The sequence below is a fragment of the Papaver somniferum genome, chromosome 6, assembly GCF_003573695.1.
Source record: "Papaver somniferum cultivar HN1 chromosome 6, ASM357369v1, whole genome shotgun sequence".
NCBI classification, from domain to species: domain Eukaryota; kingdom Viridiplantae; phylum Streptophyta; class Magnoliopsida; order Ranunculales; family Papaveraceae; genus Papaver; species Papaver somniferum.
The window spans coordinates 111,942,234-112,014,322 of record NC_039363.1 but is presented as its reverse complement, the minus strand read 5'-3'; the positions used below and the strand labels follow the sequence as shown (position 1 = coordinate 112,014,322).

The 72,089-nt window shown below is 39.0% G+C and overlaps 2 protein-coding genes and 1 pseudogene across 2 annotated transcripts in view; 1 reads left to right on the top strand and 2 right to left on the bottom strand.

The window, feature by feature from the left end:
• LOC113286053 (probable magnesium transporter NIPA6) overlaps positions 1–553 on the bottom strand; it is a 4,044-nt gene extending 3,491 nt beyond the window's left edge. The window contains exon 1 of the mRNA XM_026534772.1: positions 273–553. Coding sequence (XP_026390557.1) covers positions 273–396 — 124 coding nt within the window. The 5' untranslated portion in view covers positions 397–553. The remainder of the gene's footprint in view (positions 1–272) is intronic.
• Positions 554–36,686: 36,133 nt separating this feature from the next.
• Positions 36,687–46,755, top strand: LOC113288877 (annotated as a pseudogene).
• On the bottom strand, positions 46,616–62,027 carry LOC113288876. Its single transcript, XM_026538012.1, has 32 exons — positions 61,750–62,027; positions 61,484–61,657; positions 61,290–61,385; positions 60,606–60,675; positions 59,805–59,941; positions 59,546–59,686; positions 59,308–59,465; positions 59,055–59,223; positions 58,865–58,963; positions 58,674–58,751; positions 58,531–58,590; positions 58,248–58,405; positions 57,502–57,703; positions 56,609–56,728; positions 56,306–56,391; positions 56,091–56,201; positions 55,396–55,494; positions 55,154–55,242; positions 54,691–54,839; positions 54,361–54,504; positions 54,168–54,275; positions 53,726–53,836; positions 52,897–53,004; positions 52,676–52,786; positions 52,146–52,300; positions 51,576–52,011; positions 51,008–51,115; positions 50,814–50,872; positions 49,464–49,848; positions 47,586–49,154; positions 47,024–47,234; positions 46,616–46,933 (listed from the first exon to the last, which is right to left on the bottom strand). Exons 1-32 carry the CDS (start codon positions 61,885–61,887, stop codon positions 46,833–46,835), a joined length of 5,940 nt encoding a protein of 1,979 aa, XP_026393797.1. The 5' UTR covers positions 61,888–62,027; the 3' UTR covers positions 46,616–46,832.
• Positions 62,028–72,089: the final 10,062 nt, after the last annotated feature.

Sequence of the window (72,089 nt, the reverse complement as noted above, 5' to 3'; positions counted from 1 at the left end):
GTCGCTACATTTGTACGAGTAATTTGAACTCCGTCTGAAATCAACCATCTACCGATTAAGCCTAAATGTTTTAACACCGAATTAAGATATAGTTCTATTTCTATCTAAGCCACTAGTCACTCAAATATCAAAATAAAAAATCTTCTAAAATTATCAAATATTAGGGTTTAAAATGAAGAATCAAGAAACTATATAAATTTGCTTAAAACCCCAGATTTTTAAGATTTCCACAGTAAAATGAAAAAGAAAAAAGAGGATTTGGGATTGTATACCTGCTCGTGTACCAGCAGCAGCAGCTCTTTTAAGACCTAATTTCTTCAAAATGAAACTAGCTCCTACAAAAACACTTGAAATTACTGCTAGAATTAATCCTCTTGAATTATCAGAGTAAGACATCTCCTCCCTCTTCCCTAATTCAAATTCCACTTCCAATCCTAAGAATGAACTTCGAATTCCCTCCAAATTCCACCACCAGTCTAGATCCAGCACGAATCTTCTTCCGCTACGTGACAAATTTGAGTTCTAGATAGAGAGAGAGAAAGTGAGAGGTCTAAAAATCCCTCCCGCCGTCTCGCTGGTCTCTACTTGTCAGTTTTCTGTTTCCCACCAAGGCAGCAGTTTTGCTATCATGTGTTTCATGGACTACCGAGACGAAAATGATTTGATAATCATGGCCGTGGAAATATCCACAGTTTTCTCAAACTGCACCCCGTTCTCCTCTAATTTTGTCACGTGAAATCTAGTGGGTCCCACGTTTGAAAAGTGGGTTTTCTGCCTTCTGCGTGAACTTTCGTTAATAAAGAAAAAATGGACACTTACATTTACATGATGATAAACTGTTTGTCGTTTGACAGTCTAGAGATATTAAGAGCAGAAAGTTACCGGTGATGTAGATCTACGTTAAGGTTTGTATTCCTAGTTTCTATAGTTTTCGATAAAACTAGGGGTGTGTAACGGACGGACGGTTGCGGATTAGAGGTCACCCGTAACCGAACCGTCAAAGTTGCGGATTTGCAAAATTGAACCGTGACCGGCCCAATCACCCGCGGATTTAACCTTTGCGGATCCGCGGATTGTACGGGCCGGTTGCGGATTAACCGCGGATTTGACCTAGTTTTGATTGTACTTGTTGGGCCTAAATTCAGTTAGTGTCTTAACTTAGTTTCGATTGTATTCAGTTAGTTAACTTAGTTTTGATTCTATTTGTTGGGCCTAAATTCAGTTAGTGTTTTAAGGACTTTACTTCTTTCTCTTTGGGCCTAATTTCATTTAGTTAACTAAGTGATCAAAGAACTTCACTTCTTTCTTTTTGGGCCTAGGTTCATACTCAGATAAGAAAACTTTGCTTTTTTCTACGGTTGCGGTAATCCGCGGTTTTCAAATGACAACCGCAACCGCATCCGCACCGCATGCGGATTTGAGAATCCCACCCGTATCCGGCCCATACGTCTTGCGGTTTGGGTGAAATCCGCAATTTTGCGGACGGATACGGGTTAAATCCGCGGTTCCGGTTTTTATGCTCACCCCTAAATAAAACAAATTGTTATTCCAATAATTTTTAGGGTTTTTTTTATATTTTGATCAATCATATGATTTATGTATGTCATCTTGATTTCTTATTTTATGTTGCTATAACAATTTCATATAACCTTCAAGGCGGTTCTATCGATTATTGCACTCGTTTCAAAGACATCTTCGAAGACGAATTACATTGGCTTGACGTAGATCTACATACTGTGAAGATCCTTGGCTTTTGAATGTGATCGTGTTTTGGATAAACAACGCATATTACTCCTATGTTATGGGAGCATCAAATCTTAAAGAAGAAGATAAACTTGTTCACAATGAAGAACAACAATTCAAATGGTGGAATCAGAAACTTCACACCCTCCCTCAAATAGCATCGATTTCCTCAATGAACTACATGAATTTAGTAATTTTGTTGTATTCTAGGATACATATATGTTGTATTTGTTCATGTATTTCAATTAAGATGTGTTTGTTTCTTGTGAGAAATTTTATCAATATATGAAATTGGGAGCATCCGCTTCTGTTCCTTCAGAAGAAGAAAAAAATAAGAGTTTTAAAGCATCGTTGAAGTTGAAAGGTACATTCTGTAACCACCTTACAATTACCATCGTGAGTTTTCTTAATCGGGTCAGTTTTTATACCATCGTGAGTTTTCTTAAGGGAAAAAAGAGATCAGAAAAGTGAAAAAATACCGACTCCTGCAACAAGTGTCGATTATATTCAAAATTGTGTCGCAGAGTTAGCTTCGCCGAGTATAATCTCTGCTTCATAATTAGGTACTAGTCATGTGTCGAGACATCAAGAGCAGTCCACATATTATAAAAGGAGAGGTGGATACAAAAATTTAAATGTTGTTTATCGAGGTTTCAGAGAGAGTGTATAACTATCCTAGCGTCAGTTCAATTGTGTAAGTCACAGAAAATACAATTGCACGCTTACGAGAATAATTGTAGAAATATGGTGTGCTACGACGCACACGTACCATTTCATGGACTTCGAAATTGGTAAGTTTGTTTAACTAAAGTTAATATTTATTTTTAAACAATTATTTATTAATGCAAAACAAATAAATTAGATGGTATCATTCTTGTCATAGGAATTACCCCACTTGATTTGTATTTTATTTGTGGAATTTCAAGTGGTGTGGGAGCCTCTGTACCATTCAACCAAAACGAATGGATGTCAAATGGTTAACGAAAGTCGTTTTTTCCCTTGTTTCCAGAATCACTTGTACGAGAAGATCATAAAGGGTTGAAAGGAGATGGAATACATGTATCAGCGTTGAAGCGTTTCTTAGTGCTCAAGGCTCAAAAAAAATGTAGATGAATATCCTGAAATCGAAAGAATGTTTATCTTATGGTTATTAGGTCAGACATTCTTTCCTAAATCAACCACTGTTGCTCACGTTGGTTGGCTTGAAGTGTTACAAGATCTTGACAGCACCAAATTATGATTGGGGGTCTATAATTTTAGCACAATTTGTTAGAGCATTGCTCGGTCGAACTCACAAGTGTTTCAAGCTTATTGTCAAATTTAGTTGTCAAAAGTATATCTTGATTTCTAGTTTACAATTAGTTAAGCCTCCGATAAGGATAAAAGTGTAGTTGAGAAACGGACATCACGGCAGTCATCATTGTGTTCTACCGTTTGAAGGCGAGGATCAACCGAAGCTTTTAGTGAACTTCTTCAACAAAAGGTAAGTGAAGACTGAACCGCTTATTTCTCGAGTTACATTCATCTTTCTATCCATGAGACGATGTCGCATAACAACTTAAACTATCATGCATATACAAAAACTTTGAGTCAAGTTTATCTTGGTAATTAGTTCTTGAAATATAATGACTAAGCTTAATGAACATACTTGATGAATTTAGGTCAAGGACAATTTATTGTTCGCAATCAAAATCATGATTCCAGTTCTATCATTTTTAAGCAACTGTTAAGTAATGCAAAACAATCAATTAGATGGTATCATTTTTTCCATAGAAATTAACCCCCTTGATTTGTATTTCATTTGTGGAATTCCAAGTGGTGTGGGAGCCCCTGTACCATTCAACCAAAACAAATGGATATCAAATGATAAATAGAAGACGCTTCTTACCTTGTGCTTGTACGAGAACATCATAAAGGGTTGTAATGAGATGGAATACATGTATCAGCGTTGAAGTGTTCCCTAGTGCTCAAGGCAAAAAAAAACGTAGATGAATATCCTAAAATCGAAACAATGTTCCTAACTCAACCAATGTTGCTCACGTTGGTTGGCTTGAACTGTTAGAAGATCTTGATAGTGCACCAAATTATGATTGGGGGTCTACAATTTTAGCAGAAATACAACGCCCTCGATGCAGCATCCGTAGGAGTTCAGAACTTCACTGACTTATAGGTATCATAGAGGTACATATCTAAATTATGATGTTTAAATTAAGTTTTTTTATGGTCAATATACTTATAGCTTAATTTACAATATTGATGGTATACCTACCAACGTGTTGGTAAGCCGATTCTTAGAGACATTACCCGTAGAGTTCCAATAATTGACATATACCACATGAATAACTGGGAAATGAGACACCTGTAGCGAAAGGGTTTTCCAGTTTTCTTAATAGGTATCAACAAATGACGGAGACACGAAAATGTCGTTGTTCATCCTTACAACAATTTTCATGAGTTCGCGGGTACAAATTATTCTTGATTAATAAGATATGGTTTTTGAAACAACCTTTTTCTTCCTTTCTATATTGATTCCTTAACACTCCTTAACTTTTTGAGCTTCCTCTTTATTATTCTTTATAGTACTGCGAGTTATTGGAGGTATGCTCCAAGATTTTAAATAAGGATTTATCAGGGTTTCTCTCAATACATATAAGAGGGAATTTCCTTCAATTAATAAAAAACATTTTTCAGACCAGAAATATCAAAGAGATTTTCATAAATCAAAATATACAAGTATATTTTATTTACATAAGACACTGTCTGAAATTCTCAAGTTGGAAAGAGAATATTTTTCATAGGGTAATCAGTAAGAACCGAATTTTAACAAAACCCTAACTACCGAAAATCTGTGCTGTCATGAACTTTTAGACAACATGGATTTGCAGTTACCCATTTTAGTCATGATTTTTTCTGATATTTACAAATACAATACATGTTCTCTCGTTTCATGTACTTCCTCATACTGCATCTTATGAGCACAAATTTGGATGAGGGTGCATAAACTCCATACAACTAAGTTGTATTGGAGTAAGCCTTGTCATGCTTACAACGAGTATAAGAACCATTACTCATGTTTTTTTTGGAGATTTCGGCCCAAAATATTTTCTCCCAAGATTTTGATCTTTTCTTGTGATGGTGCAAGAAAGATGGAGAAAGGGAACTGGCGTGAGAATTTTCAGAGATAGATAAATCTATCTTAATTCTGTTAATGAGATTTTCGTATGATCTTCTCATTATAAGATTTATTTATTATATACATCAGTTTGACCATTATAAGAAATTACAAGATTCTTCAGAACCCATTTCTAATTATTTTTCTTACCAAGGATTGCATGTTTTCCTTTTTTCTGGAGATTTTCCATAGGTAGAATACCTTCATGTGAACCAAGGCTGCTTCGATGAGTGAGGTGGAACCTTTTTCCAGAAGTGATCATCAACTCTCTTGTGTAAGCAATTGAGTTGACAATTATCAGTTTGATCCATCATCTGTACTTCTATTGAGGAATGATCTTTGAGTACTTTGAGAGAAGATACTTCTTTTAACACTCTTACAATAGTATTTTGAAGCATCACAAGTTTCTTGTGAAGAGACTGAAAGCTATATTCCTTATGCTCCTTTACAGAATCGGTTCAAAGTTTCCTTTGAATTAGATTTCCTATGATCATCAGTAGCAGTAAAAGAAGGTTTTTCATTCTCTTTTGACTTGATATTTTTAGGAAGATTACCTTCATCATGTTCTGTTTCAGATGTGATCGAACAAGACTTATTATCACAGTCGTTATTTTCATTATAAGAAATTATAACATATTCATTAGTCAGAGTCTTAGATTGAAATCATTGTTCTTGAATGAGAGCTTTATCAAGAAATTTTACTTTGACAAGGAGATCCATATTATCTTTGGTTAAAGTATCAAGTTGTATGTCTTTATCTCTGACTTCTTGTCTTGGAAGATTATATTCTGCCTTTAATCTCAGTATTTCAGAAGACAAACGTTTAATGGGCTTTAGGAGTTTTTATAACTCTTTTTTCAGCATCTCCTTTGACATCAGAGTCAGAAATGATAAATATGTTATTGATCATATTAACTCCGGGATCATGGGTCATAGATGTAGCAACATTTTCAACTCTTGAGTATTTACAATCTTTCAATACGTTAATCGAATCAGCATTGGGTTCAAGTCTTATAGGTTGGATCACACCAAACACTGACTGTTAGATATTTCGTGTTTCCCTACTATGCTAACAGTTGAAATGACGAGGGTATTGTAGATGGTGGATTTTCAACAAGGGTTAAAATCGTAAAACCATAATTGTAATGCTCCTGATCCAGCAATCAGATGAGTATTGAGGCTCATGTCTCTCATCGAAGCATGAAAGTTCGTGCCGCATGAATCTATGACTGAGAATACTATCTCTCAGAGTATGTACAGATATACAGTCTCTCAGCTGAGGCAACGGCGCATCTCATGAATACTGAGCAATTTCAGTAATTATTTCTATATAGAATTGAAATATTAGACGGCTCCTAGACGACTTACCTGCTAGTATAGAGCAATGACGTCTTCAGGATGTAACAATGTTTTTCCTGACTATGTAAAGAAAATATGACGCTTCAACAAGCTCATATCGTTCAATTCTCATATAATTAATACTCCTAGACAGCATGCCTGCTAGTATAGATCCATCAATTAATTACTTATAATCTTTAAATTCATTAGCTGAATATTTAGAAACATTCTATGTTCTTCATAATATTTCATTACTTCAATTCATGGTTTTCCCGGCAGAATTCCATGGGTTCGTAATAAATATTCAACGAACGGGCGTCTGAGCCGCTATCGAGTCATCCCCGACCAAAATGGTGCAAGTGTACTCAGCAATAATGCACAAACGAGCACCCTAATGCACGAAGGAGCATTCCAAAACACGAAGGAACGATGAACCTATGCAAAATAGGAAGAAAAAAAAATTTAGCAAAGGCGCTAGGGGACTGGGCCCACCGGCAGGCCAGTCACACCGTGGCCAGTCCCACGCCCAATTCTATATTTTATTATTTTTCCCTGATCTCATGAAAATCCCTTCATTTGAACAAATCTCCTTCGTCTCAAGGAAACTCCTCAGTTTCATGGTGTTTCCTCGTATCAAAGAAATAATAAAATTAGGAAAGGTGTCGCGGACCGGGCCTATCACCGGTGGGCCAGGCCCTATCCATGTCCGGTCCCACACCTCATGATTCCTTATTATTTTATTATTATTTCCCCTCATCCCATGAAAATTCGCTGATTTCACGATATTTCCCTCAACTAATGAAAATAATATAAAATTAGGGAAAAACTTATGGGACCGGGCTTATTGGACGGCCGCCAATGCCTTAGCCGTGGCCGGTCCCACACGCCCTTGTCTAATTATTTTAATATTATTTGTTTCCCTCATCTCATGAAAACTCCTTCACTTCAAGGAAAATCCTTAGTTTCAACAAACTCCTTGATTTCATGATATTTCCCTAAAGTCATGAAAATAATATAAAATTAGGAAAAGTGCCATGGGACCGTGCTCATTGGACGGCCAGCCACGCATTGGCTATAGCCGGTACCACACTTCATGAATCCCTATTTTATTATTATTATTTCCATAATCTCATGGAAATTCCTTAACCTCATGAAATTCCTCAGTTTTATGGTATTTCGTTCACATCAGGGAAAATACATAAAATTGGGAAAGGTGTTGTGGGACCGAGCTTGCTAGTTGGCCGGCCATGCCCTAGTCGTGTTCGGTCCCACAACTTGCAATCTCCTATTTTATTAATTATTTTCATCATCTCACGAAGAATCCTCAGTTTCAGCAAAACCCTGAATCCATCATATTTTCTCAAAATGTTGCTCAAACGCGCATCAGAAAATATCTAAACTCTCAGGACTGAGAAACAGACATTATGGTGACGCGCGCATGTATCCTTGAATGACCAAGGCCGACCCTAGGGATTGCAAATAGCCGGTCCCACATGTTTTAATAATTTTGACCTAATTTGCTCAATTGCTCATATTGGGTCCAAACTCTTCTCAAACAACTTGGAGTTTGCTCAAACGATCATCAGCTGGTCCCACGACCACCAAGGGACGGTCTCATGCCCTCTTGGTCGGTCCCTCATCTCTTCATAATTAGGTTTCATCACCTAAAGCTGAGGAGCACTATTTTAATAAATGATTAAACCAGCATTTAATCATCCTTTCACCAACTGGTCTTCAAGAGACTTTGGTATTTTGCTCATTTGAGCATTTGGGCGTTACATGGTCGACTCATCATCCCATGTGGCCGGTCTCTCCTTAACTCTGTGTTTGATTTTCAATAAATCATCAATTGATCAAAAATTAGGTTTTCGAATCCAGAGCTCTGCAAAAACATAATTCTGAGCAAATTCAAACGCTAATAATTTAACGTTGATCCCGTGATCAATACTTTTATTATTATGCTCGGCCTAGTTGTCAGTATCTTAAATTAATATTTTATTTGGTCCTGCCACCAACAATTCATCAAATGAGCAACATTTGCTCAGACGAGCAACATTTGTTCATACGAGAAATATTTGCTCAGATTAAGGAATATTGGTTCAACTATCAATATTCAACAATTCAGCAACAGTTTGCTCGTATTAAGTTATCAACATTTATTAGACAATGATACCTTCATTTCAACAGACATGATCAATTCATGAGTCTAGAACATTTTCAAATCATGTTCGAATCAGCAATACAAGGACTCGTCGTCCTATAAAGTCAGCAACTGACTAACTAAATACACGTCTTCCTTACATACTCCACAATCACGAGACATCAATCGTGTCACGTGGAGGGATATTAACTAGGGTTTTGGTATGGCGGTCTACGACACGTGTGTTCATACACATATGAGAATGTGAGCAAGTCGTGCAATCAGCTGAAGGAGTTAGCAAAGTAATGGGTAGAAAATTAACCAAGTCTCCGCACGATGAGCAACTGGTTTTAACACGATTTCCACTTCCCCACTTTTTGACTCCAGCAACTGTCACACTTCATGGGATCAAGGTGTTTACAATTCTGGCAATATAAATAAGTCTCTGAATCATGATTGAAAGAATAAAACAATCTCTCGTCAAGCAGGCAAACAAGAGATTAAGAACTCAGCGTTCAATCAATCGGAACTTATCTTATTTTCTTCACGCGGAATACACAACACACCTACAATCTTTGATCACCATTGATCCTCACACATTTCTCAGTTTCCCTCCTACATATCGACCCATCCTCTCTTGTGACCGAATTGACTCTGGAACGGACATTGTCTTGGTTTAGGCCGGAGTCTTACAGATTGATCTCTCGAACTTAAAGCACTCCCTTCTTGCAGTGCATCTGTGTGAGGTTGAGCATTTGCTCGGTTCAAGGAGTCTCCTCCGCACGGTCATCTCCACAATTCCGTAAAAACCAGTAAATCTTTTTTCCCCATCTACAGATTGGCGACCGCAGTGGGAGATCATTCTCTCGGTTGCAATCTCACATTTTCACAAGATGGCTGGTCTTAGGTCTGGGTTAGTTACGAATGCAAACGACGCTAGCACTAGCAACAATAACAATGATGGTATTCCGAAAACTATTCCTGCTTCCGAAAATGGTGGCGACGTTACTCCTCCTCAACCCAATGCTGGAAATCATGCATCCTCTCTTTGGCTGGCATCCTGAGGAAGTTAAAGAAAATCCACCTACCATAGGCGATCTCATGAAAGTACAAGAAACTCTTGACAAGAATCATACTGATATGGCTGCCACTCGGAAGGAATTATTCAATTATCTCAAGACTCTTACAGACAAGGTGTCAGAGAAAACTCAGGAGAAAGGAAAAGCTAAAGAAACAACTTCGGACGCTGATCCTGAAGTCACTCCGATCCATGAAGTAGATGATGAAGAGGTTCCTAAAGATAAAGTTGCAGAATCGAAGGAACCATCCAGTTTCATCACCCGTGAAGACTTGGAGCGCCTCTTGGAAGATCGTGTAAAGAATAAGGCGTCCTCTTCTGTTCACCGTCACTAACCCTCATACCCCATCGCTACACAAAGATTCCTCTGCCAAAAGGTTATGTTTCTCCAACGTTCAACCTTTATGATGGAACAGGTAATGCTCGAGAACATGTTTCTCGGTTTTTGGAAGCTTTGGGTGAACATGAACATAAACATGTTGTCCGCCTCAAAGAATTTTCAAAATCTTTGAAAAGCAGAGCATGCACCTGGTACAACAACATCGTACCGGGAACTATCAAAAGTTGTGGATAAATGATTAATGATTTCTATAGAAAATATTTCTTCATTTCAAAGCAAATCACTCTCTCTAACCTCGGAAGGATTTTTCAAAGAAGCAACGAACATCCTAATGATTATGTGAAAAGGTTTAGGGTTCAAGCCCTGGACTGTCATGATCCAAATGTCACGGAGCAGCAACTTGTGGACTTGTGCATCAATGGAATGATCCCGGTCTACAGAGCTTTACTGGAAAATATACGCTTCCAGACCTTTTCAGAACTTCATGAAGTGGCTAAGAGATCGCAACTACCGCACACGCTCTACTAGAAAGGCCTGAGTTTACAAAAACTGAAGAACCACGAGAAACTCGAGGTAGCAGACGTTTAATAAACAAGCAGTACAATCTCCAGCCCTCCACAAATATTGTCGCAGAAGGGAGCAAACGGAAAGACGATCCATGCAAGCATACCTCATCTCCTTCAAAAGCACAAAGGAAGGATAAGCAAGATGCACAAGCCCCTGACCAACGCACATGAACTGATCAAGAGGCACCTGACTTCCCCTTTTCCATTGAAGATGTGATCGAACTCCTGGATGCATGGATCCAAGATGGTGCAATCAAGTTGTCATATTTCAAGAAAGAACCAACTGAAGAGGACATGGAAAGTCCTCATTACTGCCGCTTCCATAGATTCGTCAATCATCCCACAAGTGACTGCAGAGTTTTTGCAACGCATATTCAGGGAAAAGGTTGAATCAGGAGAGATGAACTTGGGGACTGAGGGAGTACACAGAGACCCCCTCCCAGTCAGAACTTTCACTCTCTCTGAACCACCTGTCAAGGAAGCAGTTCAATCCTTAATTGAACATGCCTATGAATTGATGTACCTGTCAAAGGCTCAAAGGAAATACATGTTTGCTGCATTAAACCACATCGTGTCAGGAAAACGTTTGGTGATCCAGGATATGCTCCATGAGCCTTCAGTAACGGACAAAGAAATGTATGACTGGGGACTTCTCGTCACAGTTCATCTCAAAGGAAACAAGTTCAAACGAGCGTTGATTGCTGTTCGCACTGCTGTTAATGTTATCCCTCTAAAAACTCTCAGAGATGCGGGTATCACTCGACAAGAAGCTATCCATGTTCAAACCTCAATTATGGATCATGAAGAGACGCCCAGAGACGCCTATGGATATATTACTCTCAAGATGAAGGTAGACTCAACCTGGACAGAGACCAAATTTTATATAATCAGGGAAGATCCAGGATATGATATGATCCTTGGGATTACGTGGATTCATACTGTAAAGGAAACTCCAACACCTTCAATTGCACATTTCTCCGTTGAAGAAAGCTCTGATTCGAAAGAGACAGAGGATGCTCCACCGTTTGAGCATGTCAAAGCTTAAATGGAACTAACACAAAAGCCGGAAGAAAGTGCAAATGCTTTCGTCAAAAGGTCCCGCGCTCAGGCAAGTCTTATTCCTCCTCATGTGTCCATTTTGTAAGTTTTCAACTATACTGCTTGGGTCCAAGGGCTTCGTCCTATCAACAATTTAGCTGTTGCAAAATGCTATGAGTGGATGAACTCACCTCAACAATATTACGCCAAATGGCTGAATACGGAGCTCCTTCAAATTGAACACTCCATCATAAAGTTTATTGCTGAAGACATGGATGAACATGACAAGAAGTATTCTGGATACTTTCCTTTGCGTGAATGTCCATATGTGCCGCAAGACTGGAAGGCCCCACAACCATGGAGCTCCACTGCACGAGGAATTTCTAGTCAACAGAATATATTCAAGGCGCGAACGATCAAGCCTAACAAATTTCATGAAGGAGATTTAGTTCTTAAACCAGCTAAGCGCGTCCTTCATTCCGCAAGGAATTCTAATTGGAAAGGACCTCTTATGGTTTCTAAATCCATAGCTGGAGGATACTACAAGCTAATCAACACGGATGGCAGGACTGTACCAGTGATACATGATAATTTGCTCAAAGCATTTGACGCCTGAGATCATTAGATATTTGAGGTATTAGACGTTTGAACATTCATGACGTCTGGATTTGGAATCTATGGTTTCCTTTTATTGTATTTCAATTCCTCCAAAACGTTTGCAATACTTGCATTCAATATTTGAATTCAGCAATTTATCAAAGTTCAGTTCAGTTTACTTAAAGAAAATCTCTATCAAATCCAAAGAAAATCCTCAATCATCTACTTATCCAAAACCAAGAAATAAAATCTCACATCTCTCAGAAGTTCAAGAGATTACGAAAAATAAATCAAAGAAAATCAGCAAAGAAAGATTTTCGCTCCTCTGCATCCTTCAAGGCTTGCAAAGACGCCTTCTCCGTGTTCAGCTTTTCAATCAGCCTAACAATCTTATCTTCCTTCTCCTTCGTAGTATCATCGGGAAAGGGTATTGTAAAGACCCTCAAGCTCGTCAACGCTATTAGACTAGTCAAGTGACGAATTAGCCGATAATTACTCGATTACTGTAACTCGAGCGTTAACTATTAGAAACTAATCTAACAACGATCTAGATACGAGACCGGTACCATTAGATAGAACTCGAGAAGTTATGCGAAATGGACTACTTGAACGTGTCGTTCGAACACTGGACGAAGAAGATATCACCGAATGATTATGAAGGGTAAAAAAGTCTTTTTGCCAATTAACCGAACTGACTTCCCCTTAACGTTTGAGTGGGTTCCTTTATCAACGGACGTTGGCCTTATCACCAAGACCGGATCGAGTAGATAACTCGTAAGTTCTCTTCTTCTTTATTAATTCTCTTTCTTCTTCTCTCTCCTTCTTCTTCTTCTTCTTCTTCTTCTTCTTCTCTTCCCCTTTTTCTGTTTCCGTTCGATTGAATGATACGATTGAGAGTTTGTTTTGAGAGAATCATTTGATGTTGATGAGTAGATGATGAAGGGGATGATGTAGATGTGAATCTTGAGAAAAAACGATGGATTGAAGAGAATTTAGAGTTAGGGTTTCGGGATTTGAATCTGAGATAAATCCGGTGATGATGGTTGAACCTATGGGCTGAGGGAGATGGTTTAATCAAAGACTCAAAGATGTACTTCGATGTTGAGGCTAATCAAGTTTGGAAAGAAACGGATTTGAGAAATCAGTGAGCTAGGGTTTTCATAAGAAGTTTGAGGAAGAATTAGAAGATGAAGTTTATGGTTAGGGGATTCATTTAAAGGTGGGTTTGTTCGTAATTGAAGTTTAATCAGATGTATTGGGTTTAATTACAGTTTTGATGGAACAGAGACTTAGGGTTAGGGAGTTTGAATATTCGATGAAGGAGATGAAATTGATGGCGAGAAGATTAGTAGAGGAAGATTTCTGAATCGATTCAAAGTACAAGAGAACCTGATTCAATTGCCTGTGTGAGACTGTTATGAGGTAATTGTCTTCTTCTGTAAAGTTAGTGAAGTTGTATTCTTTTTATTGAGATTCAAGATTAATTGTTGTGGATGTGTGAATATGGAGATTAGATGTATGTTTAGGAAATTACAGGTGTTGGTGTTGTCTATGAGATGATGAAGTTGGCAGGGTTGTACAGTAGGTGCTTTTGTAAGAAGTAAGATGGAATTCTAGTGTGTAGAACTAGAGTTGTTGAATGGAATGTTGCTTAAAATTGGTTATGCTGAGATTGAGATTACAGGTTGTGATGGTGGTGTTGAATTGAGTTTAAGGCAGTGGTATGAGATGCAATTGGATTATTGCTCAGCTGATAGTGGTGTTAAACCTTAAGTGTTGTTGTTAGAGGGATTAAACTGAGATTATAATGTGCATAATGATTGTGTTAAGTCCGGTCTGGAAGTATTGTTGAAGTTTAAATGATTGAGTTGGGATAATGGTGCTGGTGGTGTTGAATGTGAGGTTTGTGTTTGGTATTTGATTGCATGACCTGGATGTGGTGGTACTGTACTGAGTTGCATCTGAAGTAATTGTTTAATAAGGATTCAATTTGATTGCATCGAACTTTTGGAGTTGAAATGCTAGATGAATGTTAGGGGTCACTGCAATGGTTTCTGAAGTTGATGTGGATGGTAGATTTATGATACAACTGTTGGTGGTATGGGTTTGGAAGAGATAGACACTGGGCTAGTATTGCAGGTGGAATGGGAAAAAATAAGTTGAGGTGGTGTAATGGAAGTATTGAAGTATAGTGATAGATGTTTTGAATCTGGTTGTGCTACTTAGATTACAGGGAGGTTTAGGAAACAGAATGGTTGAGTGGAATGGGTTATGATGATGATGAAGAGGAAATGAGTATTACACTGTTAGTGGTTAGGGAGTGGAGTTTGAAGTTAGACTGTGGAGTTCAGTTTACTGATGATGTTATTTCAGTTGAATTTGGATGTTACCTAAAGCTGCAGTTGCAGGTAGACTCAATTTAGTGTTGTAATTGAATTATAAGATTTTGTTAGAATTTAAGTAAGAATGAAGAAGTTGTTTTGAGTTTAGGTTTTGGTACCTTGTCTTGTGATGCACCAAAAATGGTGCATTAGTGTTCTGGAATCTGGGCTGAGCAGAGGCTCAAGCCTTGTGTTGTTCTATCAGTTAGATATCTGAATGATTCAGTGTATCTGACTCAGTGTATGACTGAGTCGAGTTAACCCTGTAACCTGAGTTGAATCGGGTTGACTCAATGACCTTGACCGAGTTAACCCCTTGACAGTGGACTGGACTATGACATTGACTTATGTTGACTATTAGGTGACCCTGTTGACCGTTAATGATTGCTAGTTGACCAGATTGACCAGGCCTTAGATTAGTGGGCCGGATTAGTGGACTTGGGATTAAAACCATTTTCTTAATTAGACATTTTGGACCTCTTGTGGTCCAAATTAGCCTTTGGCTTATTCTACAAAGTTGTAGATATTCATAAGACTTAATTATGGACTATAGAATCAATCTAATTGGATTAATTAAACCTTTAGATATGCAAGAGATGGATAATAAAGAAGTGTAGAACCATAAATGGGCTTAGAGCAATTAGATAGACTTGTATGATTCTTGTATGAGCCATTTTGGCTAGCTTCTTAGACTTCTTATGTGATTAACAGTTAGTCTGTATTAACAGCGATCGATTGAAAGGACGAACCAGTGGATCGTGGATCTCGAGGTAGGCGTGGCTTGTCATCAAAATAGGTGGGAATACATTTGACTCTTTTGTGACCATTGTTGTTTCTTTTACAAAAGTTTATGCTTAACAAACTCATGCATTGTTTAGTGTGCATTCCATGTTTTGTTTAAATTGCATTATTATACTCCTGTTGATTTTGTTAATCTTTTCATGGTTTGGAAATGACTTGTAATGTTTGTTGTCATATGAATTGTTATGGGAAGTACGAATTTCCACGTCTGGTATATAGGATACGCTCCTTCACATTTATACCTAGAGCTTTTATGATATATTGGTCGACAGTTTGCGAGTTCGGAATTGTCGACATCCATATTTATGATTAGGTGTGGATTTGCGAGTTCGAAATTGCACAACCATAGTATACATTGTTTGAAGAAGGAGTTTGTCCATATACATGTTTGTTTACTTCTGTGAGGATATGCTCTTTCGCATTTATATCTACATGAATTCAGCTTTTATGCTTATATCGGTCGACAGTTTGCAAGTTCGGAATTGTCGACATCCACATTTACGATTAGGTGTGGATTTGCGAGTTCGGAATTGCACAACCATAGTATACATTGTTTGAAGAAAGAGCCTGTCCATATTCGTGTTTGTGTATCTCAGTGACTTGGTCACTATTTAATGTCTGGGAAAACATTATTGTTTTTCTTAATCTTTTTATGATTACTTATAAGCTAAATGTTAATTATTCACACTTTCAGTTTTCAGAGACAGATCAGAGTTGCGCAGCGAAAGCCACAAGTGTTGACTTCGTAATTAGTTAACTTATGCTATGTTTATTATGTTGTTTATTGTATCTGTAAACCAAATGAGTATTGTATATGTATCATTTGAGAGAAGTCATGTATATATATTCTGAACGGGGTTAGTTTTGGGATAAGTTTTGTAGCAGATTTCTTAATTGAATGTTTAAGTATTTGAATTAGATTCGTACTGCCTCTTTATTTAGTTAATATCTTGGATTAGTCAGCGGCTAGCTTAGGGGGAGCTACAGGTATGTTGTTCTCGCATGAGTCCTTGATAACATTTATCTTCTTACGAAGCCATTTCACGTTGAAGCCAAGTATTTCAGAGTTGTCCAAGTTGAACTCCCAATCAAAGAGTACATCTGGAGTAACAGTATTTTTGGCCCTGGTGCATATATCATTTACAACATGCAAGATAATACTTACTTACATGGTTAAAGAATAAGCACGCTTAGGGTCTCTGGTAACGATGATGTGTCCAAACTTCTTCCATATCTTGTCATACAAACCGGCATATCCAATAGGAACACTGAATCCACCAACTAGTTGGTGATACGGGAGTGATGCGTCAAATGGAGGATCAAAAGTAATTCCTGCACTTGAGTATTCATGCACCACAATACGATTATCAATTACTGGCTCAGCTTCTTCAGTCACTGAAGCAACAACAATCGAAATCTCGGTCTCCTTAACGGCTTCGATAAAGACCCTCTCATGGCCTTTAAGTGGAGAGATGGTTGTCCCTTCATCAATAACTTCTGGTCTGCTCGAGTTATCATTGTTGGTTTCAGTATTCCCATCTTCAGTATTTGGCACCTAATACGAAGATTACATAAGATTAGAGTAATCTAAACGAGGAAACCAAATTGAATCATAAACTACAGCATGTAAGAGGTCTCACATTATCAAAGTTCACCATTATACATTCAAGGCATGAACAAATAGCTTGGAAGTCATAAAACACATTTTGGCAACAAAATCGTCTGAAAAGATTCACACTGTCCTGCATAAGATGACGAACAGGGAGCAATTGGTGTAGAATTTAAAGTTGAGTTATATACTGTTCTCTTCTGATGGATGTTCTCTACAACATATCAAAATTTCATAGCTATTGGAGGAGCGAGTGAAAAGATGTGGCCAAAACATCGAACTACACGCCAGCTGAGAAATTTCTGAAAGTCTCCTGGAATTTTATTGTTTCGCTAATTTCGACCCCTAAATGTGCTCAAAACCTCAAAAGCTTCTTTGCTAAGATGGGAAATTTTCTGGGCATGAAGATACATGGGTATATCGCGAAAATCTGACATCGGACGAAGATTTTATGGCTTTTTTCTAAAAGACTGAGTTCTGAATTTTCTGGTGACGTATTTCGGCAAAGTTCTTCGTGTATTCACATGGATTCTCATTCATTCAGTCATAAATCAACAATTTTATGCTTTTATAGATAAAATTCAAGGGAAATACTTACTTGGGTGGTCTATGAAACGTTTAAAGAATCAGAATTTCCCGTGTCAACATCAAGAGTATCATTACTTCTATTTGGTTTTGAACCCCGGGAGTTTTCTTTATCTCCATCCTCCGAAGATGAACGAGCATCAGTACTCTCCACTTCCATGGCGACATCCTCCTGGATATATTCTCAAACAATTAGCACTTTATCTACGAAGCATCATATTTGATTATATGAAGAGGTACTCACGTCATTGTCTTCTTCAGCACTCAAGTCAGGAACCATTTGCCCAGCAGAAGAAAATTGAAGGTCGTCAATGCTTGATGGAGAAAAAATCTGTAACCAAATAACGAATATTGGTTTTATGATCCTAATACCACGGATAGGAAAGGGTCACGGCGGAAAAGGTATTGACGACTCACCAAAGAAACAACTGGGGACTTTATGGTGTTAGGCAACAACTTGCAATTCTTTTTCCTTCCCTCTCCACCGTGAATAACTGATTTTGCTTCTGAAAATTTTACTTCAATTCGAGGTCTCACAGTACGACCGTCCTGCAAAAAGAAATTGATGCGATAATCAAAAAGCAATTATTTTAATTTTACGAAGATTACGCAAAAGATACATACTGGTGAACATCCTAGAGATGCCTTTCGCTTATCGCTGCCAGAGATATGTTTCAATCTTGGTCGAGAAGCAATCATCTCGGCAGAAGGAGGCTCTTTCACTAAAGGTTGGCGGGTCGAATTTTAGATAGTGGTAAATAAGGTTGTCGTTCACTCGGACTTGTTGAAATTTATTTTAGGATTTAATAAAGAAAAATACTAAAGATAAGAGAATATATACAAAATATGTCATGGGATGAAGAATTCACTGGGACTCGGGATTTCACTGTTTTTCATATTCAAGTGGTTCAGAAATTAATCTTAGGCAATTATAGCTCAAAACAAAAGAAATATTGACTATATTCTTTGCCAAAATAGATTTCGTAAAACATCAATTGTAAATTACAAGCATAGTGTATCAAAAGCACCTAAGACTAAGCATACGCTATCAAACAAGATAACAATTGATTAATAGAAATCATAAATCATTTAAAATCGGAGTAAAAAGTAAATAAAGAATTAAATAAATTACCACAAGGGTGAAATCCAGCTTCCTCCATTGTCCCAGAGTTGGGGTTTATCTCCTCATATTGTAGACACTCTCAAAAGAATTTTTTATTGCTCAAAAAGTGCTTACAATGGTGAAAATGGAGAAAATAATAAAAGCAACGAATTTGCAATGATGCTTAAGCGTTACAAACTCGTTGTTAAAAAAGAAGGTGTTGCGATGAAGATATGCGTCACTAATGGACTGTTACAGAACTTGAAATATACCACACTAGACAGCGATTGTTCTTGGCAGCATATTGTTCTTCATGTTCATCTTTTCTGCAGCAGCAGAAACTTCTCCCTGCAACTCGTGATTACTCACTTTGTTGCTCTCTCTTCTAAACCCTATCTCTCCATCATCTTCTCTGACTCCCCAACAACGTTTATATACTCTACGGCTCATCATATCTCGAATTTAATTTTCATATCTTCCCACATTAACTCGACAATATATTTTTGTTATCTCCCTTGTCTGCAGCTTTCAATTATTCTATTTTTATCTTCTCATGATGTTTTCTTACATCTTTCATACTCCAGCACGCTGAATATATGCATATGATGTCGTCAAACTCCCTGCAGCTACATAGAAAACTTCCAAAGTAAAACAAAAGAATACCGAGAATACTTCAACCTCTGTTTTATCGAGTTATGTCAAATCTTCCTTTTTTCTTCTATGTGCTGTTTTCTTTCTCTAACACGCTCCAACCCGTTCCTTCCTCTTCTCAGCTACGTAAAAATTTCCCAATCTATCAAAGACCATATCCGAGAATAACCGTAATTTCTGTTTCGAGAGAAGAATATGTACCTTTCCTTTTTTCTCGAGTTTAAACACGTTAGCATCCGTGGTTTGTCAAAACAGGATGATATATATCTAAGTCCAACAGAAAATCACGAGAAAATCTCCTACAAATTCTTCTAGAAGTCTCGTTTTTCAAACCAATTATTCCCGCCATTTTCTGTTAAAAACGTGAAGAAGGGACAACCCTGTTTTTTTTTTCCACACGATTTTCGAGCAAAATCCAGCTGATTTTGAAGATCATACCACTCCTGTTAGTCTGATACAAGTCATCCCTAGCGGTTTCAGCCATTGAATCTCCTTGAAACACACCCGTATCACAAACCCTAATGATGTTCTTCCACTACTAGAAATTCCTGCCAAAACTGAGAATTCAAACGAAGAAGAAGGTCAGCCCTTATCCAATAGCTGGGGGTGCGAATATCAGGTGGGTGCCCCTTTGTAATGGGGTGCCCCTTATCCGCACTAGGGGTCTGTTTAGTAACTTTTCTCCAGGGCGCAAAAGACCACTTTTCGAGCAACTTTTTTCACATGAATTTATTTCCCAAAAATACCTACAAAGACATAAAATAGCATAATTAATATATAACCGAGCACTAAAAATACATAACATTGAGAAAAAAATAGACACATAAATGCGTCTCCAGTAGGCCGTAGAGTGGTAGTGGTGGTTGCTGGTTGAGATGCAGAATGTTGGCATCGGCCTGGAATGCTGGCATCGGCTTGGAATGGCTGTGCTCCATCCGGGTTAGATTTAAAAATGCAAGACGAAGCCGTCGGTATAGACTCGGCGCTAAGTGGAGCCTCTAGCATTAGATTTGCTTGGAATGAGCAGTTAGCATTGGATCGGCTTGGATTTGGAGTGGCGCGGACTATTGGCTTGGCACAGCGCCGGCTTAGCGTGGATGCTATCTTGGACTTGGCGTGGTGCGGACAGTTGGCTTAGAACGGCGTGGTGCGAACTGTTGGCACCGTGCAGCCTGCTATTGCGAGCCTGGTTGCCTCTTTCCAGGCGTGGCTTCAAATAGGAAATACCTTCCTTATTTAAATTCCAAAAGCGTTGTAGCTACAAAAGAGGACGTGATTCTTCCTCCTCATTTCATATCGCTGGTTTTGCTTCCGAGTCTCGGTGCTGGCGGTGGAGTGGTAGCAATAACGCTGGCAAGCGTGTTCCCAGTACGTATCTACATTTTTCTTTACTCTTGATTAGTGTTTTGACGGGAGATTTCACTAAGGCTGAGTTTTTGGTTGTTATGTAGGCCCATCTTGTCTGCTCGGCATCCGTTTCTCTTTCTCTTTAGGGTTTCCGCAGTATATATGCCTATGAAATTATATCATCTCCCTCTTTTCAGTGCAAAGGTTTCTTCTTACCGAGTCCATCTTTATTATGTCAATCAGAAGTGGACCACCCTTGAGCCATCCAGATTCTTCAGTCAAGCGCGTGGGGTATGACTCTCGTAACAATTCTCCTACCCGGTTCGTCTGATTCAAGAAGATTATACCGGTATGCTTTCATTGACCAATAGATGTTTCATTGTTTGCTGACGAGTGATAAAAGATTTTCTTCTGTGAAGAGATACCTTGTTGAAGCATGCGTGACTATCGTTGATGAGGATGACTTGGTTTCCCCTCTCCCTTCGAGTCTGATCCTGCCAACCGTTGTAGATCTGGAAAACGCCGATTTAGGCATTTCTTTTCATGAGTATCCCAATGCAGGTTTTTCGTTCGAGATCCGCATGAAGTGTTTATCTTCTAACTACCAGAACGTTGGTGGGTTTCTGATGCGGAAGGAATTCGCGACTCTTTACACGAAGATATGGAAAAGATACGGCCACATCGCTACCAGGAGTATGGTGCAACAATGCTCGTCTGCTTTGGTTTCCACAGTGAATTGTCTCTTGCCTATGGTCACTGAAATGGAAAGTATATCCATCCGTGTCGTCGTGGAACCAACTATTCAAAAGTGGGAGAACATGGTGTCTACCTGTGAATCCCTCAAGTTCCACGTGAGTTGGTTGCGGCATCGTCTTGACATCGTGAAGGTCGACAGAGCCGCTATTCTCGCTGATGTCGTACCTGCTGCAAAGGCTATTTTGGAATAGGAGAAGGCTCTGTCCATGGAGTCACATATGGTGGAAGAGTCAATCCAGAATTGAAGAGCAGGATGAAGGTATCAAAACCGGTTGAAGATTATGCTTTCGAGGAACTACAATCTGTTGGATGGGCTTTTCTGAGTTATGTAGTTGCGAGGTGTTTAGTTTCTTTCTGGGTCTCGAGCGCGTATTTTTCTCTTTTTTTTTTTGAAGAAATAAAAGAATTTTATTGATTTGCTTCAATTAACAAAAGAAAAGAAACTTGATAACTGATATGTGAAAGGAAGCGGAAAGATGCCTGGCTAGACGTGCTACGATATGGCGACGGTCAAGCTTAGTATGCCTTGATCCATTTTCCGTTGATGACCGCTTCCAGTTTTCCTCCATCTTATTTAATAACCTTGTAGTACCCACTGTTGTACGCTTTCGTGACTATATACGACCCTTCCCATTTTTGGGAGAATTTTGGTGCGGACGCGTCTTGCTGGATGTGTTTGGCAGTCTTCAGTACCAAATCTCCCACTTGAAAAACCCGAGGCTTCACGGCTTTGTTATATGCTCTGGAAACCCTACTTTTGTATGCTTGCGCGTGTTCTTCCGCTCTAGATCTTCTAGAATCCACAGTGTCCAACTCTGCTACCCTGGCGCTCAATGCCCCAGCTTCATTCCATCGAACTCCGCTTGCTTCGGCAATCCTAGATGATGGGATTTTAACTTCTGATGGGAGGATGGAGTCTGCGTCATAGACGAGGGAGTCGGGAGAGGCGCCAGTGGAACTTCTTGGTGATGTCCGATACACCCAAAGTGCCATTAGAAATCGTTCGTGCCATGTCCGAGGATTATCGTGTATTGTCCGACTGAGGATTCAGATCAAAGTTTTGTTAGTGCTTTCAGCCTGTCCGTTTCCTTAGGGATAGTACACGGTGGAGGAAACTTGCTTAATTCCATATTCCTCAAGTAGTTCCCGCACTTGCTTGTTGGCGAAAGAAGTGCCGTTGTTGGTGATGATATGTTTAGGCACGCCAAATTGGAAAATGATGTACTCCTTAATGAATGCCTCGATTGTGGCTCCAGTAGTTCCTCGTAAAGGTATAGCTTCGACCCATTTGGTGAAACACTCGGTTGCCGTTATTTTGTACTCGTGTTGTTTTGAAGACGGCGGGTTGATCTTTCCAATAATGTCGAGTCCCCATCTATAAAAGGGACACGGACTGCTTATTGAGTGCAGAGGAGTCGACGGTACATGGATAAGGTTTCCGTGGATTTGACATTTTTGGCATCTCTGAACAAAAACAGCTGCATCATCCTCCATGGTTGGCCAGTAGTATTTCTCGTGTATCTGAAGAAATAACTTTCGTTTTCCTTGGTGTTCGCCTTCGTGCATTTCTTTCAGCATGATCGAGATTTCTGCCTCGTTCAAACACCGTAGCAAACTTCCTCCAAAGCTTTTACGATATAAGATTCCTTCATGGAATATGAATCTCTTGGACATTTGTTTTATCTTGGCTGTGTCCTTCTTGTTGGTGGGGAGTACGCCGTTGCGAAGGTAACTGATGTACGACTCCTTCCAGTCCCCGGCGTGGCCAATATTGAAGACTTCCAATTGATGCGGCGGCGCTTGAAAATTGGAACAGGTTCTTTGAAGCAGCCGAGATTGAGCCTCAATTTCTGGCCAGTAGTAGCCAAGGCGTTGCAAACGGTGATAGAGAGTTACCACTAGTGTTAGCCCGCAAACTTCACTATGGACGCGGTTGAGTTTTTGTTGCGCCTCTTCCTCTCCGAGGCATCTTGACAAGGAACCGTCTGGGTTCCGATGGTACAGCACTCCTCGGAGCATGAAGAAATTTTGTAAAGTTTTGAGACTGACCTTTCCCTGTGAAAGCGAGCTGTTAAGCTCTTGGAAAATCGGTGTTCTCCAGTCGCCGGCTTCAGCCTCCTCGGGTTGCAAAATCCATGTTGAAGCCACGATTCGTCTCTTCACTGCCAGGGTTTCCTCAGAACCTTCGAATTGCAGTTTTGATATTAGTGTGTCTAGACAATCAACATGTTTGTTGCCGCTGCGGCCAACATGCGTTATGGTCGCGTCGGCGAAGTAATTTAGTAGCTTTTGTGCCTCGTCTCTATACGGGTCCGATGTTACTTCCTTCAGTGCATATACTCCATTTACCTGGTTGACGAGTAATTTGAATCCCCTCTTATTTCCAGGCGCGTGGCTCCAGCTTGTTTAGCCAATGACAGTCCGATGAGAAAGGCTTCATATTCTGCTGAATTGTTGGTGCAAGGGAAGTCTAGCTTGAAGGAGTGCGAGGAGACTTCACCGGTCGGGGATACTAGAACCACACATGCTCCTCCGGTACCGTTGTTAGGGGTGGCGGAGCCGTCGAAAAATAGTAGCCACGTTTCTTTCTTGATGAAAGAGATTTCCGGAAAATCTCTAGGGAGGTCCTCGTGTAGTTTTGTGGTATTCTCTCCCGGGAACGCTGCTAGCAAATCCGCAACTGCTTGCCCTTTGATAGCTTTCGGGGAAGCGCATGTTATGTCAAATTCTGACATTTGGAGGAGTCATTTGGCTGGTGTTGATGGTGGATTTTAGTTCAGGCCTAAAATTATAAAACCAATCTTTAATGTATTGACATCCTGCAAAGGGTAAAGCCGTTTGATGAGTGATGAATACTTGTTCGCTTTATTTATTCGAAGAAATTCAATAAATACACAAAATTCACCCAGAATGGTGCATGTAGCAATAATCCCAAATATTCTGTGGATTTTAGCATTATTAATTAATGCACGACTAGCCTAGTGTTTCTTGTGTTGTTCCTAGCCGAGCTCTCATTATTAGCATGACATGACGACTGAGTGTTCACTCTCAGCATAGTAACATGAATCCCCAAGTGGAAATTTTGAAACATGCACAAAATACTCTTACAAGCTGCATCATTCTCTGACAAAGAAAATTTCGAATCGATACGCTTTAAGCTCGATCGAACGCATTTAATTTCCTTAAGGAAAATCTGGACTATCCAAATCAGTCTCAGAAACGATCATGGCCACACAAGTTGTCCACATGATTTAACCAGCCTAATCGAACCCTAGCAGGAGTAGGCGATCATTGTGATGACCACCTGAGGGCCCGCTTATGCCCTAGCCGGTCGAACATCACACGAACTCCACCCAACACGTCAAACGCCAGCCCAAAAATAGGGTGTTTGCACTGCTTTGGAGAAATCTCGACGAGCTTAGACTGTTCAAGGAAGTCTTAAAATCATCACGGCCGTCCAACTTCACCAGCCTAGTTGGAAGGATTAGATCATCCAGCGAATGATCAGTGAGGCGCTAATCCACACATTGACGGGCACACTCCTCACCTACCCGATCGAATCTCTCACGGCCTAGTCATAGAGCAGAAAACGCTTGCTCGAAGTGAGGCTGGCGTGATGCTTAAAGACTCGTGGAAATTCCTCTAGCGTCTTAAATCGATCACAACCAACTTCGTCGGCATGTTTGGATGGCTTAGATCGCGCCTAAGACCATCGGACAGGTACACATATGTTCACCGTCGGCCCAACGTGGGCCCCACATGGTCAGTCTCCTCAAAGGAGGAGCATATCCTGCCAAACCGCTTAGCTAAAGTCACGCACACGTGACCGGCCCAAAACCCTAATTAGGGTTTGCGGCATGGCATATGTGTCGCAGTTTGATCACGACCACCCATCTTTGCCATCTTGGATGGAGGGTTTAGATATAGACTTGAGAGGTACCAAGAGTATCAGCGTGATCACCGTGGGCCCACCTATGCGTGTGACCGAACGGCCCAGGCTAACCATGGCCGAGCGCCTCGAAATGCACGCCCAAAGGTGGCATGTTACGCGGCTTCCAAATCCTTTGCGCAATGGATTTCTATCGCAAATCGATCACGGCCACTCATCTTTGCCAGTCAACTTGAGTGTCCTAGATCAAGCCTTCATGAGACAAAGCGATATGGACATTACACCGGCAGGCCGTCTACACGCATGTCCGGTCGGTCCCACCAAAAACATTGTCCATGCTTGATTTCGGTCAAGCTAAAGAGGGATGTTTGCACACCTCTTTAAAACCCTAAAAATCCATCAACTGTTGCAAATGTGTGTCGTAGATCATCTTGTGAGTCCAACTTTGCCAGCTTGGTCAGACAACCTAAGTTATGATTTAAACAACCAATGAAGAATCTTGGTGATCACCATCCGTCACTCTACCTCAGGGAGTGATCGGCCAAGGGATGGCCCGCCCATGCGGCCTTCAAACGATCCCTTGAAGATGTTTGAACATGCTGCTATTTTAAGACGCTTAATCCGTGACTTACTCCATTAAGCTTTAAAACAGCGATGCTTCATACATATTGATTATATTCGATGCATTACATGCATAGAATATACAAGATATTTTATGAATATCGATTTCTTAAATAACTTAGTTATTTAACCTAATAACATCACGTGCTATTTCCTGCGGGTCCCATGACTCGACCCACTCACTCGAGACATCAAACATGTTACAAACTGGGGGGTACTTACAGGGGTATTGGTCCGTCAGTTTACAGCGTGCGGCGTGCAACGCGCCCCATATATAAGAACGTGTCAGGAGGCATGGACGGTTAAGATGATGAGGGATGTGGGCTAAGACGTGATCGTGCAATCACCTACACGACCCCACTACTCCATCACTCAACTCCATCCACTTCCTACGAGATGAGGGTTTGCGCTCAATGACTTTTATAAATAGGTCCTTCGCCTATTCACGAAAAAAGACAGAAAAACCAAGTGTTGTCATCCGTATCCAGAAAACATCCAGAGATGATTGCTTACACTATTGCAATCCAGTTCATCATTCTGATACAAGTCATAAACATCCAACACCTTCACAATCTCAACACCTTCTTCGCTTCCCTCCCTAAGACCAACCCCATCTCCTTCACTTTGTGACCGAAGCAAGTCTGGAACGACCATTTCTTGGTTTAGGCCAGAATTGTATAGATTGATCTCTCGAATTAGAAAGCACTCCCGTGCAGTGCATTGTTTAGGTTTTAGATTCATTTCTCACAAAACCAGCAGAAATAGTTTTCACTCATAAACAGCTGGCCTTCCTATCAGGGCCGGTTTTGAGAGGAGGAACTTCACAGGATCGGACTTAGATCAGTACCACTTTGTTGGAAAGCAGGTAATGTCTGAATTTCTGGATGTAGTCAATCAGGGCCAAGCACGCCTTTTCTGCTTTGGGATATCTGAGTTCAGCATCTCTTAAAGTTCGACTGAAGTAGTATATGGGATGTTCAATCCCTTCGTCATCTTCTTGGGCGAGGAGAGATCCAACGGCAGTGTCGCTAAAAGCAGTGTAGAGGCACAACGATCTTCCTTGTATGGAAGACTTAATGATGGCTGGGGAAGACAATATTTGTTGAATCTTCTGAAACGCATCATGTTGTAGCGTGGTCCATACAAAGCTCGCTTCTTTCTTCAGCAAGGGGGTAAACAAAGCAACAAGTTGATCCAACCCCGGTATAAAGCGGTGAATGTAGTTTATTTTACCCATGAAACTCTGGAGTTCTTTCACAGTTTGCGGTGGTGGAATTGTGAGGATGGCTTGGGTTTTTACCGGGTCGACTTTAATTCTCTCAGCGGTTAACTGGAAACCTAGGAACTTTCCCGAATATACAACAAAAGCACACTTCAATGGATTCATCTTCAGTTTGTACTCGCGACACCTTCCAAACACCTGCCGCAGAATCTCCGCATGGGCCGCCCGAGTTTTTTTATTTAACCACTATGTCATCTAAATAATCTTCTACTTTCTTGTACATCATGTCGTGAAAAATGGTAGTCATGGCGCGTTGGTAGGTGGCGCCAGCATTTTTCAAACCGAAGGGCATCACAGTATAGTAAATGTTTCCGAGAGGAGTTCGAAAAGTCGTCTCATCGTGTTCATACATCTTTATTTAATTGTAGCCGTTGTATCCTTCCATGAAAGAGAACATATCGTGTCCACTGGTGGCGTCTACCAGCATGTCAATGTTAGGAAGTGGAAAATCATATTTGGGGCAAAATTTGTTCAGATCCCTAAAATAGACACATCACCTGATTTGGTTGTTCTTCTTTTTTACCGGAATTACGTTGGCCAACCAGGTAGGATGGTGAATGGGTTTGATGAAACCAGCAGCCAGTAGCTTTTGAATCTCCATCTTGATCTGTTCTTCCACATCGTGCCTGAACTGTCTCGGGTTTTGTTTGACCGGTTTGGATCTGGGTATTATGTGAAGATGGTGAGTGACCAGCTTCTCGTCCAAGCCAGGCATTTCCTCGTATGTCCATGCGAATACGTTTTGATATTCTTTGAGAAGGTCTACCATCATTGGGCGTTCGTCTGCGCACAGAGTCGAGCTGATTGAGACGGGTCGCGGAGATTCCTCACTCCCGATATTTACAACCTCAAGTTCGTTCATGGTAGAGTTGGTTCCGTCCAGTAGTTGTCGTGGTGCATCCGGTACTTCCTCTTGTTGCTCGTTACTGTGTTTGCATTCTGCTGGGCGGAGAGAATGTGTGGTAGTCTCCCCTGTTAGTTACTAACAACGACGCTGATATACGGTTTTCCCTTTTTCATCATGACTTATGATAAAATTTCGTTCTCGCTTGGTACGGGAGCGAGCCAAACTCTGGTTTGGCGGTTGGAGGCTGACGCGCTTCTTTTCCGAATAGGTGGTGTGAGACCGGGTTTATATGTGAAACGATGCAATCCCATCGCTTTCTTCGATTGACGCACACTTTGGTAGTGGAGTGTGGTGAGTTTTGTTGGTTGCACCCCGCGAGACCTTCTTTGGCTCAAACATCTCCATGCCACAGATCGGCGCATAGGGAGATAATGATGCAGAGATGCGGATGACTTCTCCGTTTAGCATGGTTTTCAGGTACTGGTGATATGTTGAAGGAATGATTCGATTGTCTTGGAGCCATGGCCTTCCCAGTATCATATGGTAATCTGGCTCCTTTTCGATTACTTCGAACCTCACCTTTGACTGGACCGGTCCTACTGACAGATTCAGGTTGATGTATCTGTACGTGTTGGTTTGGTTGCCTTCGAAATCGGTCATCGTAGTGGGCTGTCGCATGACTTCGCTTGGCCGCACCCTGGATGTTCTGAGCGTCCTGAGGGTAACAACATTGGAGGACGCTCCTGTGTCGATGAGGGCCCTTTTGAATTCCACATCCTTGATACGGGCTGTGACATGTAGGGCCCGGTTATGTCCTTCTTCTGCCATCATGTCGTCGTCGGTAAACGTGACATTGTTGATGGACATCTCCGGCATCCTTGAAGTTGCCAAACGCGAAGGAACCAGGGATGCGTTTAACGCTTTGATGGCAATGAACGTCTCCATCCGTTGATCCTTTGAAAGATGTAGGAGTTCACATAAACTTTCCACCAATGAGGCTGCTTCCTGGCCTACTGGTTTCTGATTGGTAGTGAAACTGTTGACTTGGGAATGATGGCCTGGGACGTTAGTCCCCAGTCCCGGAGTTTCCGGGACAGGTGGGTCACTCAACTCCGATGTTAAGATGATAAGGAAGTCGAGTATGTTGTTAATCGCCTCTTTCATCATATCCATATTCCTGGTGTGGATCTCCTGAACCCGTGCCAAATCATCCAACTTTGGAACTTCTTCGTCGATTGCGTTGTTGGATGTTGCGTTGGGAGGGGAAATATTGCCATTCGCTTGAGTGGAACTTGGGGGCATGGATTCATCCCTAAAACCGACCATCTTCCTGAGTTGGATTTAAAAAGCGTAATCTGAAATTGGTATTGCAAACGAGAGATTAATCTCCCACTGTGGTCGCCAATTGTTTGAGGGTGAAAACGGTTTCTGCTGATTTCGGTAATTTCGTATGTGTGGGTGCGAAACGAGTCCAAACCCTAAACAATATACTGCAAGGGAGTACTTTGATTCGAGAGATCAATCTGTACAAAGACGGCCTAAACCAAGAAATGTCCGTTCCAGAATTGCTTCGGTCACAAAGTGAAGGAGAAGGGTTGGTATTAGGGAGGGAAGCGAAGAGAGTATTGAGACCAGAATAGTTGATTCTGGGAGAGTGGTTGTTTGACGACTTGTATCAGAAAGTGAAACGCTAGCATATTGGGAAGCTAACAAGTTATTTCTGAATGTTGTATTCTCCTGACCCAAAACTTGTGTTTGGTGGAAATAGGTGAGACCTATTTATACAAGTCGCAACGAAACGTACCCTGGTATCGTATGAAGTGGAAACGGTTGAGTAAATGGTAACGGTTAACGCCTGGAATTGATGTTTCCATAATGAAGGAAACGTTTCACCATTACTTTTTGTATTTAATAAGCTCCCCACCGTTATGACACTTTCCTGTAACGGGCGTAGTGTACGCCGCACGCTGTAAACCGCCAGACCAATACCCTAATGAGCATCCCCCAGTTTGTGACATGTTTTGATGTCTCGAGTTTTTTCGTGGAAAACGTGTAGCATGTTGTTATATGTGGCGTGGCCAAAGGATTTGGCGTTTGTAGCCAAGTTAGTGTTGTGACCAAAGAATAAGCATTGTAGCCAGGTTGGTGTCGTGACCAAAGAGTTAGCATCACAGCCAAGTTAGTGCCGTGACCAAGAGTTAGCATCGCAGCCAAGATATTTCCACGATTCGTTTGGTGGTAGGTTTGTACGGATGAGATCTGCATCTCAGGAGGAAGGGTAGTCGTAGATTGTTGCAACCTTTCGTTTGGCAACCAGCGTCATGGTTGCAGCGCTTGCATGCTCTTGGCACGACCAAATTAGGGTTTGGCGTCGTGGCCAAGAATTGGTACTGTTGCCAAGAGATTTCCACAAATCGTTTGGTGGCAAGTTTGTATGGCTGAGATTCGTATCTCAGGAGGAAGGGTGGTCGTTGATTGTTGCAACCCTTCGTTTGCAGCCAGTGGCATGGTTTAGGCACGACCGAGCTAGGATTTTGGCGTAGTTTAGGCGCGGCCAAAACTAGGATTTTGGCGTAGTTTAGGCGCGGCCAAAACTAGGGCTTGGCATTGGGCCAAAAGTTGTCATGCGTTCGGTGGCAAGCTTGTACGGTTGAGATTTGCATCTCAGGAGGAAGGGTGGCCGTTGATTGTTTGCAACCAGTGGCATGGCTTAGGCGCGGCCGAGCTAGGATTTTGGTGTAGTTTAGGCGCGGCCAAAACTAGGTTTTTGGCATAGTTTAGGCGCGGCCAAAATTAGGGCTTGGCATTGGGCCAAAAGTTTCCATGCGTTCGGTGGCAAGCTTGTGCGGCTGAGATTTGCATCTCAGGAGGAAGGGTGGTCGTTGACTGTTGCAACCCTTCTTTTGGCAGCCAGCGGCATGTGGTAGGGCTGGCAAGGCTTTGGCATATTTTAGGCGCGGCCAAAATTAGGGTTTTGGCAAAACCGTGATGTTTGGCCTTGGGCCGGAAGTTGCCATGCGTTAAGTGGCGAACTTGGACGGCTGAGATCTACATCTTAGATGGAAGGGTAGCCGTTGATTATTGCAACCCTTCGTTTGGCAGCCAGCGGCATGTGATAGGGCCGTCATGGCTTTGGCATATTTTAGGCGCGGCAAAAATTAGGGTTTTGGAAAAAACCGTGATGTTTGGCCTTGGGCCGGAAGTTGCCATGCGTTAGGTGGCGAACTTGGACGGCTGAGATATGTATCTCAGATGGAAGGGTAGCCGTTGATTGTTGTAACCCTTCATTTGGCAGCCAGCGACATGTGTTAGGGCCGGATTGTCTTTGGCGCGAAGATGTGGCTGGCATGGGTGGTATGCCTTGGCGCAGAGATGTGGATGGCATGGTATTCCATTGGTACCGTGGTGCGGCTGGAATGGTTGGCATGCCTTGGCGCGGAGATGTGGCTGGCATGGTATGCCATCGGCACCGTGGTGCGACTGGCATGGTTGGAATGCCTTGGCGCGGAGATGTGGCTGGCATGGTATGTCATTGGCACTGTGGTGCGGATGGCATGCTTGGCGCGGAGATGTGGTTGGCATGGAACTGTGGTGCGGATGGCATGGTTGGCATGCCTTGGCGCGGAGATGTGGCTGGCATGGTATGCCATTGGCACCATGGTGCGGCTGGCATGGTTGGCATGCCTTGGCGCGGAGATGTGGCTGGCATGGTATGCCATTGGCACCGTGGTGCGGCTGGCATGGTTGGCATGCCTTGGCGCAGAGATGTGGCTGGCATAGCATGCCATTGGCATGTTTGGCTAGCATGCGTGGCTGGCATGTGTAGAGATGATGCCCCGTTAATTTTACGCAGACATGTTGAACGGTTCAATAAAGGTGCTAGTGGCGATATTATTACTCAAGTATGACGTCATTGTTTGACTAAGGTTTTATGATTTTAACCCTAAGCTAAAAACCACCATCAACAGCAAGATATTACGAGGAATAGGTGCATAATTCTTGAAGCGTTCCCACATCAAGGCCTGGAGAAACATCGTGTTGGCGTAGCATTCAATCTTCATAAAGCCATTCAAAACGTTGGAATCTATAGCCAAGGAGTCTAGGTTAGAGTACAAAGAACCTAGTAATAGACTACCTATGGGAAGTTGTTCACCTTGAGCCATCTTAATGGAAAAAGGAATTACAAATGGCTTTAACAAAGTTCCAATGTCTTCAAACACGTCCCTGGACATCCATAAACACAAGAAAGCAGCGATAGAAATAAACCGTCGACAGGTCTATCAAGAGGGGTATCTCTCGGCCACCAGTGTGTTAACCAGTGGGCATAACAACCTTTGCCAGACGCTTTATTAATTCTCTCCATTTAGGCTGTCAAGATGTTAGAAACTGATGTCTCCTCTGCTGAAAGACTTTCAGAAGAAAAGTTACCCGTGATTGGGAGATGCAACAAAGCAACTACATCCTCCAAAGTGATGGTAAACTCTCCCCATCTGCAATGAAAGTATGAGTTGGAATGTACCAGCGATCAAGCAGAGCTACAATACCTCGCGCATCATGAAAAATGAACAAGTTTCCAGATGTTTGGATAGCCTTGGTCACCTGTGCACTATCCAACATGGCTCTAACACGAGGAAAACCCAGCATGTGTCTCGCCCATCCAGAGAATTTTTCTAAAGGTCGTCGAGAAAGCTTAAATTCTATAATCGACGCAAGAAAAAGTCCTCGTTCAAGACAAAATCGAATGGATGCTCGAGGAGTCACCAATTTCTTCTGAACAACCTCTCTGGGATTTATCAGAAGACAAGATGCTGGAGTTTTTAGGCGTTTTTCAGTTCCCTGCTGAACCGCGAAGAATGCATCATCTATATTTGGAACGTTTTTTATTCCAGGTGTTTAATCTTCTTCATCACCAATGGAAGTTTCATCCATACATTTGTCGTCGCTGGAGGCGTCATTTTCTTGGGATCAGACATCCTTGCGAAGTAGTTGTAATGTGTACAAAACACTCTACTTCAGTACATCATCATACAAGATGGAAACTTCGAAAATATGATGGATTTATACAATCTGATGGAGAAATGCTCATGCAAACATCTACAAAATGGCAACTCTTAACTCTTACCTTTTTACGATTCCACTAACAGTAGTGATTGTAATGCAAGAGTTAGCACTTCAAAACTTGCCCGTTTCTTCAAATCTACAAAAGACGAGTAAAACTCAGGTTCTCATAAAGTCATGAACACTTCCATCATACGAACATTAATCATCGAATTATGAAAACTAAACAAATATTTCATCATAAATAATTGTTTGCTTTTAAATATTGCTCAAAGTCGGGCTTTGATTTTCGAAAATATATATATATATACATATATATGAAAAGGGGGGAAAACGTGATTAACTCACGTAAATTTTTAAAAAAAAAAATTGACGTGAGCAAAAAACTCACGTGATTTTATCAACAAAAAAAAATTGTGGATACTCCATGGCTCGATAAAAAATCTCTTTTCCTTCGTACGATCGTCTTTCTTTGAAACGAAGGTTTATTTCGGTTTTGTGAAAAGTTCACACCTTTTAAGACAAAGTTTTGGTTTCCATGAAAGCTCATAAAAAAAATGTTATCACTGGACACAGGTCTATTTCAAAAAAAAAAAAATCTCAACCTAGGGATTATTGCTAGCCTCTTGAACTAACGATCAAGCGAACATAAGTTTAATAAAATAAGGGTTTTTCTACAAAAATCACACTCATATACGCACATGTATATAACTCTGGCATGAACAAAACATGAACAATTCAGAAACAACAACAACAACAAAAATGACGTACCTGGTCGGCGCCGGAGTTGGCCTGAATTCGGCTGGCGATGGGTGGCGACGGTCGGCTCCGGCGTACACATAAAAAAAATTTATTTCCCCTGACATGAAGGAGATGAAGAGGTGATGAAGGTTGTGGTCGGTCTAGGTGAAATAGAAAAAAAGAAGGGATTAATCCCTTTTATATCAAATTTTATTTCCAAAACCTAATTCCACAAGGATTTCCTTTTGGGCCCGGACCTGCGAATCTTAAACCGACCAAGGTCCCATCACTAAATCAGCGGGCCTACATCAATTTAAACTCGTTGGACAACGTTCTATCATGCCACTGGGATCTTCGTTCAAGCCATGGTTTGCTCACGCAATCGAAAATCCGGTAACATCTTATCTTACGACTAAGTTCAATTACTTACTTCAGTTATAATTAGAAAATCACCATCCAGTGCTGACTGAGGAACATGACTGTCCTTCACTAAGCAGGGGACTTAATGTAGATGGTGGATTTTCAACAAGGGTTAAAATCGTAAAACCATAATTGTAATGCTCCTGATCCAGCAATAAGATGAGTATTGAGGCTTATGTCTCTCATCGAAGCATGAAAGATCATGTCGCATGAATCTCTTACTGAGAATACTATCTCTCAGAGTATATACATATATGCAGTCTCTCAGCTGAGGCAACGGCGCATCTCATGAATACTGAGCAATTTCAGTAATTACTTCTATATAGAATCGAAGATTAGACGGCTCCTAGACGACTTACCTGCTAGTATAGAGCAATAACGTCTTCAGGATGTAACAATGTTTTCCCTGACTATGTAAAGAAAATATGATGCTTCAACAAGCTCATATCGTTCAATTCTCAGATAATTAATGCTCCTAGACAGGATGCCTGCTAGTACAGAGCCATCAATTAATTACTTAATTTTCATTTACTCTTAAGTTCCTTATCACAGAGTTAGGTTTAAGATTTATTTTTTTTCATTTTTTATTTTTTGGCTGAGATGGTGAATTTTTACCTCTAATTAATTGGACAATGACTACAACAACTATGGATTACAATGTAGAAGTAGTGGTGATGCAGAGTAATAGAGCCAGTGATGTTGATGGTATTTCTAACTCATTTAGTAGTCTTTTTCTCGATGTTTGGAGTTGCAATGATGATGTGATTGCATATGAGATATTAAGTAGACTGACAGTTCATTAAATTACACCTTACCCGATCAGTAAAACGTCCAATTTTCTTTTCCGTCATTCCACTTTCGAACTACTGGAGAGCCCAAAAAGAAGACATTAGATATAGAGGATATGATGAACTTCTCTTAACCACAGGCTTACCAGACCAAGGCAGAGCAGAAAACACAGTACAAATTCAGACCATCAGAAAGACGGATATGTTTTGCTGCGACCAATGTTTAACAGCCTTAAACGGTCTAATTTGTTTCGTTGATCGGTTTGAGGATGCTGTTTGCGTATAGAATGTAAGTACCAGAGAAGTGACTCCATGGATCAAATCAACACTATTAGTAGATGAACAAGAAAAGAATCCCGGCTTTGACGTTGATAGCAACTTTAGCTTTGGATTCGATCCTACTACCATGGAGCACAAAGTAATATCTATTTCCTTTGTCTCTATAGAGGAATATGGTGGTGGTGGTGAAGATTTTGCGGTTTATGAAGTCCTGACTGTTGGAGACAATACATGGAGAAGCATAGAACAAGTTCCCCCTGTTTATAAGTTTGGAAAACAGGCATGGGCAGTTTGTGTAAATGGTTCTGTATATTGGATGACCCAATATTTAATTTTTGGAGATTGGCAGAAGGACAAAGATCTCGGACATATAGTGGCATTTGATATTGGAAGTGAGAAGTTTAGAACGATTTCCCTTCCAATTTGCATTGTTGATAAGCTTCCGAATCCAAGGTGTTATATCCATGCTCTTGATCGTTTTTTTGTACTAGAGGTGGATGGACGTGTAGCGTTCTTGCACAGAATAAATTCGCAGTCAGTACATATGAGAAGTTTTAATGAAGAAGGGAATAGGCAGCAAAATAACCATTAGTATGGGGGAGAAAAGCTGGACTGAAGATACTGTCAAATTACCTTTCAACTGGGACAGAGAGGAACAACGTGTTAAGATTTATGGTGTTGCAGGAACAGATCAAATAATTATAGAATCTTATGAAAGTTCTAGTAGGCATATGAATTCTGTCTCCATCTTCAGTTCCCGAAAGTTGTTATACCAAATTATTTATACCTTTGGTCGAAAGTGTAATACAGGTATGTATCGGATAAAATTATGAATTTAGACTTGAGAAAGCTTTGAAGTCGGTTGACCAGTGAGAGCGACTGATCTGTTCTACTCGTAGCCACTCCCTCTTTTTTTTTTTTTTTTTTTCCTTTTCTATCAGTAGTTTAAGAATAAAGTTAATAAAACATTAGAATTTGAGTTTTTTTTCATGTACTTAAAAGTTCTGTTACCTGGAATCGGAAGGCGGTGCGTTGGAATTATTTGAAGTTAAGTAGTTTGTGTTTAGTATGCTTATAATGAGATCCAAATACATGTTTCAAATGGGATAAAAACGAACAGCGTGTTGAGTTTTAGTTTTTTTAATGATCACAGTTGTCTGTTACAAGTATAGATGCCAAGGTGACTACTACACTGCTGGTATTGGTTTGGTAAAGGGATATGATACAAGAACGTCTGCTGCTGCAAATGCCGTCAGAAGAGCAAGGAATGCACCGCAGGTAAAAAGCTTTGATATAGTTATATGGGCGTCGGAACTAACATGGTTCCTATGCGCCTCTCCGATCTCATTTTGTCATTTACTGTAAAATCTGAACTGTGAAAGTGTATCTTGAAAAATTCTGATGGGGTGAAAATATCTCTCGCAAAGGTCTCTACCTAGTATTACCGGCCTATGTTGTAAAAGGCGCTCGCCTCGCCTAGCGCTTAAAACGCTTCCTGGGCGCTGACCTTTTACGACATAGTTACCGGCTTCATGGAAAAAGAGAGGAAAAACTTGTCAGAAACTCGGTTTTAATATAGTCTTGGAGTTCTGGTTCTGTGTGGCACCTCATTTCATGTTTTCTCTCTTTCCAATTTTAACACCACAGTATCCCAAATCCTTTACGGAAATTAACATATGCCCATGATCAATCTTATTTGTCCTCAGAGAGACCCTCAGTAGTGAAACGGCGTTCGCTCCTTTCTCTGTACACCAGGTAATTTATCTTGCTGTCGGTTGTATGAATTTGCTAATAATTTATTTGTGACCTAGATTCTAGGTAATTAGATTGGTTAAGTAGATTGCGTTGTTTAATGTGATACATTCGTTCGTATAATTGTTTTCAATCTAAAGAAAAAATAAAAAATTTCATCAATTTTCTTTAAATTGATTATACAATTTCGTACCAATCGAATAACCAAAGTTCATTTGTCAATGTTTTGAGGTTTGATTATACACAAAACTAGACTACTTTACAAAACTAAACAAAGCTGTTTCAGAAATTCGCGATGAAGAAGATTACAGTCTAACTCGTCTAGTTTAGAATCATGTAGTCTTAGCAGTTTGTGTAGAATTTTGGGTACTTCTTTACTTATGCTTTTTGCCTAATTGGTATTTTAGGTGTTCTTGAATTTTGGTATTTTGCCTAAGTTTTCAAATGTTTTGCTGACATGTTGAAATTACCTCTAAATTGAACAGAGACTACAAGAAGTATGGATTACGAAGTAGAAGAAGTGGTGAGGCAGAATAATAGAGCCGGTAATGTTGATTATCTTTCTAACTCGTTTAGTAGTCTTATTCTTGATGCTTGGAGTCGCAATGATGATGTGATTGCATATGAAATATTAAGCAGACTCACCGTTAAGGCACTCATGCGATGCAAATGCGTATCTAAACGTTGGCGATGGTTAATTGAGAGTGATCCACACTTCATTAAGTTACACCTTGCCCGATCAGAAACCCGACCAATTTTCTTTTATGTCGCTCCACTTTCGAACTACTGGAGAGCCCAAAAAGAAGGCATTAGATATAGAGGATATGATGAACTTCTCTTAGCCACCGACTTATCAGACCAAGGCAGAGTGGATAACACAGTACAAATTCATACCATCAGAAAGACGGATATGTTTTGCTGCGTTCAATTTTTGGCATCCTTAATCGGTCTAATTTGTTTCATTGATCGGTACGAGCATGCTGTTTGCATATATAATGTAAGTACCAGACAAGTCACTCCATGGATCAAATCAACATTATTGACAGAAGAACAAGAAAAGTATCCTGGTCTTGATGTATACGTCATAAGGGAATGTAGCTTTGGATTTGATCCTTCCACCATGGAGCACAAAGTTATATGTATATCGTCCATCTCTGTGGAGGAATATCATGGTGATAGCGATGGGGATGGTGATGATAGTTATGAGGTTTGGGAAGTTTGTGAAGTCCTGACAGTTGGAGAGAATACATGGAGAAGGATAGATCAGGTCCCACTTTTTTATACGTATGGATACCGGGCATCTGCATGTATAAAAGGTTCTATATACTAGATGACTGGATACTTGACTTATGGAGACTGGCGGAAGGATAAGGATCTTGGACACATAGTGGCATTTGATATTGGAAGTGAGAAGTTTAGAACGATTTCACTCCCACTCTGCATTGTTGACAAGCGTTTGAATCCAGGTCGTTACTGCCATCTTGATGACTTTTTTGCATTAGAGGTGGACGGGCGTGTAGCCTTCTTGCACAGAATAAATCCGCAGTTTGTCCAGATAAGAATTTTTAATGAAGAAAGCTCTTTATATAATAAGGAAATAGGCAACAAGATAACCATTAGTACCTGGGAGAAAAGTTGGACTGAAGATACCATTAAATTACCTTTCAACTGGGATAGATTTGACCAACATGTTGAGTTTTACGGTGTTGCTGGACAGATCGTATAATTATAGAATTTTGTGAAAGTTCTAGAAGAACTATGAAGTCTGCCTCTCTTTATTCATACAGTTACATGAAGAAATCATTGATGGAAATTAAAGTGAGCGGTATTCCATCTTCAATTCCGGAAGGTTGTTGTCACAAATTATTTACACCTTTTGTGGAAAGTGTAATACCTGTTCAGAAGAAGTTAACAAGAAGAACCGCGGAAGAACTAGAACTACATTCAGATTAGAACATATATTCTGCCATGTTGTGGTAAACAAAAGATATGCGAGTAAATTTGCTCGTGTAGTCTTGTTTGGACTTAAAAGGAAGTATTGAAGTCAATTCACAGGTGACTTGTCCTTATTTTTCTGCTCTTAGTAAATTTATTATATGTTTCTTTGCTTAGCTACCTAGGTTTTGTAGGTAGTCACCCTCTTTTTTCTATAAGAAGTTTAAGATAAAAGTTAACTGAACAAATGAACAATAGAAGTAGAATATTGTTATATCTTTTGCATTTCTTAATCCTTGAAAATCAAAGAAGTCAAGTTGTGAGACGGTGCAAATAACTAAACCAATTGTATTAAATTAATCAGAATTAGACATTACAATGATGCTAAAACATTGGTGATATAAAACCAAATAAACTATGCTTAATTAAAAGTAGTTTGCTTAGGTCATCACCTTTATGTGCTTACAAATCAAAAATAGGCCGGCAATTAGAGTGACAGTCAAAGCCGGCTTCCGTCTATCTACCTCACTATAGTTAACAATCAAAAGCTAATTAATTTTCTTAAACTCTTTTTCCATTGATATCCAGTCCTTCATTAGAATCATATGCTAAAAAAATTCATTTGTTGCATGTATTAACTTTTGTTCTTAGACAAGTCATCCTCGTGTGCGTGGAAGATTTTCATACCCCATTTTCGTGGAGTTTCTCTAATGGTAAGATATTGTTTAGAGTTCTTGGAATTTGTTTTTCATTTTAGCCTCGAATAGTTAACTCGTTTTTTGTATGTTTTTGAGAGTTTGGTTGCAAATATAAACTCCCTGGTTAGTTTTAGAATGTCTGTTTATCAAAAGAAAATAAGATTTCTGAATATCTATGTTTTTCACTGACTTGTGTTTGACTATGGAATACTTAGCAAGAACCTACTGCTCAAATCTGATCATGTTTCATGTAATTTTTCACCTTCGTGATAAACTTGCAAATTCTTGTTTAAGATATTTGGACTATGTTTGAATGATATTTGATTGTCGGCAGAAGTTTTAATGAAGGGAACACAGGGTATATTGAATTGGAGTAAATTTTGATTGCTGCAATTAAGAAATGGCTGGAAGGTACAAGTTCCCGGTTGATCAAAAGGACATAGTAAAGTTCTTGATAGCAACTGTGGGAAGTTCCATTCAAGATAGGTTGATTAACAAGGAACAAAGGATTCAACACAAGGAACAATGTGCAGAGAGGTTAGCATCTGAAGAAGGGGATGGCGATAAAGAGTCAGAAGTACAGTACTCTGAACAGGCAGTTTTAGCTAATTTGGATTGGGGTATCGATGCACTAGAGGAAGCGATTAATACGTCTAATGTTGAAACTAAACTTGCACGCTTAGACCATGCTGAGAAAATGTTGCAGGTTTGTGCAATGTTGAACTCAAGGAAGAAAACTGCTGGAGTCCCGAATTTCTATCTCTCGGCTTGGGCACACCTTAACCTTGCTTTTCTTTGGAAAATGCGGAACAGTGTTCGTAATTCTGTTCTTCATATTCTAGAGATGTTTTCTGTTGACCCATTTTTTTCACGGACTGATTTTGCTCCTGAGCTATGGAAAATTTTGTTTCTACCACATATGAGTTCTACTATTGGGTGGTACTCGGAGGCAAGGCACAAGCTTGTTATGGAGTTAATTCCTGATTCCGCTGATTTGTCGTTCACTGCGGATTTTGATCAGTTCTTTAATGAATCCTTGATTTTAACAATGAGACCTGATCAAGCTGAGAAACTGCAAAAGCTGGAGCAGCTGTACGGGCATGCATTGGATGAGAATACCAGGCTTTATGCAAAGTACTATAAAGATTGTCTGAATTATGATCCTCTAACAAGCAAGAAGGCCGTTCCCATGCTTCCAATTGCAGAACCTCCAATGACACCTTTGCATGAAGTGAGTTCTTCGATTCCAGATTATGTGAAATTTGGTCCTATCTTACCCCCACATGCTGGTTTTGCTCCATATCTGAAAGATAAGGAGAACGAAAGAAATAGCAGGTTAGCTTCCTACAGTTTTTCAGTTCAATTTGGCACTTATCTCTTGTAGATTTCTCAGTTTGACTGAATAAGTAGCTTGATTAACTGTTTTTATGGCCTTGACTTACAGATTGAACAAATCTTCGAGTTCTACACCAAGATTAGACATTTCGCCAAAACCACTTCCTAAAGTATGCTAATTTTGCAATTAAGAAATGTCCTATTTTATGCCATGTATCTTTTCTTCAGATTTTGAATCTGTTAGCTTTGTTCTCATTACCAGGGAGGCTCGTGTGAGGAAAATGAAGATGATTATGACTCCTCATACAGTGACATAGATACAGATACTGAAGCTAAACCATGCGTTGTAACGGATAATATGAGAATGAATGAGAATGCAAGTAACAGGTCACAATTAGAACCAATGGCACTGAAAGATCTTGCAAATTCTCCCTCGGCTACCTCTCCAATTAGTTCTCCCAAGAGCCCAAAGGTTTTATGTCCAAAGACAGATATACGTGGTAAACGAGTTCCTGAAGCCATCTTGCGTCTTTCATCTAGTCGCTTCAGTGATCCAAGCAATTCAAAATCCTTGCCCACATCACCAAACCTGTGCAATGCTTCCGGCATCAATGTAGCAGGCTTTGACAGTGAAATGATTGTACGACAACTTCAAAACATTAATTTTCTTACCACATTTACTAGTATTGTAGTTAATCTTCTGACTTTGCTTTATGCACTCCTGGTCTGCAGACACATAACAGTAAGAACTTGAGCTGCCGACGTAACCTCATTTTTGGAGATATAATAACTTCGCCATCTCATAATTGGTAAAGTCTACCAACTTATTGCGAAAATATAACTTTGCTAGGTTCATCATCTGACAATTATATACAATCGAATTTTCTTTATGAATTCTCTAGTCATTTATGACATAGAAGATTTTTCGCCTATGCAGCTATCTTGATGAAACTGAAGACGGAAACCAAAGTTGCCACTCTGCTACACCATCATCCGGAAAGTTGACTCCACATGGGAGACCGCCAAAGGACTTCATATGTTCAATTACAGGCCAGCTTCTAGGTGATCCAGTGACACTTGAAACTGGTCAAACATATGAAAGAAGAGCAATTCAAGAATGGTTGAAAAGAGGAAACACTACATGCCCCATCACACGCCAACCTCTCTCAGCAACTTTACTACCCAAAACAAACTATGTGTTGAAGAGATTAATCACTTCTTGGAAAGAACATCCTGATCTAGACCAAGAATTTTCATACTCGGAAACACCCCGAACCCCAACCAGCAACCAATCTTCGACAGAACTTCCATCAGTAACCACTCACTTAGCAAAGTCCAGCCTTCCAAACCCTCTCTTTGCAGATAATCATCTCAATAAAAAGAGCAACCGGTTTATGCGTGCTGCAGTTTATACATCACCCACTAGTGTCATTTCACAAGCTGCTTCTGAGATTATTATAAACGGGTTAAAGCCCTCCACCTCGTGTCTATGCACTTCAGAGAATTTAGAAGACTGTGAAGCAGCTGTGCTGAAGATAGGGAATATATGGAAAGACTCGAAAAATGATCCAGGAGTCCAGTCTTATCTATCGAAACCTACGATAGTAAACGGCTTTGTGGAAATACTTTCTGCTTCAGTCAACAGAGAAGTTCTTCGAACATCTATTTATGTTCTATCTGAGCTTGCTTTTGTGGATGAAACTGTTGGCGAGACTCTTAAAAGCGTGGATTCTGATATTGATTGTTTAGCTGCTCTTCTTAAAAATGGTTTAGCTGAGGCTGCCGTTCTTATTTTCCAACTGAGACCAACATATGCTCAGCTATTTGTCCATGACCTGATACCATCCCTTGTCCAAGTAGTCTCAAGCAGAAACGAAGATTCAGATGATTTTCAATTAGGAATGGACCCCAAGGATGCTTCAATTGTCATGCTTGATCAAATACTCAGTGGAGGAGATGAAAGCAGCAAGTCAATCAGTGCATCAACTGTTATTTCAGCAAATGGACTTCCTTATTTGCTCAGGTGCTCAGATAGAACAGAAGGAAGACAATCTGTCGTTTCTATACTTCTAAGTTGCATGCGAGCAGACAGAAGTTGTAGAAACTTGATAGCTAGTAGAGCTGAGTTGTCTCATGTTCTTGAACTGTTTCACGCTGGCAATGACAAGGTAAAAGGCATATGTATCGAGTTTTTACATGAGTTGGTCTGCCTGAACAGGTACGTCTTCCATGTTTATTTTTCCATAATAATCTTTTGCTTCTACCAAGTTAAGGCTGTTGGTTTTGGTCAGGTACTTAAAAACTGTCAGTGTTTCCTTCATTTTTTATAATCGTTGTGTTAAGATTAAATTGTTCGTTTATACTTCTCAGGAGGACATTCTGCAACCAAATTTTGCAGATTATTAAAGACGAAGGAAGCTTTAGTACCATGCACACCTTTCTTGTGTACCTACAGATGGCTCCAATGGAACAACAATCTGCCATTGCCAGTCTTCTACTCCAACTTGATCTCCTGGTTAGCAACACTTAGACTTAAAAATACTTCGCACTATAATAAAGTTGTGGCAGTCATTTTCAAATTTGTGTGCTAGTTGAATCCAATTCCGGACTTCTGTAATTACTTTTTTCAGGTTGAACCTCGGAAGATGAGTATTTTTAGAGAAGAAGCTGTAGAAGCACTCATTGAAGCACTTCGCAAAAAAGATTTCCCTTCATCTCAAGTCATGGCTCTGGATGCATTGCTATCGCTTTCTGGACGTTTCTCTACTACTGGGATATCTCTTACCGAATCCTAGTTACTTAAAACCGCAGGCTTTGATCAGACTTATAATGCTTTAGTGAAAGCGGAAAAATACAGAGAACAAAAAAATGAATCTATGGAGTTAATGGTTTGTTTTAGACTTTTTAACTTACAAAATTTATACGACTGTTAACAGTTCAGTGTTGTTTTTGACGGCTTTCTGTTCTACCATTTCGATGTGCGCTTTCTAATAGGCTGAGGAGGAAAAGCTAGCAAGTTCATGGGAGAAACATGTAGCTTTTGTTCTTTGCAAGCATGAAAAAGGATCTATTTTCAAAGCTCTAGAAGAATGCATCAACAGTAACTCTTTGGAGATGGCAAGATCATGCCTTGTAATTGCAACGTGGCTCATCCACGCAGTTAGTAATCTTCCTGATACTGGAGTTAGAGATATTGCACGAAAATGCTTACTTCATCCATTTATCAACGTCCTTCAATCATCAAGAAACCTTGAAGAGAAGATTCTCTCCGCCTTGGCTTTGAAATGCTTTATCAATAATCAGGGTAAATATTTACCACACGTGGTTTTGCAACTCTGCTCAACCATTACGTCAAGTGGTAATGACGCTGATGCTTTTCTGTTGATTCAGATGCCCTTAAAGAACTTGGAGTGTATGCCAAGAGCATTTGCAAATCCTTGAGAAAGCTCAAGAGTAGTTCGATAGTGGTCAAAGATATACTTGAAGCACTAATGAAGCTGCCGTCCGTTAATGCAGTGAGCACAATTCTACCATCCTTTCTACTAACAGAGAGAACCACATGATTTTCAGTCCTAAGGTTGGCTTTGTTTTCAGAAAGATTTATGGTCTTGTGCTGAAGCGGGCGAGTTAGAGTCAAGTGCCAATGGGGAAGTTCTTTCCTTGGTTCATCTAAAAGGTCGGATGTTTAGCAGCCATTCTGATGGAACAATAAAGGTAAGGTACAATTAGAAATCACTACACATTTGCCATTCATATGAGTAAGAAACATGATATTTTAGTTTAGCTATTAGATCAACCTAGAAGCCTATAATGGTATGTAGTGCTAATTGTGTAATGATGTTTTTGGTATGCATTCAGGTTTGGGAAGCTGGGAAAAGCACATTAAGGTTGATTCAAGAAGTTCGTGAGCATACAAAAGCAGTCACATGCTTGGTCGTTCCATCATCAGGTGGAAAGCTCTACAGTGGGTCACTTGACAAAACAATTCGAGTAAGGACATCCGTATATTTCACAAAATAGATCCTCAAAATCTGATTATCTTGGCCTTCAATCATTACTTCACTCATCCCTGCTTCTATTTCTAGGTTTGGACAATCAATTCAGAAGAGATCCACTGTATTGAGGTTCACGATGTGAAAGAAGTAGTGCTTGGGTTGGCAGCTAATGCTAGGTTTGCTTGTTTTGCTTCCCAAGCAACTGGCATCAAGGTAGGTCATCAGTTGCCCGTCTATCCCATTCATATAAATCGAATTCGGTATGATTTTAAATCAAACTATTATCAATTAATGCTTATGGTTGCAGGTATACAACTGGAGTGGAACTCCAAAACAAATTAACTTCAACAAAAATGTCAAGTGCCTCCTCATCAATAACAGTAAACTGTACTGTGGATGCACTAATTACATTATTCAGGTAATGTAATATTTGGCCATGTTTTGAATGGGTTTGATGTTCGATTATATTTTTCGGCCAATAATTTTTAGAATTCAAACGGGACAGCTTTTGTCATACTTTAAGGTTGCTGAAATGATCATATACTCATATTTAGTACAAGTACTACTAGTAAATTTTGAACTGAATGCATGAGCAGGAAGTGGATTTGAGCAAAGGCACGTCAGCTACATTTTTTTCTGGGACTAAAAAGCTCTTGGGGAAACAGGCCATACATGCCCTTTATGTTCATGGTGATCTCCTCTTTGCTGGTGGCTCTTCAGTCGATGGCACAGCCGGAAAGGTATTTCTCTAACAATTTTATCAGAACATTCATCATTCTACTGTCTGAACAAAACCATACATTATCATTTTCTGTAATTTGTACTAAGATATAAATCAACTTGAATTGCAGGTGTTCTCGCTCTCAACAAAGGAAGTAATTGCAACCTTACCAACAGGATCCGACATCCACTGCATAACTGCCAACAATGATTTTGTATTTATAGGAACTAAAAGTGGAATAACTGATGTCTATTTAAGAGAACGACTTGTTAGAGTTGCTTCCATTAAAACAGGGGGTGGAAGAGAAAGCTCAAAAATCACAAGTTTGGCATCAGATTCTGAAGGAGAAATGCTTTATACAGGTTCCTCCAGTGGCAAGATTCAGGTGCTTACTTGTATCCCTTGTTTCAATACAGTACTCTTATAAAATATCTCAGCTGCTTGCCATCATGTTTCTCAACCAATTTGCTTTTTTTTTGTTTTTTAAAGAAAAAAGGTTAGATTTATTAATTAAGAAAGAAAATACACCTGAGCAAATTAGCCCAGTAATCGTTTGCCCAAAACTTTTACAACCCACTACTTTTATCAAAAACAGAATCAGTGGTCAGTGAAACTAGTATTAACCGTTATTGATTGCAATCTTCCAGTTCATTATCAAATCTCTGAAGCTTGTGAACTTGAACCAATCAATTATCTCAAACAATTTACTGCAGGCTTGGAAACTGGATTGAGAGATTCACGCAAAAATGGTGTAGGTTGATAGTGATGGCAAGAGGGCAAATTGGAATTGGTCACTTCAGGTTCATGCTTGTTCACTGCTCAAGATAATGAGTAATGCTCTAAGGTTGCAACGCCAGTAATTCTGGAGAAAGCTACTTTCTAGCTAGTCTTCACCAGAACTTTGTAGTATTGTTCACTACAGAATTCAAACATATAAACATGTTATAGCAGAGTTATGTATCTAGGTAATAACCCGTCAACCAGTTTAACATGAATATAATTCAGAATCCTCAAAAAAAAAATGCCCAGGTGTATTTGAGTTTCAGTAAAGAGAAAAAAAAATTCTTGAGATATTTACAAAGGAAAAATGATGGGAAAATACTGATGATACAAAACCTTGTGACATTTTATGTTACATTCAATTTTATTACACTTGTTTAAGTTACATTTTATATTTTAATACCTAAGATGTCTGATTCTCTACACCTATATTACCACTTAAAAAGATCACAAAAATCCTTCTGTTTGCAACAAACCAGGGTACACAAGAGATATGATCTGTATCAATGACTTCACCGACGCTTTCAGTGAAACATGCTGCTCAGCCACTACCAAAAAGAGAGAAACACAATATGAGTGAGATTTCACTGACAATACAAATAAAAAAGATCGATGAAAAAATTCCAATAGCTGCATACCTTCTATCAGCAATTTGATTTCCTTCGAGAAATCTTCAACACGACCCTGTACCGGTCTCATTCCACAGATCTGTGAAACACACAGTTCCAAGAACAATGCCTTCTCCATTAACTGCAGCAACAAGACACATACTTCTTGGATACCAGGGTGCATATGCTTTGACTTCTTATTGGCCAGACAGATTTCAGTAAGGATTGCAATTGTTTGGTCCTGCGCATGGATAAAGGTCTGAGTATCTAATATATGTGAAGTGTAATGTTTCATCCAAGGGAAAATACTCCTCATCTATTGAAGATTCACTTCCCTTCAAGTCATTTTTCAGGAATTCTAGAAACCTGACAACTCCTTAGTTGTCAAAGACTAAGATTAGTCTAAACAGCTTTTGACAGTTGTGGAATGGCAAACCAGATGCTTTGTGGCCATAACAGCTGATGAGGACTATTTGGGACACTTGTGACCAATGAAAGAGCAGTTTCAAATCCTAGACATTTTACGTTTAAGCAGAGTAGCAGTTAAAGCAGAGCAGCACATTCGCATATAAAAATCCATACAGTTGTTTACCTGTAACCCATGTAGAATCTCAGGCATGGGAAGCTCGGGAAAATGTGCAAGATCAATAAACCCCACCTCATGAGCCCTTTTAACAGCTCCCTTAGCTTGAAGACAGAGAAATTCCAGAAGAAGAAGTGCTATTTTATAAATCTGAATAGCAGCAGTATCAGAGAATCGAGTTTGACTTGTTACTGCATTTTCTGTTGAGGGATTATTGGCCAGTGAAACCAACGACGAGCTCAGAAGAGCAGAAACTTTACTTTGAGATGATGCAAGTGCAGGTGGTGAAGCTGCAAACCATCCGTTCTTGCTGCCAACGAATGAAGGCCTTCTATTGTCCTCAATCTCCTCCTGGCATAATGGAGGGCATAACAAAGGTGCAATCTTATTCGGAAATTCCCCAACACGTTGAGGTCCCCTGCTAATAAAAGCTAAAAGATGAATACTTCTTTCTCTTAACTGTGAATCCTTTTCTTTCATGGTCCTGGCCCATATATTCCGATGTTTCGCAAGTACGCATATTATCATGAGTGTTTGCTCCATTTCTCTTAGACCACTTAAAGAAGTTTGTGTCCTCCGGGTCCTGGCTCTCTTCTTATCGTGATCCCCAGATTGAAAGTCTGGTGCATTTAGATAATAGAACACCAAATAAGCATGCTCGGAGAAGTATGGAGTCACACTCTCCACAAAATCAACACATGCACCATCTCCCAAAGAATTAATCATTGCTGTGACTACAGCCAACCCAAGTCCCCAGACATGCTGGTGTTTTTCATCTTGGTCTGAAGAAGTAGAAAGAAGGCACTCATCCTGGATATTTAGGAATGGTTTCCCCTCTGCTGACCAAGCAAATAACACCTTCAGAGATGAGAAGAAATTAGAGGCTTGAAGCATCTCAGCACCTTCTTTAACTCTTGCAAGGGTTAAAAGAAATTTGAAAATTATGGGAATGGAACCATGAGAATCCTTTTCAAGAAGCTTTTGTATGACAATATGCAACCTAAGTTGTTTCTGTATGACGGGCAGCCAAGTATTGGGGGTCAAGAAAACTTTCAATATCAAATCCATAGAAGCTAGGGAGAGGGTACAATACTCGGCAGTTTCGATACTGTTGCAAAGAATTGGTAACAAACCCAGACTGAGGAGAGACAACTCAGAAGAGGCTTCAGCTGATTGGATACTTGGCTCATCTTCAATATCTGGGCCAGGGTAACAGAACTTAACTGATGTAAGCAGTAACATAAGTAAGAGCTTCATTGGTGTCCTAAGCCCCACAGTTGATGATACGCTACTCAAGACCCTAAGGCCAGCACCAACGGTTTTCAAGAGAAGAATGCTCAGCGATAATGGAAATTTCTTGTTGGGTTTTTCTGCACGAGTTCTTGATAAAAATCTGAGAAGATGGAGAAGCAGTTTTACTTGTGCTCCAAAGAAATTAAGGATATCCATAGATGCAGCCAGAAGTGGAACTAACGATCCCACAGTCCCCAGCAAACTTTTACAAACGTGTTCTATGCTCGAATCGAGGAGAGGCTCTGGAATTCCCCCGCCACTTGATACTGTCTTTCTTTCAGCAAACTGAAATAGCAAGTAAACAAGGATTGATAAGTCATACTTATCACATCTAAGAATTTGATGGTATATGTATACATATTGCAAAACCAACGTTCCCTAGTGTTATTGACATTACTTCTTCTTGGAAAGAATAAATGGCAATTTATCATCATGGCACCTTCACTAGTTTTTAAATTTCTTATCAAATGTATAGATATTAAGTTTATAATCCTTCTCTTTACTTGTCAGTACTTTAACAGATAATACGATAGCCTATTGCATATGAATTTCCAAGTTTCAGCACTGGCAATAATGAAAGTTATCAGGACTCACATTGTCCCCATGCATAGATATGATAGTCGTCAGTGCCTTCAATGCAGAAAGCTTGGAACCTGCAAGAGCTAACATGGAGTTTGCCTCATTCATGCAAAGCAACATCCTTTCAGCAATTTCCTTGGACGCCTTCCAATCGGAATGATCCCAAATTTCCAATCCCAATTCTGCTTGTAGATGCACACTATCAAAGAAGCATGCACCATTAACAGTTGCGAGAGTGTCCATGTTGCACTTCTGATCATTGTTCTGCGCAAATTCCGATCCAAGCAGAAAATCAGAAAGATCTTTGAATGGTCCAGGATTTATCTCTCGCCCTTCTAGCTCCCCTTGTAAATGAAAGTAGAGATCACTCAGAATCAATGTCTTCACTTGATTCCTCTCGCTGCAAACAGAAAGAGAATCACCAGCATAAACGAAGTTAATCCACACTCCATATTATACAATGTAGTCCCATGATAAGCAGTAATGAAAAATGCGAGAAGAGTGCACCTCTACAAGAACTTGAAAAGGTTAAAATCGAAATGCATATGAGAAAGGTCCTAAGCGACAAACTTAAACTTGAAATATATATTTTATGTGCAAGTGTTAGTACGTTCACCATAAATATGGATAGGGGTTCAAAGTAACTACTGAAAAGAACATTTTTAATAAGCAGGGACTGGATGACCTAATCAATTCCCACAATATTAAATGACTAAGGACTGCTGAAATCAGAAACGAGGGAGCACTAAATATCTAAATTAACTGATAATCACAATATACAACCGCATACTTAACAAGGGAAGCAAATGAACAAGGTTGACAAGGTAATGAGTTATGACAAGATGATAATGATACTTATCATAAATGGTAATCAACAAAAGCCAGAGAAGGAACAGAAATGGGCATATGGTTAGGATTAGGTTTTAAGATTTTATTGAGGCAAACCAAATGTAAACATCTAGTTGATGCATAAGAAATATGAAGAACAACCCAAATATTGAACACGAAGATATTCTTAGAAACAAGCACAGACTATTTTATTTCTAGAATCGAGAAAGAAAAACTGTCAGAGAAGCTAGAAGAAAGAAACATTTATGGCACGGGTTGTAAACATCTAGTGGATAAGGGAATGGAATGATATCTTTATCATGTGATAGTTGGTTCCTTTGAGCACACAAGGAACTAACTATCACATGACCGCCACTGCGATGACCTAAAAAACATAAACAACGAGAAAAAGCTCTCACCCTTATCCACTTGTAAAAGTCACGCGCAGTTCGAGAAAATGCAAACAGATTGAGATGGAAAAGCTAAAAAATAAACTAGATGTTTATGACCAACAATGTAGTGGGAAAACACTATTACCTGTAACCACGCAGGGAGTACTGAGCTAACAGTTCAGAAAATGCAGGTTGCTCAAAGAACTGTGAAGAACAAAAAAAGATAACACAAGCGGACAGTTAAAAACTGGTGCGAGTAATTAAAGGAACCAATTATTGGACTTCGGAGAATACATGACATGGTAATTAAAAAACTCAGAGATCCCATTCAGCACCAACCTTTTTAGATATGTCTTCAATCTTTTTAGTTAATGATAAAGATAAACTCCCACCATTACTACCTATTAACTTCTCCATCACATGAACGATGAACAAGCTCGAAGCAATCTGCAGGTGCTAACAAGAAATCTGTAAGCATAACTGGTGTACAAAGAAATTACACCACAACTAACCAAACTTTAACCTTTAGAGATGTCTTCAAGAAAAATATCTATCACAACTAATCCAGCTGATATGAAGAAGAAAAACAATTTAACATTGCCGTGAACATTATAGTGATGCACAACATATTAAACTCATGAATGGGTGCAGACATCGAACTTTTATGTTGATATGTGGTACAGCTGATAGCTAAACAGAATGTAGGCAGAATACTACTTCTCAAACAAGAAGGAACCAACAGTCACTGTGCTCAGCTTTATGAAACGTTCACAAACATGGATTCTTTCAGCTATTTTACATACTTCAAAATCGATCCCATCAACATATATCACCAGAAATCCAAGTTAACAAAAAAAATCTAGAGAGATTGCTGATATCAACCCTAACCAAACTCAAGAATATTTACCTTTGCCTGCAAGAATATTCTGTTATCATATCCACAAGATGCATACGACTTTATCAGGTTGCCCATAACTGAACTCCCAAACCAGGCTAACACAGTGTCGGTAAAAATACTATCCATCATCTCCTTCGGTAATGCGGATGCCTGTTTGGTAAGAGGCTCAGCTTGCTGCACTTTTCTCTTCAAGAACATGGCATACGCCATAATTTCAAATACAGCAGAATGACACTGGTACGTGTATGCCAAACTCATTGTCTCCCTTTCAGGCATATCATCGTGCGAAGCAGCTTTGCTCGTTGCAAACGCAGAAACGGAGGATAACAACTGCTTCCAAAACATTCCATAGTTCTTTAACACCTCCAAGATCTGCATGTACTGTGTAGCCCCTTGCCAAAGAACTTTTATGAAATTGAGGACACTTAACAATAACTTGGGACACCTGCAACAAGAAAAAAAAGCTAACACATCTATATGGTTGAAAACCACCTTTCAAAGTTTTACAACAAGCTAGCTGATGCTTTATTATATAAGAATGAACAAACAAAAATGAGGACCTCTTTCCAGACTGCATACCGTAAAATAAGATCCTCAGATCTTTTAAAATATAGAATAAGTGCATCTATAATGCTTCGTCCAGATGAAGAATCAAGTTGTTTCAAATTGCCGTCACTATCCCGCTGAGCCTCAGCATCCTCCTTGGTGGATATTATGGATACAAGAAAAGCAGGCTGCAAACAAAGACTCGTTAGTATCTGCTACACAAAAACATAGCAAAACTACGTCACAAGCCCAATCCACATTTATCGTTTCGCCAACGGGATGACCATGAATACATGCTCACCTAACTTATACTATTTTTAGATTGACCAATAATTCAACTTATACTTTACAAACTGACGAACAGGAAAAACACAATACCCCTCAAAAAATAAAAAACTTTTAAGCAGCAAAGACTGACCTAAACTTGACACCAAAATACCTAGATAAAAGGAAAAAACAATATCTTCTCCTCTAATAGCGAACAACCTCAAGGGTTTCTGCTAGAAACCTACCGTTATAATATTAAGTGAACTTACAGTATACATAGATTGGAAGAAACAAACCTGATATTGAGCTGCAGAAGTTAATAGTTGAACTATAGCAACGACTAAATCTTCATTCCTTGGTGTTTCCTCACAGAGGATCTCACAAATAGAGCATCTCAAATCTCGAATCTGAAGTCAATCAAGTTGTTGACCGGAAACTGAATTAGTTGCATGATTTCATGATAAATGCTAAAGAAGGGGAAGCACCAGGTCTACTGAAAAACCCAAGGATACCATACCTGTGCATCATCGGAAACCAGGCATACACTTCCAAACAAATATGGCAGCGCATTCTCTGCCACGATGCACAGCATTGAAAGAACTCTCGCGGCACCAACTTGTATTCTCTGTAACAGAACACAGTTTGATCAACTTTATAACTCGCGGTACACCCAGAGCACTTACCAACATAAAAGAATTTGAGTCACCGAGAGCACTTATTTAGTTTACATCAAATGGAACAGGAAAACAAACAGAAGCAGAGTTTGTTCAGGATATGTAGTGTAACAGAAGATGTTATGTCCTTGTCTAACACTACTGAATAGAATGAGAACATGACAGCCACGCCTGGAAAATTGTGCCCGTAGCACGATCATCATCACCTTGACATCTAGAAGGGTATTGGGTACAATCAACCACAAAGTAACCGTAAGATAGTATAATTCACTCCTCATTAACATTGGTCTGATGCGTTGTCCTTCCTAACATGACCTGATGGCGGCATGAAATATATACAGTGTGCACTTCTCACTAGATTTTAAGATCAGTACAGACAGCAATCTTACTCTGAATAGCATTTGAAAATATACAGTACCAAAATTGTTCATGATCAAAATTAGTCACCTTACTCTTAGCATTGGAAGACACGGGGAGTACTTTACCGCAGTTCAGAATCTTTAGATAAAAACCTACTACATGTTGGAAACATTTTGGCTACGCTTGACATTTCGTGCATATTAAAAATAAGCATTAACTAAATAACTATAGACATGAACTGAAAAGTAAGGAAAGAAAAGTCATAAACTGAAGCATAACACATTCCAATTCGGGAGTAGGGATAGCTCTTACTGAATCATGGAAGTAGGATATCAAAGACATTGCTGCTGTAACAACAGGAATTGGTTTTGTGGTAGATGACAACATTGCTTGGTGGAAGGCTGGCAAGCTGGATACAGCGTCCTGCAATACCACGTAGAGAAACAAGTAATGAATAGTTTTGATTAGGTAGGAACAAAACAATTTAATTGTCAAGAGTGGCAGTAATAGATACAACAACAGGATACTGCACACTTAGCAATTAACTCAATGAACTAAACCCAGTTAAAAGTTTCAATTGTTTGGGCTACCACACTGCGCATAAACGTAAATTCAAACCACTAAACTGTTTCCAACGGGGGTCAAAGAGATATTTGAAATACAAAATAAGTGAGCAAGAACCAGCAGACAGAAAACCATTAATGCAATATAAACCATCCAAACAACATGTAACTAGGTTTTACCAATTGCTAACCTTCGAGAACGCAGCAAGCATCGTGAACGAAACGTCTAATGCAGAGCACACTGCATCTTGTAATCCTTCAATCTCCTTAATCTCATAAAGTCGGCTGACGTATAATCTCTGTTCAAATTTGTACTTTCAAAAAACTTGAAGCAGAAAAACTAAATTTTATAAGCACATTATTACCTAAAGCAACATTACTCACTTCTAAGGTTTGTGTGGTTATACACACTATCCGGCAAATTGTATTGTGAATGGATGAGTCATAGAGCAAAATATCTCGAAGAACGGGACCCAGTCTCTGTGAACTTGTGATCAATGTCATACATTTCTTCAATACTTCAAGTGCCTAAAACATAAGATGTAGATGCAAACGCTGTGGGATTTGGCCATAAAAAACTAAACAAAATTCTTAAGTTTAAACAAAGACATACACCAATTCCAAGATAAGAAAACATAAGTCTGGTATAGCAGCGTACTTATGAGTTACTAATACAAGGAATTGGATTAGACGAGAGAAATCATCAAATGGTACCTTCAACGTTACTTTCCAGCGAACATGCTTCAACTTGTATTTCCAATTCTCATGGTTTACAAGAACATATTGAAGAGAGAACACAACAAGAGCCAACACACAATCATCCTCCGCTCCTGATTCCACAAGCTGCATTGTGAAATCAAGCACTGCACGAAAACGTCGTGGGAGTTAGCTTATAAAATAAAATAAAGGTATATGCAAGAAAATAGAAAATGTTGGAATTTGACATGACTTCCCCTGATAAATAATTGACAAAGGTAGCCAAACTCGTGCAACTATGAAACCGTATTTTATGATATAAAGAAATTATTTATGTTCAATAACATTGCTACTATATATATACGCTGGAGCATAGAAATCTATCTTACACCAGTTGACTGCAGAAGTATGAGGACAAAGATCTTGATAAACGATCATAATTGACATAATACACCTACAAGTGAATCACAATCTAATATACCTGAAAGAGTCAACTGGCAGCATTCCTCAGTCTGCTCACAGTCAATTAAAAGCATTCTTGCAAGTCCTCCAGAGAGCAGCCATGTGCCACTGATAAGAAAAAGGGACCAACCTTAACAAATAATGCATTATTATAATTTAAAATCAACAGCAGCAGCACTGCTGTGTTTCATTCAACATGTATCTACTTCCAAAGAGTAGAACGCGATACCCTAATAAAAACAAGAAAGGCCATACAGTCACCTTGATGAATTGTCACTTCCCAAGCCAAAGTTATTTGCCCTTAGAGCAGTATCAAAAATATTTTTCTTCTGTACTATGGCAAAAACATGAGAAGGTGAGCTGCAACAGTCAAAAGAAAAATAAAAAGTTAGTGCTGTCTGAGCTGGAACAATGGCATAGCCAAATGGTTAGTAGCCGAGTAGAATTCAAAGATGAAGTGTAAGCTGGTATAGATTTACATAATTACACCGTAGCAACATAATAAATATTTTTGAACTTCCCTAGACTTGACTAAAGGTATCAAGTATATGCAATAGCTTGTTTTACTTCTCTTTTCCTCTGGAACTGGATAAAGAGTTAAATCTTACATAGAGGTAATCGAATAGTCTTCTCCAAAACATATATCGTGAGGGATTCGAGGAGGCAGGATTAGTAACTGTAGCTAAATGAGTAAGAAGGGTGGTTTGGGTACCAAGGCACTGAGCTTCTAAACCTCATTAAAGGTTCAGCTTGGTCCATTTCCAGTAAACTATTATCATTTGACCGAACAAACATATCCCATTCTTTACCAAAAAATATACATGAAATTGGGTACTACTAATCAACAACATGAAGTTTGTTGGTGTCTGTGATCAACAAAAACAAGAAGAACAGAAAAGAAAAATGGCGCTAAGCTGATCCAAGGAAATGAAGCAACGGGCCAATGGATATCTTACCACTTTAACAACTTCGTAAGGATACAAACACTCATGGACATCACTGCTGCACTGCTAACATTAGAACGCAAATTTCTGACCAAAGTGCAAATTATCTCGACCAAATCAACCCTACAATGAGTATTAAATAAGAATCAAACATAAGATACCAAAAGATAATCACAGCGCAAACAGAATAAAGATAAAATAAATGAACAAAGAAAAATATGTTATACCTCATGCTCTTTTCGATATGCCCATTCTTACGTGCTGCTTGAATTTGTAATGAACTGTCAATGTTCATCAAAGCAATAGATACAGCCTGTAAAGATGCAGAGTATTATACACTTGATGAGAACAAGCTCCAGACTTATCACTTAATAATATCACAAATCTACAGCATAACATGCAAACCATAATTAATAATCCAATGGGACCAATACTTTGAGTAAGTGCAAACCAGTAAAAACTAAGATTTCAGCCTAGAAATTTGATGACATCTAGTAAGGTACAAATCAGCTTTATGTATAAGATATTACCGTGTTAAAGGACACCAGTCTTGAAAGCAGGTCAAGAATAGCAATTAGTTCTTCGTACTTGTTCAAATAAAACTCTCTGGCCAAACGCAAGAGCAAGACAAACATTCCAGATTGCATGTACTGCACAATGAATGAGCGCACATGTTAGCTGGAGAACAAAATCAATGACATAAGTGAAACATGATAAAACATTCAGGACAGCCTTATGATCAGGGTTTTTTTTTGTTGTTGCCTATTGTAGATATTATTACCATGCAGTGGTAAAGGAAGATAAATAAAGATGAAGTACCATACAAAAATCTAATAGAGGGAATTCACAATGCAACAGAACTTAGTTCGTACTTCATAAAGTATCCTATTAGTGACAAGCAGTTGATATACTAATCAAGTTATATGCAACAGTCAGACTCTCAAGCATAATTGAAAGCTCCAAATTTTAGAAGCACATATATATCCCTCCGTAGATCATGCAGTAAAAGCTAACAGCAGATGCTGATATAGAGAACTCATCTTTTGCATATGTCAGCATAACTATTTACTACAACCACAAACAGGGGAAGAAGCTCCTAAACATTCCAAAAAACATAAAAAGATGAACTCGAAGTACTAATACTTATCTATCACATTCAGGATGTAGATCACCTGAAATTAAGCCAAGTGTTCTACAGTGCGTATCAGAGAAAGTAGATTTAGATTCTTAGTAACCGAAACTAATGTTTCGTCTTTTGTAACCAGACCCGCTAGTCTCTACTACAAGCAATAAAAACTTGGAGTAACCACTTCAAGACAAAACAGCTAATGAAATTAAATAATCATAAAGCAATAACGGAACAAGAACAAGATAAGACAAAGAATTCCACTGATAACATTTAGGAAATCCTAAGGTTAATTACCTCCCACCGAACTAGAGCAGTACTCGCATCAATTACTTTCAGGACTTGGCCACGGGTTTGACTAGGAATTAGCAAACCCTCAAACCCAAAAACATGTTGTGGCTGTTGTGTCTCAATGATCTGAGAAATATTTTCCGCAGAGATACCACCAGGAACCTGATATAAGGATGACATACCAACTGACTTGTCCAAAAAATTGTATCTGCCGCCAGATAAACAGACACAAGAACAAAAAGAAGTTAGAAAAACCAAAATACGAACAGCAAAAGTGCTCTGAGTAACATCGGATATATATAATTATGGGGACATTCCTTTTGTGATGAATTAACTAGGAAAACAAGGTTGCATAATATAGAGTTGATAAAGTGCCACACTTGAAGATATGGGACATCAACAACAACTTTGTCTAGTTTCCAGTGTTAGCTTTTGTTTAAACATATACTTCGACATAAACCATTTTTTGGATGAGAAAAACAGAAACGCTTGGGGTCCATGTCGCTCGAGAGTCAAATTTCAGTTCTAGAAGCTTAAAAGTACCTTCAGAAGTTTAAAAGCCATAAGTTTCTGGAATATCTAGTAAGATTTGCTTCATCTAATGAAGTAAGTTACACCTCGTTGTCAAAAATCATTGTAGGTTTACATGAAATCGTAGTAGGTGTCCTAGAAATCAAAGTAGATGTATAGCATTGCCGAGGGAGAGAGATGAAGACCATGGATATCGCATGAAAAAAACCTTCTTTACTTACACGCATTCTGCAGGCCAACTTCCTTCACATAGAGCCGACAAGAAACGGACAGTCTCTACGATGCGGAAGGGGAATTCACCTTCAAGAGTGCAAAGAAGGCACCGAACTGGACCATCGATAAAACTTCCTTTATCCCAAAATTGAACGCAAAGTGACTCCTGCACCATTCTAAGAGAATAAATTATAAAAATAAAATAAAAATAGAAGAAAAATAATGGCCTCCCAGTAACTTCGGTTTTGGAAGAAGAAGAAAAAGGCTTCCTAGAGTATTATGTAGTCAAACCTCTCCACGATAGATCCCACAAAGGACATCCAGTATAGAGTTGAGGGTGTCATCCTCTAACTGCAAAGAAATGGAAACAGGATAAGCAAGTCACTCATCATGTACTCTCATAATAGTACCTATCTCAGATATGCAACACTTGCCTGAAGACTAATCTCAAATGCTGCAATAAATGCAGAAATGAATGTTCTCATCACACTTCGATATCCAGAAACAGGACCCTGTATCAGAACATTTAAGGAAAGATTAAATAAAATCAACTCTGAAGCATCGTAACATACTACTTAAACGAAGTATCAAGAAATTTATTGGAACTTCTTAAGAGGTGACTGACATCTGAATCCTTCAAGAGGTCGTTGTGAAGAATCTCAAGGAGGTAATTTAAGGGTGCAGCCTCAAAGGCTTGACTAACATAACCAACATGGTCCACCTCCTGTAACAATCAGAATAAAAATCAACAAATTACTGCAAAATCAAGTCAATCTGTAAACATAAGAGACAAAGATTCCTTTTAGTCCACGAACCGCAAGAAAGCTATTTTCTTGTTTTTCTGGGAGTGATGAAACTAGACAGAGGAATACTGCCCAGGCAAGGATCAAGGGGCCCGCTTCTTCTGTCTCGGTAGCATTGAAACTTGAAATCACTCCATCAATTTCTTGAATATCTATCAACGAAAATACAAAATGTCCCTGCCTGATAACAAATGTTTACAGTGATCTTAGAGTATGCCAAATAAAAGAAAAGGAAAACATTTGGATCCAACGATGGGGTGGATACCTGAAAGGCACTTGGTCATGAACCATCTGAAGAAGATTCTCCAGATCCAAAGTTTCGATAAGAATAAGAAGTAGTTGAACTTTTGAGTGATATAGAGAATTTCTTGCTTCAACTGATATTGCAAGCTTTGCGAACTTATACGACCCCAATAACATTCCCTGTCAGTCAGTGTGATTGAGCAAAGATGGGATGAAAAAAGAAGATAGGACCAAACATAACATAGTTGAAGAGATGTTACCTTGTAAATCGAGCACAAGCTTTTCCAGTTTTCGCTGTTACAAGTACAAAATGATTCGTAGTAAGCTACGAAAAGAATGTCCAAGACCAAATTATCTTCAATCAGAGTCTCCTCTGCCCACAAAGAGGCAAGGTCAACTTCCTGCAAAGTAAATATTATAATATCATCAAAAGTTGGTGTCTGATGAAATTAACATTAAAAATAGCAAAGACATCAGTAACACTTAAGCCTCCACAGTCACGCATGGTGCTCAATATACCATATTCTCAGGAGGCTTGGAGGATAACAGATCTTGGAGGACGTTCAGTAACTTCCTTTCCAGTCCATCAGAAATTAGCTTTGATACCTCATCCTTAATGGCATCACTTTCCGTAGGTTCACTGTTTCCCATGTATGCTACGACCAATAAAGATTAAAAATAATGCTTAGAAAATTAGAATAAGTTATAAAGGCATAACAGATTTTGAGAATTCATACAGCAGAATTAAGAACGAAAAGAATAGGCATTAAGATACAAACAAAATAGAGGTATAACAACAAAAGGACTTTTCAAGATAAGAGAACGCGATTGTACTGACACAAACAAACTAAGAAAAGAACCCTCTTGCACATTGCTTGAGAACACCACAAAACATTGAGTAGAGAGAATGGAAGCAGTTTTTATTACTTGATAAGACATCTTGTTTCCTGTGCAATGCCAACTGAAACAGTCTCATCTGGCGATTGCACAGCTACTACCTTCAGCAAGAAAACATGATATATGACTCACTGGATATACTCTTTCATACGCAATCTACTCCTATACTATGTGAAACTCTTACCAGCTAGTATTTTTTATTATACCCTTCAGTTACCATATAAAAACGTCGCCAACTAAACATTAAAGATCTCAATCTCATGCACTCATGATCATTATACCTTAACCACCAAAGGTAGAGCATAATTTTACATTGTTCTATCTAACAAAAACGAAAAAACTATAATCCTCTTAAGAAGATAACAAGCCAGGAGCTACTAGTACATTCATTTCAAAGAACCGCTGACAAGGTTATTAACTTACAAGCGTGCATGATAATTTGCCTGGTACACTTCAGCAAGCACTGACGCTCAATGTAGTATTGAAGAAGTACCTTCATATAATTAGTAAAATTAAAAATCAGATAATTGGGTCAGGAAAAGGAAACAGCAACCAAAAATATTCTTGCGACAAGATTATTGGCCTCAGAATACCTCCCGGCACTTCAAGTCCAGATAAGGAAACGGCATACAATATGCACCAAAATTACACCCTGAATTTCCAATTACAGATACACAAGAACTAGCCATGCATACTATTTCAAGGAGGACAATACGATTATACAATATTGCATCCCTGCTTAGCTTAATTCAGTCTTACTGGTAACCATACAAGTTATTGAAGGTTAAGGCTCACTGCAAAGTAAAACTTAGGGACTCATCTTGTACATATTGAAAAATCAGTAGTGCGATAAGGAAATCATAATTCTTAATACTCAATAAAACCTTCAATTGCTTTGAACCTTCAGAACAGTATTACTATGTTCATCCTATCTAGCTTTTGTACATACATGATTATCAGCAAAGGAATGATAAATTATACTAGCATCCAATACAAGAACAATTCCCCCTTTACAAAACCCTTGAAGAAGTATTACTATGTTGCATCAAGCAGATTCAAACAAACCATTTCCATGCTATATAAAGACCTCGGAACAAAGTTACTAACCAAATGAATAAGTTCCTGTGCTTTAAAATCATCTGATACATTTTCTCGCTCTACAGTCCTTTCAACAATAATGTATGACTGCACCTCGTCTAAACCCTGCAAAATCATGACAACAATTCAATTAAATAACACATTAACAAAAAAAATTGTCACTAATTAGGGTTTCCATTTTTCATCATCTGAGACAGACTTACCAGACAATGACTAACTTGTAGAGCTACATCTTTCAATTCAGATCGTACAATCAATTTATTAGATCCCACATTAATTTGATTACAATCCAAAGCCGCCTTCGACTTCTGATTCGGAGGTTTAAAGAGAGAAACCGTATCCAAGAACCAGACATGATTGCTCTTCAATTTCTTTACCTAAACACGCAGATAAAAGTAGACTTTTCAATCAGTGATCACAGTTAAGTTAAGAATACTAAAGATAATGAAAAATAAGGTTTTACTCGTACCAGAGAGGAAGGAATTTCGGAAAGATCAGAAGCGTTTTCGAGTTCGTCAATGAGATTGACAAAAGAATCCCACCAGAGAGACTCATCTACAGACTTAGGGTTTGCAGCTTGGTCGATGGCAGCTGCTGTACTCGCCATAGAAGATAAACCCTAATTATTTGAGGGAGAAGAAACCTTTGTTCTTCTTTGTATCCCGCGCTTTTTCCCTGTCGAACGTTTTTTAAGGGTTTTGTGAGAGTAGCAGGGAAAAATGCGCTAGCGTTACTTTGAAGCGGGGGATGGGAATCATGGGATCTAGCTTGGTGTGGCTTGGTCTAGGCTTTTTTTTTTTTTTTTTTTTTTTTTTTTTTTGTTGAAAGAAAAACAAATTTCATTAATTAGTTTGACGGAGTTTTACATGTAATTTGAGTACATCCATGAAGAAATTATGGTAAAGGTACAAATAACGATAAGATCTCCTAAAACATAAGAACTAATAAAATACATTATAGATACCCAATACATATATTTCCATGAGGATATCAATGTTTTCCTAATGGTTACTAACTTCATGTTGAACCATTTTGATTTTTGAATCTTTAATTCAGATTCTATGATCTTCAAATCTTGAATCTCCATTGTAAAGGAGTAATATGCCCCGAACATCTTAATCAACATCATCACTGGTAGCCATGGATCCTGGATTGGATCTGCGTCACGCCGGAATGAAGCATCCTTGATGATATACCCGTGTATATCTCTGCAAGTGAACAAATCGCCATAAAGGCTATTGAAATCTGCTAAAATAGCATATAATAAGAGATCGTAATGGCAATAAAGCCATTAGACTATCACAGGAAAATAAGTAAAATAGAAAAAGGGAATTAAACCCTAAATTGTTGTTTATCTGTACTCGGCAATTATGTTTTATTTAGATATATAATATATCCTAATACTATTGTTGTCAAATCTATTATGAATCCTAAGAATCAAAATAGATTTGACAACACGAGATTTATGCAAAGAGAATTTAGTTTTCTGTAAAAATTAGGGAAGGAGAAGAAAACGGTTGATGGAGAATTTTTAGGAAAAAACGGTTAAGGAATTACAGAGCGTTTTGTCTATGGGGATCTGATACTCCGCTTCAACTTTGACAACATCCACCTTGGTTGTTCATTTAATTTCTATATATCTCATCGTGGCAAAGTTCGGTTTCCTTGTAAATTACAGTATATATCTCACTGTCACTCTGAAAACTACAATACTTATGCTACTATTTGTTGCATATTTGGAAGGCCAGATGTGATGTAGTTTTCAATCGCATAAAGCCTAATGCCAAACAAACATCTCTCAGCATTAAGCAACACTTATATGATTATAACAGGGTTCACAACTTACCAACTCATGCACTAAATACCTTCTCTCTGAATGGATAAGAGTCTGACAATCAGGCGAATGTTACAGTGCCTTATGATCTGAATCAACACACTTCACGGGAGTTTGGTTTTATCATAAAAATTTGTACTATACAAGACCCTAAAAACTTAAAATATTTTTCTACACTAACTATCTTGGATGCTGCAGGAAACTACTTTGATAGCAGAGGACACTCATGCCACTTGGGAGAATGGGGAGCAACAGGAGGTGCACACCTAGCTTTTAACTGGGCAAAGGAGCAGCAACACATGAATATTGAAGTACAAGCTGAATCCAAGAAAATTCTGTCAAGATTCCAGTTTCCATATAACCAGGCAATCAAGGGAAGATTCAACCTCAGTCATTATGAAGACTTGAAAAGCACTAATGAAGATACTATCTTAAGAATCAACCCAATTTCTTTTGTGTTAACTAGTCTTGCTTTAAATCATAGACTACAAAACTTGCAAGCTCTTAATATTGTTGTTATGTGTAAGAACTATGAAAGCAGGCTTGGCACAAGCACTGCTACTACTTTGTTGTTTGGTTCTTAGGCCCTGCCTAAGTTTTCCTATAAAAAATGAAAGAAAAAAACAGTATAATAACGGCGTGTTTGGAACTTATGAAGGAGGGAAGGGAATCTTGTTCACCGGGAAAATCATAAATCCACCACCCCGTGGTAATTATTTCATTCCTTCTGATCGCTATAAATGCTTTTATTTTGCACGTTGGTGCATCTCTCTTTGCAAACATCACTGTGATACAATGGTAAAGTTGTTGGGTAATTATAATGGCGTGTTTCGGAAAGAATTATATCTCTGTTTACCTTATTCCTTATTTACCAAACATGGATGTCAGTCGTGATCCTAGAAAAGTGATTTTATTCCTTCCAATCGAACACGCTATAAATGCTTTTATTTTGCATGTTGGGCATCTCTCTTTGCAAGTGTCACTGTGGTACAGTGGTAAAGTCATTGGGTAATGATGGCATCGATCAGAGTTTGAAACTCGTCAACATTGGAATGGGGGGATTTTTATTTCATTCTTTTCCTAAAAATCCCAACTCAGGTGACTAAGAAAAGAAAGTAGAAATGCGGGTTCTATACAGTGAAATTCTTGGTAAATAGAGAGTAACCAAATTTATAGACGAACACAACCATAAGTTTGTGAGTTCTGAGAAGCGGATTTGGTTATGGTCAAATCGATATATGCCAGAAGTTGTAAAAGATTTAATGGAATCATTTAATTTAATAGATAAAATCTTGAATAGCAAAAGTACCTTCAACTTTTAATAGTTCAATTATAGGATTTGATCAAAGAGATTCTTATAATCATTTGAACTTAGTTAGGCTCTGTGACTTGGATGTTACTAATTGCATCAGTTTTTAACTATTTCCACAAAAAGCAAATAGATTATCTAGATTTTTTTCATAAACTTCAAGTTGATGACGACGGAAGATCGATTAATTCTTTTTTGGGTTGATTCCAGATCGCGTAAGGCTTATGAACATTTTTGTGATGTGGTTATTTTCGACACCACTTGTTAAACAAACAAATACCAAATGCCTTTCACTCCATTTACTGGAGTAAATCACCATTATGGGTCAATACAATGCGGATGTGCGCTTCTTCAAGATGAAAGTGAACTGAATTTGTTTGGTTATTTAAGGCTTGGCTTGAAGCGATGGACGGTCGTTGATGAATTTTCCTTGATTACAACCGTTGAATGGAAAATTTGTAGTCAATAAGACTTTTAGATTGTTCAGAAGATATCAATGCGAGATGTTTATAATACGCCGCACTATCGTTGACCCCATGTGAACTAACCGGTCATGCCAAAGTTTAAAAACATTGGGATCAGAAGCATTCGAATGACTCACAGGACATGATTCAATAAGGACAGTATGATATAATACAGAATGCAAAGCGGGAAACTTTCCCAATACTTGTTTCTTTCCCGAGAGAATGGTAGTAATGCATGGACACTACATGTTAGTCTCATTTGTTATATCAATATGATACCTATTGAGACGAATGTCTTTAAAACTAGACAAGTTTCATCTATTAGATCTTGTTGAAAATAAGGCGTCATGAATATGGATTTTTGCACCATTAGGTAATATTAATAAAGCTTACCCACAACCCTCAATAAGATTAAAGATGAACGCGCAATTTGGGGATATGCATTACTTCCCCCAACCAAATGGGTCAGCTAAGGGGTGTTTTTGGGGGGTAAAATACTAAAATACCCTTCCCTCAAAATAAAAATCAAAAAACAAAATCATATCCCCCATTTCCATCTTCACCTCTTATTAGTCTCTTTTAGGGTTAGGGGCTTTGTTACTCCCCACTCCCTTTCAGATTCTCTTCTCCTTCTCTGTCGGCTGCACACTTTGAAAACAAATTATTTTTTTTTACATTCGGAAGTGATGACGATCATGCCCGAAATGATGAAGATCATGCCGGTAGTGATGAAGACCATGCCGGTATAGATGAAGACCATGCCGGTAGTGATGAAAACCATGTCAGAAATAAAAAAATTTAAAGTGATGAATACCATGCCGGAATTGGTGAAGACCATGCCGTAAAATGGTGCCGGAATGTAAATGTTGATCATTATATTAAAGTCGTATGGCTTGTCTCAGTAGATAAAATAGTAGATAATATGAGTAAATAAGGTAGTCAGTCTTTACATACCTTTGTTGATGAAGCTCCCGTTGACGTCGTCTTCAATCTTCAATCTCCGAGGTCGATTGATGAATACCATACTCAACTACCATGTTATAATCCTAGTCTGAGACTGACTTTAGTAAACTATAAATCAAGACATAGTTTTGATCAATTAAATTTAACAACAAGCTTGTCATGCCAAAACTTGTGACATTGACCAGGCGATGCTTTATCAAATTACGTTTCATGGTTTTGAGACACATTTCAGCATCCGAAATCCAAGATGCATAGTTTTTACCAAGCATATCCAAGATATTAAAATCCATTTTGAAATTTTTGGTTGATATTATGATATTAATGAGAAAAAATGTTAAACATTAAACAATAACCAATTTATATAAAAACATATACATGTACATAGATATAAAAATAAAAATAACAGAAAAAAATCTCTCGATAGAAAAGAGAGGGAAAAAAAGACTAAAAATCAAACTGTACAAAAACAATTGACAAAAGTAGATGATCAACAAAATAGTAAGTTTAATAATTTGACCATAACTTGAAATTCATATAACACCGAGGTGCCGAAGAATTTGATTAAATGGCATTGTGGCATCATGGATATATCATACATAGTTCAAAAAATAATAATTCCTTTTTCAAAGTTTTTGCACATGGAATCAACAGGTGTAAAAGTATAACCCCAAACACCCGATGAATTTCAGTTGATGTGAAAGTATGAGGTGATGTGAAGAAGAGATAAAAAGAAAAAGAAAAAGAAAAAGAATTCATTAATCCTTCTTGTGTATACTTGCATACAAGGTTAGGTACACCGTGTATATAAGATATACTATTCACGAAGGAAACCCATCATTAATACAACAATACTTCTACGTGTATATATATTCCTCTTGGCACTTTACAAATTTCAAAATAGTTAAAGTATGGGTCGTCAGATGGATGTGAACTTTTTAAATTCTAAAAAGTAATCAGTATTCTTTAGAATAACTATAGGATATCTCATTTTAAAACTCATTGACATCAAAAGAATACAATACTACAAAGAAAAAAGCCTAAGAGATCAAAACGAAGTTGTTTTTTTTGTTTTTTTTGTTATTAAGATGTGAATTAGAAAAAAAAATACTGAGTAAAAATATTCCCGGTATACTTTTGATATGATTATGTATAAGTAATAGAAAAAAATATAATCAAAACTAAATTATTTATGTGAAAAAAAATGATACTGCGTGGTAGAGCTATGTGTTGATGACGTATTATAAACTAAAAATGAGACATGTAAAGTAGAGAGAAAATGAAAAGAATTCTTACTAGATGTGTTTACATCTGTCTACCTTTGAAGAACATCACCGGTTACCTCATCCTGGCTGACGCTGAATTTACTCATCTCCTTCAATGTGCTACACAGATCGTTACGCACCTCAGCACTACCACTACATGTATGTGTTCCCACATCATAATTTGTGAAGCGACTCGATAACCATTCTTCAGCCGCTTCATTTTCACAATCCATGAAAGTCGATGAAGTGGGCGGCGACAGTTATTAGAGAAGAAGAGATGTGAAAGGTAGAGAAGACGAGATGTGTTTCCACGTTTGTAGCCAAACTCGAACCCTAATACTTTTTTTTCTTTTTTTTCGCTCTTATACAATGGGCTAAATCCCAAAGACAAAACAAAAAGGCCGACAAGCCTAAAAACCAGGAGTGATCAACGAGTGGAACCCAAATCCAGTCCATGAAAGTAACATGTGTTACAAGGGAAAATTTGTCTACTGATATAAACTAGAGCATTTACAATGGAGTTAAGGGGCACGCATCCATTATTACTACTGGTGGTGGTTACAAAGTAGTAGAGGAAGTAAAAAGGTGAAAATAAGACGAAAGGATTGTGGGGAAAAGGAATATAAGTGTGGTTTGAATCCACTATACATATATATATATTTCATAACATAGTTACATTTACATTATATTTACTAATTATTACATCTTTCATTAAATTATTTAACTTACTGCCGCATTCGTCACTTCAATGTTGGCTTTAAGAATCTTATGCTTGTCTAGATTATTGGAAAATTTCTCCACAAAAATATGACTAGTTTGAAGCTCATTATTCATTAGTGGTAATGAATAAATGATATGAATTATAGATTAGAATAACATGAATCGATACTTAATAACATGAATTAAATTAATAATAATAATAGATTATTGATTATAATTATAAGCGATATTTAATAATCTGTAACACCATGTGTTTTTGGCATAGCGCATGCTAAAAAATGCTCCATGGCCTGAGATGAAGCTTCATCCAAAGCTTCTGCTGTTTGGTAAGAGGTAGATTGGCTTAAGGCCAATACCGTGTCAAAAATGGTGCATTGTGCTTGGCATTTGGCCAAGAGACAAATCTCGCATCAAATGATGCATTAGGCCAGTTGGGTAGGTGGCCTTGAGCTTGCAGCGTAATCATTGCGCATTATGAAAGTTATTGGCATATAGATAATATCGCACAATCATTGTGCATCAGGCCAGAGAGGGCTTGTTGAACGAGTGTTGCGCAATCATTGTGAAGTAAAGAAATCATTGCGAATGAACACAATCATTACGAAGTAATGCAATCATTGCGAATGAACATAATCATTGCAGAGTAACGCAATCATTGCGGATGAACACAATCATTGCGATGAACAGTGAAGCAGGTATGTCATTTTGGTTCCCTTTCCATACTTGTAGAAATTCCATTAAGACATATATAGGGAGAGGTAGTTGGTTGAAGGTGCATATGCGGACTATGTACCAAGTCAACTTCATAGCTTAGCCAGAAGAGTATAAATGATGCCTAAGGCTCATTTATAGTTGCGTAGTAATAAGCACGTAAGTGCGACACATTTTCGCCCATAAATACATTAGTTGGGACTCATTTTATCACTAATAAACTTGTTTGTAGGCATTTTTGAGGAATAAACATTTTTTAATGAATCAGCTCGAAAAGTTGTTATTTGCACCCGGAGGACACATGTTATTCGGACTCTCGATATTGGTTAAGGGGCACCTCAATTTCTATTTACACCCCAGGGGCGGCGACTGCTATTGGCACTCCAGTTCAGGATAGGGGGAGACCTTCTTTTTCACGGTTTGAGTGGATTTTGGCGGGAAAGTGCTGTTTGAAATTCCGGTAACATGCAGAATTTTCAGGGCGGATTTTAGACGTGATTTTATGCAATCTTTTCGTGGATTTGGTTTGGTTTTGGACTGTTTGGTTGAAACAGGAAAGGAAGCTGACTTGGTTTCAAGTAAAAAGGGATTTATTGTCCGATTTGGATAAGTGAGGGAAGATATTAACTGCAAGATTTTTGGTTGAGATTTTGGAAGATATTTTATGAGATTTCTTCACGAGATTTGATTAGGATTGAACTGTTTCCATAAAACAGGGGTAATAATTGCGTTGAATAAAAAAAAGGAAGGATATTTTATCGTTTGGAAGAAAACAGGGCAAGTGTTTGTCTACGTGAAGATAACTCGGGATTTGGTCGAGACTGAGTGTGGAAAGTGAGTGTTTCACGAGTTTGCAGGAGTTTAACAGAAGGTGACAACGTATAGAAGATAAATAAGGAGATTTTTTTCAGCTGCAGACACGAGAAATATTCCCGAGTTAATATTGGGAATTATGAAAATATTTGAGCATTGGAGATACTTGCTTGCGTTGTATAAATAGGTTGTTTGGATGCCAGAAAGGGACATCGAGAGTTGGGAGAGGCTACAGAGCTGAAGAGGAGAAGTTGCAGAAACTTCTCTGCTGCTGCAGAGAGGTAGAAGACGAAGAACACATACGACGCTACGGGTCTGTTGTTTTACAACTGTCACAGTTCAAGGCTTAGTGACAGTTTTTCTACGACAGTTTCCTAATATAGTTTCTGTAACAGCTGCTTTGCAAATTGTAACGGTGAGTTTGTAATGCCTGTTAAGTGTTGCAAATTCCTGGTTTATGTTATTATTCTTCTTTTCTTCATTGTAAACACCATTTGAGCTATATAAAAATATTTTGACAGTGTTTACATCATGAGTAGATAAACCCCAACACTAGGACGGCGGAGGAAGTCTGATTTCATACATGGGTAAAATTATTTATTCTCTATATGACTTTTGCACTAATTAAAATGGAATTATGATTTTGATTATTTAGTTGTCATTTCATTTGATGGGTCATGCTTGCTTAGATGTTTTGATGTCCCGTACTTAGGATTTACAACTAATATTTTGAGAATCTATCTTGGAAAAAATAAGAGTCCATGTTTTAATTTATTGAGCTAGAATTGTTGAAGAATAAATAATTGAACTTGATGATATGAATTCGGTGAAATCCTAGTCCCAGTAACTCTCGCTTTTATTTATCATTTTCATTAAATCTTTAAATTTAATCTTCACAAGTCTTAGAGTTCGAATCTTTATTTACAACAATGACAAATTAAAAATAGCATCACGTAGCCTTTCGAAGAGGGCATTTGATGCTTAGGCATCACTATGCCATATCGCGGACTCGATGATGCATAATCATTGTGCATCTTGACGGAATGGCCTATACGGATCAGGCCATTACCATTATTATTAGGCCACGGCCTTGCAATCGAGTTGGTTTAAGTTTTTTTCCCTTCAGGGATGAACTACGGTCTGTGCTTGATCCCTTTAGAGTAGGGAAGGGTACGTAGGCAGCCGCAATGAGTTGCAGCATTGCCGGTCCAGCATGTTAGTTTAAGTTTTTGTCCCTTCGAGGATGAACTACTGTCTGTGCTTGATCCCTTTAGAGTAGGGAAGGGTACGTAAGCAGCCGCGATGACTTGCAACATTGCCGGTCCAGCACGTTGTCGCTCATATCATCTAATTGCGAGATGATTGCTGCAAATTGGCCCCTCATATCATATAAACTCGGTAGCTCGATGCAAGAGATGATTGTGGTCAAGCTTGATGAGGCTTAGTTGCATGTCAGCAAGTGGATGCTCATACTTCCTATCAAGCTACAAAGAGCAAGTTATGGCACGCGCGCTGGATTCTTTGGAAGTTAAGGACCCGAGTGTCGTAATTTAGCTCAAGAGGAGTCCATTTTGATGGGAAACGACCCAAAGATCAAGACATGTGATCTATAGATCCACATGGTCACCAGAATTTAGCCAAATTCATTCGTTTAGAGCCTCAAAAGGCCGTTTTTGTCGTTTTAGGAAGGTTTTTGGTTTTCTTAATAAACCCTTCGCGGAATAAGGGTGAGTTCAAACGGTGTGGAAGCTAAGTTAGATGCATCATACTCCACGAGCATGCTTGCAAGGGCATATGGACGTGAATTTTCCTAGATTTAAGGCCCGGACCGTAGCTTCATCATGGCGCATCGGGGAGTTACGGCCTGCGGGGCAACGCGCCAAAGGCGTAATTTTCCGGTCCGTCACAGTTGGTATCAGAGCAAGTTAGGAGAAAACTCTAGGGACTTGTGCAAATTGGACTCATTGGCGGGTATTTTACTTAATGTAAATTTAAAGTTAGAGAGTAGGTCAAATTTTGCGCGGAAATGAGTTTGTAACTGCTATACCAGTTACTATGCAAATCGAGTTGAGATTGTTTGAGTGCTGTGAGTTTTCCTGGCCTAAGTGGCACCTCAGTTACGAGTGGATATCCGGAAAACCGTCTGGGACGGTGGGTAGACAATGGGACTGATCATCCCCACGCGTTGGAAACTGGCCAACGATCTACGTTGTCAGGCCCGGCTAGCATCCCACTTACGAGTGGAAATCTGGATGACCGTCAGGGACGGTGGGCAACTGGAAGATGTTCCACACAGTACCGCAAAAAAAAAGTGGCATGTTGTGTTATACTCTTTCCAAACCTTTGGCACCAACCTTGTGAACTTTAGGGACTCCTGAGTGTGTAGTATGTGATGCATACCTAGGATACATGGTCGAGATATCCTTTTGGCACTGGCCAATTGCGATTCTTGGTATTTGTTGTGGGCACTTTTGGATTCCTCGGCAGGCGGTATGTGACGGTTTTTCTCAGAAGATCTAAGTTTTTGTTCACGATAACTTGAAGAAACCCGTGATTTATGAGCATCTGGTATGGGACTTTTGCTCAGGAAATCCAAACCGAAGTGATTGTCCATTTTGATGGGAAACGACCCAAAGATCAAGACATGTGATCTATAGATCCACATGGTCACCAGAATTTAGCCAAATTCATTCGTTTAGAGCCTCAAAAGGTCGTTTTTGCCGTTTTAGGAAG

What these genes read in the sequence shown, in the direction of transcription:
- LOC113288876 (XM_026538012.1), bottom strand. Translation starts at nt 61,887, where the DNA reads ATGGCGAGTACAGCAGCTGCCATCGACCAAGCTGCAAACCCTAAGTCT. An exon ending in CTGCCAGTTGACTCTTTCAG is followed by an intron (nt 54,840 to 55,153) that starts GTATATTAGATT and finishes GTTTTCGTGCAG; the next exon opens with TGCTTGATTTCACAATGCAG. An exon ending in TGGTTTCCGATGATGCACAG is followed by an intron (nt 52,787 to 52,896) that starts GTATGGTATCCT and finishes GATTGACTTCAG; the next exon opens with ATTCGAGATTTGAGATGCTC.